The following is a 72,089-nucleotide window of genomic DNA, read 5'->3' on the forward strand; positions in this document are numbered from 1 at the left end:
CTGTTCCTGGGACCAGGTGGCCGCCATTTGGGGGTGTATTGGAGGCGTCTCTGGGTCCAGAGAGCTTCTCGGGAGAAGAACCGGGGGCCGTTGTGGGGCTGTGTAGCGGGGGGGTGCAGCCTGTGTGTGCTGTGGATGTACTGCCCTGATGGGGTACATGTTGTGGGGGTTCTTCCCCTAACTCCATGGGGTGTAGGGGCCCCTGGTTCGTGTGGGCTCTTGCCTTTCTTCTGTTGGTGGTGGGGTCTGAGCCTGCTGCCCCTTGGGGCTTTGGGGACCCCTCTAGCATGGGGGGCTGGGTCAGGACGCTGCCCTGCTGTGCCTCGTCCTCTGGTTCAACAGTTACTGTGCGGCTCTGAGGGGGAGGATGCGGGGGGGCCGCCTGGCCTCCGGCATATTCGGCCTCTGCATTGTGTGCGGCGTCCCCCTCCCTTATGGCTGTTCCGTCCGCCCCACTCACCGCTCCCGCCACCGCGGGTGTTGAGGTCCGTTCCCGGCTGACAGCTGCTCCTCTCCCTCTGCTTGCGCTGCTGGCTGCTGATGTCTGCGGCTCTCTTCCTTCCTGCTTCTCCCCGCTGGCTCCGGCGGCTCCTCCGCGGCGCCTGGTGTCGGGTGTGTGTGGAGTTGCGTGCCCGCTGTCCCCGCTTGCCTTGTTCTGGGGATCCCTTTCTTCCGACCGCTCCTGCTCCGCATCGGAGCTCGTCTGCCTTGCAGGATGCGCTGTGGGCGCCATGTTGGGTGCGGCTGCGCGGGGCTCCTCTCCCTCCGTTCTCCTCAGGAAGGCTGTTATTCTTCTCCCCGAGTCGTCCGGAGAAGTCCTCAGGGTTCCTCTTTTCTTCCCTCTTGCCATTCCGGTAAGCAATCTGGCCTGGGTCATCCACATTCAATTATGTAGGGGTCCGTTGCGGGAGCCGGTCTGAGGTGCGACTTACTCCTGCATTAGCCGACCACGCCCCCATAAACTTTCAATTAAACACTTATCTCCTTAATGCTTTAATTTGCATCACATTCTATCAATTAAGTTAGATATGTTTCTGCATCATTATACCAGACTAATATTTCCACAGAATAGTTAAAAAGAAAGCAATTTTCACAAAATGCTACTTAGCAGCAAGCAAAAATAGATCAATATTATAAACATTCTAGCTACAGACAGTATTCAGCTAAAATGCTGGCTTAGCTACCCGACTGCTTTGTTTTCAGAGTTTCCTGTCACCAAATGCTAATGAGGCTTATTATAGCCCCAGCTAGAGAATTATAATAATGAAAACACATGGTAGAGAATTAATAGACAGGTGTCTCTAATTCAGCGTGAATGTGTATATTTATATAGATAGCGTAGTCAAAAAGTCGGATCCGGTGCCATATCTCATTACTGGTGTCCTATATTGAAATTCACTATAGCGTACTTCAACACTATAGTATAGTGCATGGGTCCCTGGAGAGTAAAACCCAATTGCAAGGTTGAAGACTAGCATGTTAGAATCAGTAATCCACTTTCCGCGTCTCTCTAAGTCTCGTGGGACCACTGCTATGACTGAAGTAAGGAAACCTACTCAAAGTTGCGTCATTCTGCTACGACAGAAGCAGATCATCCAGGATGCATCCACTGCCTTCTGCAGGAGTTTCTGAAGCAGATCTGCACTGAGTTCCTGGAATTAACACAGGTCTGACGATGGCTTCATGAATGTTTCAGATTGCTCTTCCGTTCCTTTTAGATGGTAATGGCGCTCAAACTGGTGGTTTGTTGTGCATTCGGATATTAGTTGGAGCACCAGTATTGTATCTAGCAGCTATTTACTTGTCTGTCTACTGCCTGTTCCTTAGGGCTCCTGAAGACGAGCGTAGGCGCAGAAACAATCACGATATAACACACGTATCAGCACTTTTAACTACTTTCTGTACTGCCGAGGACTATTAACATCTTCGTGGGACATACCTGCACCATGAATGAAAAGGCTGTGAAGCCTAATAAGTCCCTGTGTTATTGATTTCCCCCCAAAATCTTGGGAATCAGGTGCGCATCTATGTACCCCCATAGACTCCTATGGTGCCTTATGAATGCAAATATGCACAAAATTAGGGTATATCATGTTTTTTTTTTCCATTTCATTAGGGTGCGCAAAAGCGTAGTTGTGAATGAACCCAACGAAAACAATGGGTTCTATTCTCTGTACAATCCGCGTGCATATTCTTTCCTGCACGTAGTTAATAATACATGCGAGAAAGAGAGGCCAGGACCTAACTTCCCGCTTGTTTTTTTCAAACTTGCGTGCACTAGCCAAGTTCATGCGCCAATACACTCCATAGCGGTGAGCATATTAGCACACGCCCCATGTGTTTGCTGTAAGTCTATAATAAAATATAAAACACCCTACAAACATTACAGTTTTTAATTTTGTAGTGGAGTTTTTCTCATTTTTACTACATTTTTGGGCTTTTTGAAAAGTGCATCATGCTCAGGCGTTATTTTGGTATTCTTCCCTTAACCACAAAAACACACTGCCATAGGCACAACTATGCTTGGTAAACGGAGCATAGCTGCGCCTGAATGAGGGAGATTTCTTCCCCTTTGCCGGCAGTTCAAACTCCACGCCAGAGCGTAGGAGTTTGAAAAAAGAGGCGTGAAGATAGGTGCTGCCTGATCTTCCCTGCTCTATGTATTTACTACATGCGGGAAAGGTAGGGCTGGTCCTATCTTTTCTTGATGTAGTATTAACGGCCAAGAAATCCCAGCAGTGAAAACATAACCACTGAGCTCCTATTCAGATCAGTGGTTTTGGTTTGTCCCCTTATACGGCCGTGATTATCACAGCTGTAAAACGAAAAAAAGGTCTGATTCCATGTTAGTCAGGAGGGCAAAATGTGGTTGTTCTCAGGAGGCCTGTGAGCCCCTAATGCCAATTTGGAGATAATAAAACTGTCATATTCCTTTTTTTTTTTTTTAATCCAAAAACGCCCCCCAAAAAGACTATGTCTGAGAGTGGCTTCACACGAGCGTGTGCATACATAGATGCGCACCCCTGTACGTGCAAAAACACGCATGTATGAAGGTCCGCACATTGCCTTCAATGGAGCTGCAGCTGCTGCCGGCAGCTCCATTGAAGGCAATGGTCTGCCGGCCCCCCGTAATTGTTTTTCAGGGAAGAGCTTTAAATATAATCTCTTCCTTGAAAAACAACCATTTTAGTGTACAAAAATAAAAATATACTTACCTGTCCACCACTGCCATGTCCCCCGCAGGGATGAAGAACACATCTGCGGCATGCGGCAGATGTATTCTTCATCTCTGCGGGAAATAAAGACTTACCTACCACAGCTGTCACAGATGACAGCTGTGGTAGGGGATCCAGCTGCTGGCACCCTGTAATTGTTTTTCAGGGAAGGACTTTACATATAAGCCCTTCCCTGAAAAACAAAGCAAAGTAGTGTAAAAAAAAAAAAAAGCATACTCACCTTCCTTCAGCTGCCGGGGCTCAGCCACATCCTCTCTGCGCTTTTCCCAGCTCTGCAATGCAGTTCTTAGAGCAGGCAGGGATTTAAAATCCCCGCCTGCTGAAAAAGCTGCTTGTGATCGGCTGAGGTGCTTAGCTAATCACAAGCAGCTTTTTCAGCTGGTGGGGATTTTAAATCCCCGCCTGCTCAAAGAACTGCATTGCAGAGCCGGGGGCAGCGCAGAGAGGACGTGGCTGAGCCCCGGCAGCTAAAGGAAGGCGAGTATGATTTTTTTTATTTTTTACACTACTTTGCCTTGTTTTTCAGGGAAGGGCTTATATGTAAAGCCCTTTCCTGAAAAACAATTACGGGGTTGCGGCACAGCATTGTCTTCAATGGAGCCACCAGCAGCAGCCGCGGCTCCATTGAAGACAATGCGTGCATTCACTATGGTGCACGCATGACCTAACTTTGCAGTCGCATGCCTGTAAAGCACGGACATGTGAACACACCATAAGGAATGCATTGGTTCTAATAGAAGCGAGTTTTTGTGCACGTGTATGCACGCACAAAAACACTCTCGTGTGAAGCCACCCAGAAAGTAGCCATAAGTTGTCTTTACTCTTTACGTACTGTGCTTAATTATTTGGAGCAATATCCTGCCACTATTTACCCATTTTGAAGTGAATATTTACAGGGAAAAACTCATAAAAACTGCATCAAGCCTTGTTCAGAGTTCTGATGTTGTTGTCATATGTTCAGCACGACTCCATTTTATTTAATTGGAAGCCTACTGAATTCATGACAACTGCATCTGTATGGCAACAGAAACCCATATGTGCTTTTGATACATTTTTCATGCATACTGAGCACGCACTTCAAAATGCTTCAAGGGTAGATTTAAAAATGGATGAGATTGGAAGCTTTTTACTCAACACTAAACTTATCTCAGTCTGGAGCTGTGATTGTTTTGACAATATTATAAGATTCGAGTACAAAACAATAAATGCCATCAGCCATGTCCTATGTGCTATGTCTCCTATTGCGCTGCTATAGCATTGAAGATATAGATTGTAGATAAATCCATAAGGCTAAAACACGATAGAAAGATGATATCTTTATTACAACTCTGCCTACTTTTTCTTATATGGTTACAATGTTTCCACATATCTAAATAAATAAAAGATCAATACTAATAATAAAAATCATCTTTATTTATGTACGGTAGCACATGCATATTAGGCAGCACTTTACATCACTTAGGCCGGCTGCACACGGCCGTGACGGGCGCCCCCCAGAGACCCCAATACTTACCTGCGGATCCAACGTCCTACGTCCCGCATGACGCTTAGGTGTGACGCGCCGCAGCGTCATGTGACACGCCGGCCACGTCACATGACACGCCCACAGCGTCACATGATGTGGACGGTCGTGTCATATGACGCGCCGGCGGTGGGCGGGGAAGTGGTTTCACGCTATCTTCCGCTGTGCTGCAGCAGAAGATAGCATGACGGACGGCTTCCATTGACTGCAATGGAAGCCGTCCGCGCGTACGCCTGCGGCAAATAGAGCATGCTGCGGGTGAGGTCGGGTGATTTCACGGTGCGGAATTCCGCAGGGGAATTCCGCACCGTGAGCATAAAGCTATTAGGTTCAATAGAACCTAATAGCTGCAGGCAACGCAGAAATCCGTCCGTGGGAAGCAGCCCTTAGGCTGGGTTCACACAGGGCGGCAAATCTGTCTGCGGCCATTATTCCCAGGAATAGCCATCAATGTGGCCAAGATTTCTCAGAAATCTCGTCCACACAGGACGGCGATTCCATCGCGGCAAAGCCGACAGAAGCCGGCGTTGCGGCGTGGATTTCCAGGCCACAGCATGTCCATTCCTTTTTCTTTTTCCATTGTGGCCACGCTCTCTTCTATGGAAAAGCATGTTGTCAAGCCGCTCCAAAATCCGCGGCTAAGTGCTGTGGGTTTTGAAGCAGAACTGTCCCAGTGGAAATCTGGCGGGTTTTCGCTGTGGCCAAACCGCGAGATTTCCGTCTGGAATACGCCGTGTGGGAACCCAGCCTTAGGGCGGACTCACTTGGACGCAATTGCAAGCGCAACATTTAGACATGCAATAGGCAGGGAATAGAACCCATTGATTTCAATGGGACCTCTCTAGAGATGAGCAAGCATGTTCGTCAAAGCTTGATGCTTGTTCGAGTATTAGCATACTCGAGAGTACTGGTTACTCGAACTAGCACCACGTGGTGCTCAAAAAAATGTCACCCTCTCTTCTCCACATGTTTAGCAGCTTTTTTAGCCAATGAACATGCAGGGTAGGCTTTGGTACCTCTTGCTATAATGTGCCAACCCTGTGCATGTCTATGGCAGTGTCTGTCTGGCCGGATAAGGTGACCTGGGATCACAAAAACTCAGGTCACCTGATGCTCGCCTCACGCAGAGGCTGGATTAGCTGAGGGACAGAGCTGCTGTGAATGAGGGAGAGCAGTAGTGTAGGTTATAAGGAGCGTTTAGACAGGGATCCATCTTCAAAGAACCCAACAGTCCTTTTTAGGACTACAACTCCGCTTTTGTGCATCAGCAGTTTGGCTGCCTGGAACCAGTAGTGCGCACAAAGCATTCACAAGCATCCTGGCTGTATACTGCATACTGTTACCGGTTCTATACAGTATACTGCTACTGATGTACACAGACTATATAGGAACTGGGGGCGTGGCCTGGATGGTGTTAATGGTGGACACAAAAAAACTGTAGCTCCAGCTGACACTCACCTACAGCAACTTCCAGCAACTCCAGAGGACCGGGAAACACTCCCTGAGGACATCGGAAGGCACCTAGAGAGGAGTGATGACAAAAAGAAAGTCAGCCAAAGCGGGACCGAAGAGGCTGACTGACTTCTTCCCTGCACGTGGAGGAGAAGAGGAGCGGGAAATGGCTGCCGCTGCTTCTACAGAGAGCAGGCAGAGGATGGGGGCGGTGGACGGAGGGGAACTACAAGACAAGACACAGACTATATAGGAACTAACAAAACTCCTCTCATTTTTCATTTTTTTATGTTTTTGTACAAGACTGTACGCGTTTTTCATGGTCTTTTTTTTGCTATAATGTATGCAAAATACCCCAGTGTGTGTCCTGTCGATCCACACTATATAACCAAAGTGTACACATAATACGTTCAAAAAGGGCCAAATACAAAGGAAATACACAGAGTTTCAGCCTATTAGAACGTTGCATATTCACTGACCAACACTAAATACATCCATATTCATGAGCCCTAAATTTGCAGATTTCTGATGTTGAAATCCATGTTGTCACACAGATTTCCAGGGAGACACTTAGCGTCCCCTGTCCTGGTCCCCTCCAATAGTCTCCTGGTTTCTATCCCAACACCCGATCAGTGTTGGGGTAGAAAAAATGAAAAATTACTATACTCACCTCTCTCCCGCTCTTCCCAACTGCTTCAGTCACTGTCCCCATTGATCTCTGGTCACTCCCTGGAACAACAACCACATCATCTGACCATGTGACCGCTGTGGATTGGCTACAGTGGTTACATGGCCAGATCATCTCACTGGCTTACGGCAAAAACAACAGAGAATGGTGGGATAGTGACAGGCATGGCTGGGGTATGGAGCCAAGAGGGGAATATAGTACTTTAAAAAAAAATTACTGCATTGGGGCTCAATGGGGGATGCCTGATTGCTGTGGGAGCGACATGGGGGATTACTGCAGGGGCTACATGGGGAATGCTTAATTACTGTGTTGAACAAGACAGAAAAAAAGACAAAAGACAGGCTGCGCTCAGTGGATTTGATGGAGGCAGATCACATATGAACAAAACCGCCCTAAAAACGAGAGCTATATATGTAAGCCATATGGTAAAGATGAGTCACTTACTCATTTAGGGTAACTCCCCCATGAGTTCCCCTACAGCGTGTTACAGCAAAAGAGGTAATTCCACCCAGGGACGAGTCAGACGTTCCATTTTTTAATCAATAAAAAACACAAGGTACAATACAGCAATGTGTTTTGGCCTATAATGTGTTTCGAGCTTGAAAAGCTGATTGGGCTTTCTGGTGTCTTGGATGATCGCTCTCCGCATGGCCTGTGGATCTGGGTCTGGTATTCGGAGCATTTCTCCATTGGTTTGGAGCGCCACCCCCCCCCATTCCCATTTGTAGTTACTATGTTAGCTACTTGGGAGACACCTTATTACTGTGGCTGGCCACATGTAGGATATCTCATTGCTACGGGGGCTACACGCGTGATATTTAACTGCTGTAGGGTCCACATAGGGGATGAGGGTACCTAATCAGTGAGGGGCCCCCGAAGTGGGCATTACTATTTTGTGGAGGGCACATTGCGAGGGACATTGTGGGTATTGGCAACAGTGCTTAGAGAATAGTTGTGTCCGGAAGAAGTCTCCACAACTGTCCCGGCCCGAATAGAAAAGAAGATAATTTCTTGGGGTACAGCGTGTAGTATAAATTATTACTGGGGGTATGGCGTGTAGTATAATTTAATATTGGTAACAACGTGTAGTATAATTTATTACTAGGGGCACAGTGTACAGCATAATTTATTACAGGGGCATTGCATGTAGTATAATTGATTACAGGGGCACAGTGTGTAGTACGACTTATTATGAAGCATACAGTGTGCAGTATAATGTATTACTGGGGTCACAATCTGATATAATTTATTACTGGGGACAAGTTGTGCAGTATAAGTTATTATGGGGGCAAAGTATGTAGTATAATTTATTACAGAGGGTGTGACATCTCTGCACACCGTTATAATGATTACAGCTCAGCTTCTAGGGTTTATGCTTAGAATGTCTGATCTTAATTAGGAGAATTTTGCCGGAGGGCTAATGATGGATCTACCAGCTTGCTGGATGCTATGCTAAGGCATCATAGGATTACTAGTAAAACACAGGAGGAAAAAGCTAGATGACATTTAAGCCGCCTGCACACGAGCGGGTCGGACCTCGTATGCGAAGCTGGTGATACCAACTTAACTTTCCACCATTCTCCTCTGCTGCGTATGTGCCAGTCGGAGCACAAGCCCGCACATGCGCACTACAGAGGATGCCGTGCCGTCGCTATGGCGATGACACGGCTCCTGTGACCATTCTGCAATGATGATAGCAGAATGGACGCGGGACGAACATCTTCCATTGACTTCAATGGAAGCCGGCCGTGCGTAGCCCGCACAAAATCACAGCATGCTGCGTCTTCTCCCTCGCGAGCGGAAATTCACAATCGATTTCCATTCATGGGTAGGAAATCCCAATTTGCCATAGCATGCTATGGGCTGGATTTGCTGCAGAATCCTGAGGCGGAATCCTGCTCCGGATCTCACAATGCAAATCCCCCTTTGTGCAGGAGGCCTTAAAGATCGATATGAGGTTTGCTCCTAAACAGAAAAGTTGGCAGAGTGCCAGGAAGTGTGTACAATATACATAGAAGAACTCCAGAGTTTGATAAACAATCAGGAGAGAGGAACTAGGATGAAAAGTTGTGTTTCCACCAGAGGTTGATGTCAAGAAAATATTCTAATGCCGTATTAAGTTACTAAACTGATACAAATAGGTAAGTCTTTAAGCAAAGTTTGTCCATTTGAGGGTAGTTTTAAGCATAGATCTTTATGGAAAGATGATTTATTTGGGTGGTTTTGAAGCCTTCTTTTTGTCCAAACCAGCAGCAGATGGAGCAGTCCTTACTTTATATTTTACATTCCTTTGGCTCAAAAACTGCATAAAGGAGTGGTACAAAACTGCAGCTTTTTTTTCCTTTAAACCACCCTTAATTGGCAATAAGTACTAATTAGTGTTGTTCGCCATGATCAGACAGGCAATAACATTGAGATTTCTACAAAATCGGATATGGTCATCACAAACCATTTTTACCAAAAATCGACAGAAAATGATTTTACAAATAAAAAGTAAGAGAATGCGCGAGGCCCGTCTTCTATGAATGTTGTTCAGCACATATGCCACCAAATCCCACCTGCATTGACTTTAAAAAAAAAAAACTCCACCAAAATGTTGCTATTAATCAGATTTGAACCTAGAACTCTAGCACTGCAAAACAACTGGGGTGGCAGCTGAGTCACCACACTTGTATGTGCTGCTCTAGAGGAGGAGAAGAAGGAAGACTACAAGAATAAACACAAAGAGTACATAAAAACCCCATTCAGATGTTACTATTGGTTAGATTTAAGCAGAGAACTCCAAGACTGCACGGCAGTAGAGCTAACAACTGAGCCACAATGCTTGGTGTTTCTTCTCTAGTGGAGGAGACAAAAATCACACAAAGTCTATGCAGATGTTGTCCTTGGACAGATTTGAAATTAGGACCAACACTGCAAGACAACTCTGTTAATGACTGAGCTATCATGTGTGTTCTCCCTGCTTCTTATTTTTCCTCCTTATAAGAAGAACGTGAAGGAGAAAGAGAAGACGGAGTAAATAAGCAAGTACAAGACAAAGAAGAAGGATAAGCAGAAGAAAGGGAAGAAGGAAATAAAGGAGAACTAAAAGATCTTTTTACCATTCTTCTCTTACTCTTCCTCCTCTGCCAGAGAAGATGAAGCAAGGTGAGGAAGATGGAAGAAGCTTGGTAGCGCAGAGGCTACCACTGTTATGTTGTGGTGTTGGAGTTATAGGTTTATGGCTGATGATGTACAACATTTGCATGGACTCTATATGTTCTATTTTTGTTAGTTATTGTTTCTTTTTTTCATTTTTCATCCTTTGAAGAAGGAAGCAAGAAGAAGAAATGTGGTGGCTCAGTTATTAGCAACACTGCATGCAGTGCTGGCAATCTAGGTTCAAATCTGTCCAAGGTCAACATCTGGGTGGGGTTTTTATGTTCTCTTTGTATAAAGTCTTCCTGTTCTCTTCCTCCTCTGCAGAAAAACAAACAAGAGTGGTGGCTCAATTGTTAGTGCAGCTGCTTTGCAGTGCTGGAGTCCTAGGTTCAAATCTGAGCAAGGGCAACATCTGGATGGGGTTTTCATGTTCTCTTGCTTATTCTTGTAGTTGTTGTCCTCCTCTGAAGCATCACAGGCAAGTGCGGTGGCTCAGTTTCTAGTACTGCTGGAATTATATGTTCAAATCTAATGAAGGGCAACAGATGGGTCGAGTTTTTCAAAGTCCATGCAGATGTTATCTTTGATGGGATTTCAACCCCCAGCATTGAAAGTTGAGAGTGCTAACAACTGAGTCCCATTCATAAAGGAGGGCGGGCACGCTTAATTGATTTTTACTCCCATTGATTTTAATGGGAGTCAAAATAGACAGTCACGAGTATTTAATTTTTTTTTTAATCGGGTTGGGCACTCCTGACTTGAATATTTCAATAATTGTTCAACACCAGTCCTAATCACACTTGCATCGGGCATGGTAAATACAATGCACTACATATGGTGTCTCCATTCACTTGAATATTTTTAAAGTCGTTATTTTGCAAGCTTAGATAATAATGAAATCATTATTTTGCTTCAAGTGACAGAATTTATAAACACCTGAGATTCTATTTCCACAAGTGAACGGTTGACAGTTTGTTTCTATCTGTAGCTCTACAATCCTTGAGCTCTCGTGAGAATCTCTTTATCTTTAAGTCAAACATTGATTGTCCTAAACAAAAAGAAGTGGTCTCAAGTGCATCTAGAACACTAGAAATTTTATGCAGAATTTAGAAAAAAAAGCTTTATTCTTGCTTTGTAGTATCTAGCAGTAATATTTTATTTTCAGATAAGATTATAAACTCAGGAAAACTCTGCTGCATTTGCATTTGAATTGTCAGATGATGCACATTTCTCTAGATGTTACAATTTGAAAACTACTAATTAAACTGTATGCAGAGTAAGTTCAACAGAGAGTACTAGATGGCATATTATCTGGCATGCAAAGCTAGTAATATGCCTTGTGTATTAGTAGCAGAGGCTACTACTGGTCCTAGGCAGTCTATTAACCCTTTCCAATCCAGTGTCGACCTTCGTCCGATATTAAAATTTTCCTGCATAGCTCCGATGTCAGGCAAGGGTCGACAATGACATGCTTCTAATAGTATGCAGGACAGAGCTCCGATGTCAAAGGCTGTTCTGCATATGTATACTACAGTATGCAGGACAGAGCTCCGATGTTGAGGTCTGCTCTCTATACTCTTAGAAATGTGTCAGCCCTTGTCCAGTAATAGTAGCTATATAAGTTGTAGGTTTATTTCATCTTTACAGACTGGTGCTTACTAGAGATGAGCGAGCGTACTCGGAAAAGCACTACTCGCTCGAGCAATTTGCTTTATCCGAGTATCGCTGTGCTCGGGTCTGAAGATTCGGGTGCCGGCACAGAGCGGGGAGCTGCAGGGGAGAGCGGGGAGGAACGGAGGGGAGATCTTTCTCTCCCTCTCTCCCGCCCGCTCTCCCCTGCTCCCCGCGACTCACCTGTCAGCCGCAGCGGCACCCGAATCTTCAGACCCGAGCACAGTGATACTCGGATAAAGCACATTACTCGAGCGAGTAGTGCTTTTCCGAGTACGCTCGCTCATCTCTAGTGCTTACATAAAGTGCCTTATGATGATATAAAGGCTCTGTAATAATTTTACACCTTTTTTAAAGGTACATCATAGCATCATAGACCTCGTTACTGGTGGTTTGCGCTGTCACAGCAATCCTTAGTGTTGAGGGCTGAGGCTTTAACCCCGGCGGACCTCAGTATTCTGTATATTATTGTTGTTTGTTCCTTTAACTCTGAGCTGCATGTCAATCTGGTTCTGTCAGCACCAACCAATGTGCCTCTCTAGCAGCCGATGATTATGTTCAGTGCTCTTTATGAACCTGCTCAGCTTTTCAAGCCCAACTAGTTATTTGAGTGTTTATGAGCTCCTCTTTCTGAAATGTCTGTTCTGACCATAAAATCCGGTATCTTGTTCTGAATATGTGTTCCTGTTTTTTTTTGTTCTTTCCCACTCTGATTATTCTGTACCTAATCTAATTCCACACCTGATTACCTCTTTTGTTCTGTTATCCTGACCTGATTTTGATTGTCTGTGTATTTGACTTTGGATTTGCCCGACCTCCCGTTTTGCAGTCCTTCTAGTATCTGACCCTGCTCTGCCTTGACTCTGATATTGTATTACATTTTTGAGTGCATACCTTCTGATTACCCAGTTTTGACCCCCTGGCTTATTTCACTCTGTTGCTTGTTTGCACCACCAATTATAATTGCAATCTAATTAGTGGACCTCCGTATTCTGTATATTATTCAGGTTGCTTTGGGGAAGCAACCAGGGGATTGAATCAGCGAAAGCCATATCCTGCAAAAAAGAGTTTAAAAGGTTATTTTGGGACTTTGTAAATGTCTAACCTTTTATCACAGCCTGCCTCAGTGAAGTATTTAATAATGATTTACAGTTCTATCCTCCATGCCTCACCTGATGTCCCCAGCACTAAGTGTCCAGCAACAAGTGTTTTATGCTGTCAAATGATGCAGTTATACAGCGCAGTTCGACAGAGCAGGAGATAGGTAACATCCCCAACTGTCCAAAGTCTGGAGGAAAATACTCTCCTCTTTGCACTGATCTCCATCACTATCCTCTTTTCAAGCCTTAACACTTTCTTCCAATGCCCAGGCCCAACACACTCCATCCACATCAGCCCCTCCCTCCTCTCCTCACCTATGTATGGCTCCCATGCACTGTTCAACTTCCTAAGATGCCTTCAACCCCCCAATACTGCAAAGAAACACCTTAGCCACCCACACAAATCCCCTAACCATGCGCTCACCCTTGCTACCCTGCTACTCCTAGCTGCAGGGGACATATCCCCCAACCCAGGCCCACCCCGTACTGTTCTCTACCAAAATGCCCCCCCCCCCTGCCCCATTCAAATGCGCCCTATGGAACTCCCAATCTGCATGTAACAAACTCCCAACTATCCATGACCCCTTCACCAGTAAACAATTTCACCTGCTCGCCCTCACAGAAACCTGGATACAGCAGTCCGATTCTACCTCCCCCGCTGCATTGTCCTATGATGGCCTGCAGTTCTTCCACAATCCCAGATCGGATGACAGACGCGGCGGAGGAGTAGGCATCATCCTCTCCCCAAACTGTACCTTCCAGGTCATTCCCTCAGCTCCCTCACTTACCTTCCACTCCTTCGAAGTCCACACCCTGCGACTCTTCCGCCCACTGCCTCTGCATGTCGCAGTTATCTACCGCCCCCCAGGTCCCACCCGCCTGTTCCTAGACCACTTTCTGCCTGGCTCCCTCACTTCCTATCCTGTGAAATCCCAACCCTCATCCTTGGTGATTTCAACATCCCTACTAACGACTCTAGCTCCTCATCTGCCTCCCGGCTTTTAACACTTACCTCCTCCCTTGGCTTATCACTAATCTCTGACTCCCCCACTCATAGAGATGAGAGATGGTAACACACTCGATTTAATCTTCCTCTGTCTCTGCTCTGCCTCTCACTTTACTAACTCCCCCCTTCCACTCTCAGATCACAACCTCCTCTCTTTCTCAATCAGACACCCTAGCATCTCTCCTGACCCTCCTATCTATCGCACCTCTAGGAACCTCCATTCTGTCCGCACTAAACAGTTTGCCAAAACTATTCAGTCGTCCCTATCACCCATCTCTCTCCTCACCTGCCCTAACCTGGCAGCCGAATGCTACCACACCACCCTCAGCTGTGCCCTGGATGAAGTGGCACCGCCCGTGACTCAAGCCGTCAAACGCAGACCACGGCAACCCTGGCTCACGTCCCAAACGCGCTTCATCCGGCGGTGCTCTAGGTGCACCGAGCGGCTGTGGAGAAAGTCAAAGCTGCCGGCAGACTTCCTCCACTTCAAATTCATGCTTAAAACTTATAACCTAGCCCTTCACCATGCCAAACAAGTTTATTTCACCTCCCTTGTCTCCTCACTATCCCACAACCCCAAACAACTCTTTGAGACCTTTCACTCCCTCCTCAGCCCAAAAGAACAGGCCCCTGCGACAGACCTGACTGCTGGAGAACTAGCTGCCTATTTCAAAGAAAAAATTGACAACATTCGGAAAGAAATCTCGGAAAGCTGCATGGTTAGCCCCAATCCCAGTTTCATCAGCACTGCATCCAGCACCTACTCCTTATCTACGCTAGAACCAACGACAGAGGAAGAAGTCTCCAGGCTCCTTTCCGCTGCCCGCCCCACCACCTGCGCTAGCGACCCTCTCCCCTCTCACCTCCTCCGGTCCCTTTCCCCAGCTCTCATTACTCACCTCACTACAATCTGCAACCTCTCCCTTACCTCTGGCACTTTTCCCTCCTCATTCAAACACTCCATTATATCCCCTCTCCTTAAAAAACCCACCCTGGACCCAACTGATGCTGCCAACTACCAACCCGTCTCAAACCTCCCCTTCATCTCCAAATTACTGGAACGCCTGGTCTACTCCCACCTTACTCGCTTTCTCTCTGACAACTTGCTCCTCGACCCCCTCCAGTCTGGTTTCCGCTCTCTACACTCGACCGAAACTGCCCTTACAAAAGTAACAAATGACCTGATGACTGCAAAGTCGAGAGGTGATTACTCCCTACTAATCCTCCTTGACCTGTCTGCTGCATTTGACACTGTCGACCATAATCTCCTTCTCACTATGCTCCACTCTATTGGTCTAAAGGATACTGCTCTCTCGTGGTTCTCTTCCTACCTCTCTGACCGCTCTTTCAGTGTTTCCTTTGCTGGTTCTATCTCTGCTCCACTTCCTCTCGCTGTTGGGGTACCCCAGGGCTCGGTCCTTGGTCCCCTTCTCTTCTCTATCTATACTGCTCCAATTGGACGAACCATCCACAAATTTGGCCTCCAATACCATCTCTATGCTGATGACACCCAACTATACACCTCCTCTCGTGAGATCTCTGGACCATTCCTCCAAAATATCACAGACTGTCTGTCCGCTGTCTCTAATACTATGTCCTCCCTTTTTCTCAAACTAAACCTCTCTAAAACTGACCTCCTTGTCTTTCCACCTTCTAACCGACCTCCCCTCAACATCTCCATTCCAGTGTCTGGCACCATCATAACCCCCAGATGGCATGCCCGATGCCTTGGGGTCACACTGGACTCTGACCTCTCCTTTGCCCCCATATCCAATCTCTGGCCCAAACATGCCACATCAGAAATATTGCTAAAATACGTCCGTTCCTAACCACAAACACGCTAAAGACGCTCGTGGTTGCCTTCATCCACTCCCGGCTGGACTACTGCAACTCACTACTCATTGGCCTTCCCCGCACTAGACTCGCTCCACTCCAATCCATACTAAATGGACCAGCTTGACTCATTTTTCTATCCAGTCTTATTCAGATGCCTCTGCATTATGCCAGTCGCTGCATTGGCTGCCCATCCACTGCAGAACTAAATTTAAACTCCTCTACCTCACTCACAAAGCTCTGCATGGCGCTGCACCACCATACATCACCTCCCTACTGTCAGTATACCACCCAGCCTGCTCACTCCGATCGGCTAACGCACTCAGACTAAACACCCCTGTAATACGAACCTCACATGCTTGCCTACAGGACTTCACTAGAGCAGCACCCATCCTCTGAAATGCTCTACCCCAAGGCATCCGGACAATTCCTGATGCACGAAATTTCAGACGTGCCTTAAAAACGCACCTCTTCAGGGAAGCATACCAAATCTCCTGACCTAGTCCCTCGCCCCTCCCTATGGTGCTCCACCCTGTTTGTCTTCTAATAAATGATCTGTACATGACATTTCCTAATGCCTATGTTCCCCAACCCCTGCACCTCCTGTACCACCCTCAACCCATCTGTGTCTAACCCAATGTATCTCACATTGTAATTGTTGCAATTGTTGTATTGTGTTGCATTTATCCATGCCTGAAAGCACTGCGGAATAAGTTTGCGCTATACAAATAAAGATTATTATTATTATATTTTTGTTTACCTTAAATGGGTACTTGTGCTTCAATCTGGGTGTGTCACGTGACCCCTGCTGCCCTGATTTCGAGACATCCTCTGATGTAATGACCATGGTCAGAGGCGCCAGGATAAAGCCAGAGGAACCTGCTACTACCGGTAGAGCTGTAATAGTAGTGGGCTTGCACCAGGCTTTGCAAGGTGAACCAGACATTTGTCTGTGTGGGTTGTGGAAAGACTTCTGGATTTTGATATTGATAAATATATAAAATTATCCTCCTGTGGAGACCCTCAGAGTCTGTGGGGTTTGGAAATAAAGGGATGATCCTTTTAAAGTGGTTTCCATGATTAAAAAAACATGGTCTTCTTTCTTCTAGAAACAGCAACATCTATCTACAGGATGTGACTGCTTTGCTCCTTAGCTTCATCTAAAGCCGCATTTACATGCAAAAATGATCGCTCAAAAGTTGTCCAAAAGATAGGGAGAATGACAGTTTGTATAAGGTGCTAATGGGCACTAATGCATATTAGCAGCTTATTACCTTCATTTGCATGAAAGTGAGCCTTTCTGAGCTGTATGTAGAGAAAAGCAGGTAGTCTGTTATCTGCATGCAGCCAATTTGTTCTGCCATGGGACTGAAGCCTAATACAATGTTATCAGTGTTCCCATGGAGAATCACAGCGTGCGGTCCCTGCTATAAGCTCTTCATCTGAATGATGCAGTTTAAACTCAACTAAAAATCATCGTTCGGATGAAAAGCAAGCGATGGTAGCATTTACATGCAACGGTTATTGCTCAAATGACATTGTTTGAGCAAAGTTTGAGCAATAATCGTGCGTAAATGGGGCTTAAGTCAATGTGCTTCCCAAACTCCATGCCTCATAAACCCCCAACAGATCGGGTTTTCAGTGTTGCACAGCTGATGTAACTATTGTCAATGCCTCTGAAATTACCCAAGGTATTCTCTTTATAGAAAAACCCACTAAATTCTGCGTAACAACATGTACATTTATGTTTCTCACTGTATTGTACTTGCAATCGATTTCAATAAAAAAAAGAATTTACAACAAAAAAATGAAAAACCCAGTAAGGAGAAGAATAAAAGGTTTAAAACATCCTTTGTTACTCAGTTCAACATCAAACATACAGACATACGTAAGATTTTGAGGAATCATTGGGATATTCTGAGGCGAGATCTTTTTTGGGGGGATGTGATCCCAGAACATCCAGTTTTAATTTTTAGGAAAAAACTGTCTTTGAAGAATATTCTTGCACCATCTTGTCCACGAGAATATTCAAAAACCTGAGAGCCCAGGAGACAGGTAGGACCCCATCATTGTGTTTCCCAAAAATGTGTGTGCTGGAAGGTAATACAACATGGCCGAAGGGACGTACACATCTCTCCAGACACCCCCTATATCAGATTTAAAGAACATTTGAACTGTGCGTCTAGATACATTGTTTACCTCCTTGAATGTCCATGGTATTTACGGTATATAGGCCGGACTACAAGGTGCCTACGTGAAAGAATAAACCAACATAGGTTCCATATTAGGAATGGTTATCTTAACCCTTTGCAATCCAATTTTGGATTCAGGGGTTCCTAGGGGGGTTTCTCTTTCTGCCATTATACAATGGCTCCACCTGCTGGCTAGAGCCAGTACTGCAGTATTGGACATGCTGGAGAGGCCTCCGACAACAGAGCAGCCAGTAGTATACAGTAAGAATACCCTGCCGGACGTCTTCCAAAATCGGAAGCTGAACAGCCTTCAATCAGAATGTCTTTAGATGTCAGACAGTGGATTGGAAAGGGTTAAACATAGTGTTTCTAAACATATTGATATGGTACATAATAATAATCCTAGTTTGTTACGAGTAACTCCGGTGGAAAAAAAATCGAATATGGAAATTTTAATAGATTGAAGCAGCGTGAGATGTACTGGATTTTTAGATTGAATTGTTTAGCATCAAGGGGTCCTAACGAAGTTTTAGATGAATTTTTTCTATTCATATGTATTTATATGGATTTATGCGGGTTTCCGTAGATATCTATGGATTTATATTAAAATATATTATTATATTTATGATAATTTATATATTAATCTTAAAAGGTATTTAGTGAACCGCATGAGTATAAATATATAGGAATTGTATTTTAATACGTTGTGTAACTGTATGCTAATGGGTGTTTTAACATATAATTAGAGATGAGCGAGCACCAAAATGCTCGGGTGCTCGTTACTCGAGTCGAACTTCCCGCGATGCTTGAGGGTTCGTTTTGAGTAACGAACCCCATTAAAGTCAATGGGCGACCCGAGCATTTTTGTATATCGCCGATGCTCGCTAAGGTTTTCATTTGTGAAAATCTGGGAAATTCACAAAAGTGATGGGAACGACACAGAAACGGATAGGGCAGGCGAGGGGCTACATGTTGGGCTGCATCTCAAGTTCCCAGGTCCCACTATTAATCCACAATAGCGGCAAGAGCGCCCCCCCCCCTCACTGTCAGCATAAAGATTGTTCTCCTCTGCCACAGCTGTAACAGCTGTGGCAGAGAAGAACGATGTTAGCCCATTGAATTCAATGGAGCCGGCAATATAGCTGGCTCCATTGAAAGCAATGCGCTGCGGGCGATCGCGGGATGAATTGTCGGGAAGGGGTTAAATATATAAGCCCTTCCCTGCAATTCATCCTGAAATGTGTAAAAATAAAAAAATATATATATACTCACCTTTCCGCTGCAGCCAAAGTTCAGCTGCGGCCGCCGGCAGTTCTCCTGAACTGCTTCTCTATACTATTCAGCAGCCGGGGCTTTAAAATCCCCGCCTGCTGAATGAGCTGCCTCTAATTGGTCACAGCCTGACCAATCAGAGGCATGTCTCACTCACACACCCATTCATGAATTCATGAATGGGTGAGTGACTGCTGCCTCTCATTGGCTCAGCGGGACCAGCTGTGGCAGAGGAGAACGATCGTTATGCTGACATATTTTTATTTTTTTATTTTTACAAATTTTAGGATGATTTTCAGGTAAGGGCTTATATTTTTAAGTCCTTCCCGAAAATTCATCCTGAGATTGCCGGCAGCCCATTGCTTTCAATGGAGCCAGCTGTATTGCCGGCTCCATTGAATTCAATGGTCAGTGCTCGTTTAATCGAGACGAGTACCGCGTGGTGCTCGTCTCGAGTAACGAGCATCTCGAGCACCCTAATACTCGAACGAGCATCAAGCTCGGACGAGTATGCTCGCTCATCTCTACATATAATATATTCAAACATAGGGGGTTGCTTGTGTATGATATAGAGAGTATATAAATATGTAATAATTTTAAAATATTTTCAAAATACTTTAAAATGTTCTTAAAAGGTACAATAAGAGGATGCATTTTATAAATTTTGGTGTATCAAGTATTGTTATATAGTCTGTATGTTTTACTGTATTATCATTCTTGTTATCTGGGGTCATCTGCACTACATTTGCAATGTCTGGATCTGTACGCAGGCGCAAACAATGGAATGTGATCAGCATTTCACGCGCTCCAGGAACTATGTCTTCACGTAGCTGTGGGGGCGGGCGCATCGCACATGGTGGAGCTCATTATGCGCTCCAAACAAGGGAGATGCAAGTACTGTGTCATCCTGTCGGCTAGTAATGATGACGTCAGTAAGCCACCGGACAGCGCAGCATCTATATAGAGAAGTAAGTGGTTTCCTCCTTATAAATAGTGTACATTAATGCAATGTTTGCATGCTTGAAAAAGGCGTCTGAGCACGCCGAAACGCGTTGCAGCAATACTCATCAGACCCATGTTATTTTGGGTTTGTTCCCTCTTATAGTCTCTTGCCTGTTTGTGGTTTATGTGTGTATATGAATAAACTCCCAAAAAGAAGATTAGTGAAAGAGTCCTATTTTATGAGGAATACATGTAAGATCCAGCCTGGGAAAATACTTGGTGGTATAACATCTACAGGCGCATCATAGCATTGAGGGGTCTCCATACGAAGAGATCCCTCCTCGAGTAAGCGGTCCCTCTTCTTACATAATTTCTTATTTACCCAGTAGAACTTAAAGAGCGTGGTCTCCATATTTGTTTTGCTAGATGCATTGAAGGTTTCCGAAATATAAGTGATTGAATTATGGTCATCTGGATCATTGGAAAGCCATGTTCTACTACTATTATGCAGGTGCATGCTCCAACTACTGATGCTTCTGAAGAGATCGAAGAATTCTACAAAAAGATGCAAAGAACAATAATTGAAACGTATAGATGGTGTATTATTATCATTATTGGTAACGTCAATGCTAAAGTTGGACATGAACCAGAAGCATATATCACTGGCAAGTCCGGTCTGGGAGAAAGAAATTATGCAGGTGACTGACTAATTGAATTCTGCCAGGAGAAGTGCTTCATAATTATGAACACATAGTTCCATCAGCCTAACCGTCGCTTGTACATCTGGACTTCTCCCAATGAACTTCACTGAAACCAGATTGACTATATCATTTCCAGTCAAAAATGGTCCAGTTCGGTATAAGCAGCTAAAATGTTTCCAGGGGACTCTGTGGCTCACACCACCAACTGCTTGTTGCCAAGTTTAGACTGAAACTTCGCAGTATCAAAAGACTGCCTGTAATGCCAATTTTGTGCATAGTTATAATTAAGAATTGATTTAATGCACTAACCATCATAGACAGTGAGCCTGGTGAACTCTGGGAGGAAATAACAACTACTGAAGTAGCAAAGCTCCACATACCATATAAAAAGCCAGTGAAAACACCCAGGTGGCTTACTGATGAGACAATCAACATTGCAAATCAAAGGTGAAAAGCCAAAGCTGCAGGAAAGAAAGACGAAGCAAGACTGGTTCAAAATCAGAAAAGGAATTCACCAAGGGTGCATCATGTCACCATTTCTTTTCAGCATGTATGCGGAAGCAGATATGAGGAAAATCGGCTTGGCTGAGTCAGGCATCGGTGTGAAAATAGAAGGGAGGAGTATAAACAATCTACGATACGCTGATCATACCACCCTTCTTGCAGAAAGTCAAGAGGATCTAGAACAGATAATAAGGGCAGTCAAAGAAAGAAGTGAGCTAGAAGGTCTCTCCTTAAAGATCATGACAACTACTGGAAATGGTAGAACCACCATCAATATTAACAATGAAGATATTTGATGCTGTAGCAGATTACATATTCCTCGGGTCCAAGATAAATCGCAATGCTAACGCAGTTCAGAAATTAAAGGAACAATAGTGCTCGGTCGTGTGGCTTTATTAGGAATGGACAAGATCTGGAAAAGCAAAGACATCAGTTTCCGAACCGAGTGCTGCCTAGTAAATACAATTATTTGCCCATTGCAACTTCTTCTTGTGAAAGCTGGATACTTAGAAAGGATGACAGGAGGAAGTTAGACGCTTTTGAATTATGGGGCTGGAGAAGAACGCTTTGTATCCCATGGACAGCGAGAATCACTAACAAGATCGTACTAGATGGTGTCAGGCCAAAAACATCCCTAGAGCGAAGATTTCAAAACAAAAGCTATCTTATTTTGGACACATTATGTGAGTTAATGGACTAGAGAAGGATATAATGCTGGGATTTGTCAGTGGTTCACGAAGAAGAGGTCGCCAAAGAACTCGCTGGTTAGACACAATCATGGCAGACACTGGCATGACTATTTGCCAAGTAAAAGGAAGCTGTACTTGATAGACAAAAACGTTGAGAGTTGATCTACAGGGCGACGCAGAGTCGGCAACAGTTGCATGGTTAATCATCATCAACCAACTGAATTGACGAAATACTCATATACATTGTAGCAAATCGTAGTGCAGGTATATAGAGTGATACCAAATCCTATTGAGTTATACATAGAATGAAAGACAAAATGCAATTGCTTTCAACTGTGTGATAATGGTGAAGATGATAATCAAGAGAATATACAAACATGATGATGTCATGAATAAACATCACACAATCAGCTTGATACAGTACAGCGTGCTATAGCATAGTATATCCATGTCAGTACTAGCAATTCAAGGTTATACATGTCTCAATTTTGATGCCACAAATGACTAATATTAACAAATACCATGCTTTAGTTAGTTAAACAATAAACATATAATGTATGCAGACCCTCGAGTCAACCCAAAAGAATCAGAAAAATTAAGGTATAAAAAAATTGCAAGCGCAGAAATGGAATTAGTAAAAAATAAATAGATGCCATATTTACAATACTTAACAGTACAACATACTATGATGCACAGCTTATACCTTAGGCCGGCTGCACACGGGAAGGGGAGGAGTCGGCATTCCGCCACGGAATCCAACCTTGTACCCAGCCGGCACCCGTGCGTACCTGCTTTTCTTTCATCTTACCTGTACTGCAGATGGTCCACACGGCGAGCCATCGGACATGCACTGTACAGATTTTTTTTTTAGCCACGCAAAAATAGAATATGCTGCAATTTTCCTTAGTGAGCAGAAAATCGCAATTGATTTCCGCTTGTGTAGAGGAAAAACGATTTTCAATAGCATGTTTATGGGCAGTATTTGCTTCGGAATCAGGAGGCGGATGAGTGGCGGCCTAAATGCTAATAATTCAAAGATCCAGAAGTCCTAATATAAGGGCTTTATCAAACGACTGTATTTGCACATGTTTTTGCATGCGTAAAATAAATGCACGCAATGCGCAGAGAATAGTGCCCTTTGATGTCAATGGATTCATTATCATGAACGTTTTTTGCGTGCGCATTTTGTGCACCAGCAAATAAAAGGTCCTGTTCTATCTTTCTGCATAATGCGCAGCAAAAGTCTATGGGAGGTGTGAAAATGCATGCGCAGAATTGGCAAAATACACTGTGAAAAACAGAACACATCTGCACCTTATTATGTTAAATACCCTTTTAAATCGGGGCAAGGGTGTTTTGCGCGTGCATGTGAACAGGCCCTGCGTATGCAAAAAGTACAGTACTATGCACCAGTATGCGCGCAAATCAACCTCATCAACTTCATTCCCTGTGCAAATCCATTGTGCTGAAGCAAGCACAATTGTGCATATGGTTGTCTGTGCAAACAGTTGCAATACACACATTACTTACCAAGGATCAAAGAACACCATGAAGAAGACGTGTCCGGGTGAAATAGTATGATTATCTGCTACATGCTCTATAATCCTTGAGTAGTTTCTACTTCATTAGCAATATGCCTGTATGTGTGAATGAAAGCAATCTTATGAAATGCTAGAACGTTTATGACATTGTCTCTTTACCTTCTTCTGTAAACTCCTTCTATTCTTACTTGTTTCACATTATAACTACTGTCAGGCATCTAACTCATTTTTTATCAGTCCGCTCAAGTGGAAAACAACCTATTCCAGCATCAGGCCTTTCTTGGCTGCGTTAAGATGTTGAGCTTCACTATGCTTTAGATTTGTCTTGATCTGCCTTTTGTTTTTGTACTTTTACCTGGTTGCACAGCCCATTAATGTTTTACATCAATCATTACGTTTGAGGTTAAAAATCTAAATAATAGATACAGGATGTGTGTGGACTGGCATACAAATGCTGTGATAGGCTGGCATACTTATATATCCATGACAGTAAAATAACATGTCAAATAATAAAATATTCAGAGGAAATCTTACAGAAAACATGGCACATACAATAGGGTAGTCACTGCTGTTCAAGATGCATGAGGTGAAGTACATGTACTATATATATATATATATATATATATATATATATATATATATATATATATATATATATATATATATATATATATATATATATATATATAAAACACACTGTAGTAGAAGCTGAACATGAGTAGATACCGCCCGGTGGTCATCAAATCATCATGGAGGGGTTAGGCTCCCCCCACTCAGCAATGATCAGAAAATTATTCTAAAAGTTACAATTGACTTGGCAGTTACATTATCTCAAGCTTACATGTAAACATATACTTCTGCTAAAGCTGGCAGTTATCTTATCACAATCTCCCTTATTTGCATATTACCCAGAGGAGCATGAACGGCCTTTTAAGTCTCCTTACTCACCTTCTAGGTGCTCTCCCTAAGGAGAAAAGATAGTGTTCCTGAACCACAATCTCTGTCAACATCAACCTCAGATTGTGCAACCACACTTCTGTTTATTGATTCTGGTACCTCACTTCAGAAATACAGATGTAACAGCACCATCCATGAAGGATGGCACACAACCTCTGGGGCACAAACCATCCAGTGCCTGTAAGCCGAGCTACAATAATTGCACAGTGTGGCCACTGACATTCACTTTGAATGCCACACATAAGCAATTAGCATAGCCATGCAGAGTCGAGCTGAGCCGCGACTCATTAAAGGGGTTGTCCCGCGCCGAAACGGTTTTTTTTTTTTTAAACCCCCCCCCCCCCCCGTTCGGCGCGAGACAACCCCGATGCAGGGGTTAAAAAAACAAACCGGAGAGTGCTTACCTGAATCCCGGCGGTCCGGCGTCTTCATACTCACCTGCTGAAGATGGCCGCCGGGGTCTGCTCCCTCCGTGGACCGCAGCTCTTCTGTGCGGTCCATTGCCGATTCCAGCCTCCTGATTGGCTGGAATCGGCACGTGACGGGGCGGAGCTACACGGAGCCGGCATTCTGCATGAGCGGCTGCATTGAAGAGAGCAGAAGACCCGGACTGCGCAAGCGCGGCTAATTTGGCCATCGGAGGCCGAAAATTAGTCGGCACCATGGAGACGAGGACGCCAGCAACGGAGCAGGTAAGTATAAAACTTTTGATAACTTCTGTATGGCTCATAATTAATGCACAATGTACATGACAAAGTGCATTAATATGGCCATACAGAAGTGTATAGACCCACTTGCTGCCGCGGGACAACCCCTTTAATACAGTGGTGAACTGATGGAGTATGCTACTACATAACTGTTACATTGGTAATACCGTATCTGCAAACTTTCATTTGCTTTTGGAGGTCACTTCAGCGGCACATACTGAGCATTCCCTTCACAGAGCCTATATGTCTGTGAGCAGAGATGTCAGCCTGGAGGAGTCCTTCACAGTGTAGTAGTTGAGCAACTGTTCACAGCAAAGTAGTAGTGAGTTTTCCAAGGTTTTTTAAGGGCTAAATATATTCAGACCCCCTATATGAATCTCAAACTACAAATCAGACCCCTACATTAATCTCAGACTCCCAATCTCCTAGACTTATTCAAACTCCTTAAAGGGAATCTGTCAGCTCGAACATGCCATCCAAACTGCAGTCATCATGTTGTAGAGCAGGAGGAGCTGACTGATAAATAGTTTTAAGGGGAAAGATTCAGCATAACTTGTATTTCACTCATTCATACCGTATTCTGAAATTCAGAGAAACTGGACTTAACATGAGGCTTAAGAGAAGGCTTTGTCTTCCAATACTTTTTTTTTCTTCAATACTAACCTGGGGGTGGTTGGAGGCTGCTTCCATTTTCCCCTCTCATATACTTGATTGTGCGCATAACTGTCATGACATTGACGTGGCCACATAAGTTCCATTACTCTTCCCTCAACCCTGCATTATTTGCAAGATGAAGCATATATCACACCCTAAAACAGTCCTACATGCCCCAAAAAACACATTACTCACTGCCATCATTGACCACTTTTTTGTAAGGCAGGTCAGTTGCCTAAGTTTTGATAACAAGCTTGGATACATGGGCACTCATTACACTCCAGCAGTCAAATTTAACACTCTATCAAGGACTATAGGTTCTTATAAAGCAACAAGGTTATACTTTACTGTGATTATTAAAATGCCCCCAAACAACACATAAATGCATGTGTTGTATCTGATCTGGACGCCAAAATATCTTGTCTGGATCAAACGCATTAGTGTCCAAAAAAAGACGAATATACATGCAATATACTAAAATAGAGAAAACAATCTATATATAAGAAAACCAAAATGTAGAGAAAAAGTTAATTTGAGCCTAAACTAGAGACACAAGAGATCCCTGCCTAAAAGTGGGGAGATTGCCCTGATGAGGACAGCCCCAGTTCAGAAACCTAGGGTGAAACTGGCTCTAATTAGGTAGAAGCAGGGAACAGTGGAATAGGATGGATGACACTATAATATACAAATAACCACTAAGAGTCAGAGCCATAAGATGTTAAAGAGCTTTACAGGTGTATTTTGTAAGTGAATGTACAGCAAACCTAGCTAGACTGATGACAAGGAACGACGGACTGAACCAGAACTGCTTTAGACAGAAGTGCACAGACTGGACTAGGTAATTGTCAACACAGACTAGACCAAAAGTATAACCGGTGCCCTCCAAGAGGAGGAGCCAGAATACATGTACAAATATTAAAGCTAATCAGCTGACTGGGCTGAAACACCTCCCAGCCAACCAATTCACCCTACATAGAGATGTGCACTTGTTGGCTCAAGAGTTAGGTCAGAGTCAATGCTGGGGTTTCACCCTAGTTCTGTTCCTCCACTAAATCTGTCATGCTAGTACACATAACTGATACACTGTGTCATGTCGAGTGCAAGGCCTAAGGTTGTGGTTCATGACACAAGGATTCAAGTAACACCCAAAAGTGAATCCTTGTATAGGAATTATAAAGCCGCATTCTTCAGACAGAAGTCCATAGGTCACTCCGGTTTAGTGAGTGTTAGGATAACGTCATCTGCGAAAAGGTTTATTTTGTGTGTCGTGGGGCCCACTCTAATACCTCCAATGTTTGGATTATTTCTAATGTCTTGCCAATGGTTCCGTGACAATCAAAAAAATCAGGGGCGACAGGGGGCACCCTTGTCTTGTGCCATTTGTTATGTTAAAAGACTTGAATGGAAGCCCATTGATCAGATTCCTCACTGAGGGGGAAGAATGTAGGGTTTTGATAGCTTGGAGGATGGGGCGCGCAAACCCAAATTTCTGCAATGCTTGAAACAGGTATCCCCAATGGACCCTGTCAAAAGCAGTCTCCAAGGATAATAACAGGGAGCGCATCTGGCTTTTTTGCAGCCACATACACCTGCACCTATGAAAAAATGCTGGCAGCCCAAAATGGAACATTCGATCCCTTTATCTCCAAATGGAACATTTGGCTGACAAATTATCCTTCAACTAACTAGCATGCAATCCTTCCACATACCACCTTCCAAATATCTCCATGTCTCAAACCAACCCTCTCCTTTCCCTAATAGATCCTTTTGCCATAAGATAGAAGTCCTCAAGTGGTACAAATAAGTTTCAAGTTTCTGTTTCATAGTTGATATCTAGTACTCAAGTGTCGTACTACATTAACCTGGCAACTATTTTCTTTTCTTTTGTAAGGGCTTCTACCCACTAGGGATATTTTTCTTGTGATGTGAGAGCAATGATTTTAAAAAACAATGATTTTCAAAAGTTTCATACTCAATTGCGTTTTTTTTTCTAAAGTCTTGCAGCGCATTGTTTTCAATGAAGCCGGCTGCAGTAGCACCAGCCCCATTGAAAACATAGGGAATACATCGTAGACTTCTGCCACAGCTGTAACAGCTGTGACAGCTATGGCAAAGGATTTCTTCATCCCCGCGGGGACCACGAGGATGAAGGAATCCCCTGCCATAGCTTTCACAGCTGTGGCAGAAGTCCGTGATGCTATCCTATAGAAAGCAGTGGTTTGCAATGACGATTTTCAGAAAAGGGCTTAAAATATGAGCCCTTCCCTGAAAAACATGGCTAGCTGTAAAAACAAACCTATATATACTCACCTAGAAGAGCCGTCCGGCTCTTCTCTCCTGCCCTGGCAGTTGTCTTCAATGTTCTGAGGCTGGGGATTGAAAAATCCCTACCTCCAGAAGGCGCTGGCGTCATTGGCTGAGCACTCAGCCAATCACAGGCAACGCTTAGATATTGATTGACAGCTACACGCTGCCTGTGATTGGTCACAGCGCTCTGACAATCACAGGCAGCCCTCAGCCTAACTTTGTAGAGTTGTCAATTTCCCACCAAACTTTCGATTCCCGTGTCACGAGTTGTTCTAAAGTATGTAAATTGTCAATGAATCCCATTTGTAATTGACTTTTTTTTATCACCATTGGCAAACACATTTGCAGCTTTTTCCCATCTGGCTCTTAACTCTCCGGTGGCCCTTCTGCGCTATGTCTGAGATTACAAGAACGTGTCAGCGTTTATTCTCTGGGAACAATACCACTCCTGTTTCAGTCTGATATTACAATTTAGACTCATTTAAGTGAATGGGACTGAGCTCCAATACCAGATTTAGCCAATATCCAATGTACAAGAGTTGAGCTGTTTTGAAGAAACAAATGAGACAACCTCTTAAACTCAGTAAGTTATCACAGTAAGCCCAGCAACAGCTAGCTGACACATTCTGCCCTGCTTTAATTCTACCAATAATCCTGAATATTAATGGGCGAAGTTGCTAAGCTTTAAGGCTTCTATTGTCATGCCAATAAATATAACTTTTTTGTCATCCCTATATCTGCGCACAATTAGGAGTTAGGGGCAGGAAAATCAAATCATTAAGCAACATTAAGTCTAAATTATAGTCATCGGTTCTCCTTTAAAGTAGATTAATATTCTCTCTGCAAAGTCTTCTGGAAATTGCAAGGAGATAAGTACCTCTTTGCATTCCCTCAATAAGTTCCTATCTTTTAAGTGGAAAAAAAAACCCGGAAGATTATTTTCTCAAACTTGCTTACGTGTTAGTTCAAATGAATTAATTTTTGGAAACGAACCAAAATTTGATCTTTTATCTTTATCCCAAGATGCCACGGCTCACATTCTCAGCTAGTGTTGCTGATTTCACCTAATTAAATTTGTTTATATGCTTCTTGTGTTTTTCCATCCTCTACTAAGTTTATCAAAAGGTAGAAAATCATTTCAACTACTTTTTCCCACGTATTTCATGTTTTCGGATTTAAAATGTCTAAATACTAGCAAAACATGCAATAACATCAAACCTTTTTCTTCAAAGACATTTCCTTTCTAGGTTTGGAAAATCTGTTCTGCTCTAAACTGACAGCAAAAACATTTTTTGGTATTTTTTTTGAACTTTGCATTACACATTGCTGAAAACCCATCGAGGAGGCAAACAAAATCAATTCAGCTTAATGACCCCTTTCCTGGAAGAGGATCATTGTATCAAATGTGGAGTTTATTAGTAGTCAGTGCAGAAAACATGAATTTTTGTGTGTTAGATATTCTTTTAACCCAAAACGACCTTTGAGATTTTTTTTGTAGTTTTTTTATGATAAACTATACATTGTGCCTTCTGTTAAAACTCGGAGTAAGTGGTTCGATAATCAGAAGAGAATTGTGCCATAATTCCATCCTGCAAACATGTTCTTCCACCGACTGTTCTCTAGTCTTTAATCCCTTCAAAGTTCACATGGAACTCGTCAGCTTCGTTATATACCGCATTGTCTTTAGGGGTTTTCTTACTGCTACTTTCTTTTTACCAAACTTGTTATAACTGTGCTTGTCTACTTATTATCAGGAGTGTTACCTGGAGCATAACCCTTAAAATACAGCAGAGATCAAATAAAAGAACCTGCTTATTTTTTCCTGAACCTTGACGCTTCTACTCTGATTCGACCATCGTTTCCATCCCCTAGTGGTCATCGCTTCATTTCTTTTTTCCTATCATTGTGCAGTAAAATGGATTGTTTAAAGTAAGCATTGCTAAAAGATTATTGATCTCTGTTTCTGTGATCTAACATAGCACTAAACAATGTCAGAGATGTATCAAGAGGCAAAAAAAAAAATGTTTTTTTTTGTTTGAAAATCGGTACGGTGTGTTTATACAAATAGACAAGTACTGAAAAATAAAACATGGCTTTACCGATTTTTTTTTACAATTTTTGAACTATTTGGATGATAAGATAGCTTAAACTGGCCACAGTAAAATGATCTGATGATTTCATATTTACCAAGCTTCCCTTATAACACTCTAAAATCATTTCCTTGTAAAGGAGCTTCCAAGAAATAATGCCCTCCAACAAAGTCAGCCATCATAGAGCCATCATAAGATTATTATTCAGTGACCCATAACAAGACTAATCAAAGTGTCCAATACTATGGTATTGCCAACCATATTGCCCTGTAGTTTGGGTTTCCACCTTTCTCATCAAAAAATACCCACCAGGGTAAAAAAGGGGCATGGTTTGAGAGGGTGGCTAAACATAGAGCGTTGACAGTTATGTCATCTATATCAGCACATAGTTTACTGCACATTTATGCTAATTATGTATGTATCTTACATCTCGACAGATAAACTGTACAATATCAGCTCTATATATGCTGCAAAGTTTTCACTGGCAGAGGTCTCGTGGTAGAAAAAACGTCCAGGCTAGTAATTTATCATGCTAGTGGCAACCCTGCTGGTAGTATTGCCAGGCCTAGCAGGTCCATAATGCTATCAGCCTTAGGCTGGTCTCACACAGCCCGATTTGGATTGCGGAATCCATGATCATCACCCATGCGGACAATCCGCAGTATTCCCCATCCATTAACAAGAATACAGCACTCGCATGTCTGCTTACATGAGCGGATAGTGATTGCAATTTCCCGCTTGTGGAAATAAAAATGCAGCAAGCTCTATTCTTGTGCGGATTCCACAGAGGTGGCTTCCATTGAAGTCATAGCAATGGCATGCGTAAAAAAAAGATTTGAAGAAAAAATTTGTACTGCGCATCAGAGATGCGAATGTACTCGCTTAGGGCGATTTCGCAATCGAGCATCGCTTTTCTCGAGTAACTGACTACTTGAGCGAAAAGATTTGGGGGGCGCCGGGGGGCAAGCGACGGCATGGTGGAGCGGGGGGTAGCAGTGGGGAACAGGGGGGAGCTCTCTCTCTCTCCCCCCACCCCCCACTCCCTTCTGCAACCCCCCGCTCACCCCGGTGCCCCCCGAATCTTTTCGCTCGAGTAGTCAGTTACTCGAAAAAAGCGATGTTCGATTGCGAAATCGCCCTAAACGAGTACGTTCGCTCATCTCTACTGCGCATGTTTGATGGCGAGCCACTGGGTCCATCCGCAATACAGATTTAAACACTTGCACATGGACACTGTCCTCGGTCGAAGCCAGATTTGGCTGCAGGCTTCTGCATGCGGAATCTGACCCGTCCATGTGATACCAGCCTTAGTGGTCCCACAATAGTGCCATTCACAGTACCCTCATATTAGTAGCATCCACATTTCCCCATTAAAAAACAGTAACATTACCCCCACAACAGTGTTAGCTACATTACTCCCATAAAATAGCTAGTATCAGGTTTCTGTTGTCTTCCCAGGAATTTACTACTAAGGGCCGCTGTTTCACCCTTTTGAGCATTATGTTGTAACTTTACTCCTTGCCACCGCAGGCCTCTGTTTTATTTCAGGTATATTCATCACTACACTCTTGGATTACTCCCAGAGCAATCTGTGACATGAATCATGTGACCTGCTCGATTGCAGAGAGCTCCTGCTCCTGCAGGTGCAATGAACAAATTGAGCTGCCAGATCCCAAATCATGTAACCAGAAGTTTGAAGTGGATGTAATCTAGTTATTGGGAATTATTTATCCATTAGCAGCAATAAGTTGAACATGAATGATCACTTGTTAAGCTCAATAACTGCAATAAACCAACAAAATACTTGAACTTCTATCATCAGTCTATATGTAAGGGGGAACATGCTAGGGCCGTGTAAATCCATAAGGATGTCATTTTATTTAAATGTATAATTTGACTTTAAGAATACTAATGAGTGTGGTAGACTGGAGAGATAGTCGAAGTTGCTGTAAGTGGACCTTCCTTACACCTTGACCTGAGCTCTCATTTTCCAACCAGAGTGAGTTGACCATTCAGCTAGTAAGGACACAGATTGGGATTCTGCTGCTGCTGCCTGACGCCTATAGGGCACAAGTGCCACCTGCCCTATGGGCAGTTGTGCTTATGCTTCTGGAAAGATCTTCTGAGTGGCACCCACTTACCAAATCTCTCCTCCTCTCCTGCACAGCCGGTAGCTGGTTCCTGAATACCTGAATCTTCTTCTGGATTCTGCTGTACAGTGGTATACGTCCTTCTGAAGAGAAAAGGTTTTCAGCTGGGGTATATTTTAAGAGCCCTGTAAAGGTAATAGAAGGACTTACTGCAGTCTGCAGGTACTGTAGTGCCTATGGTCATTAAGGCCTTGATTGGAGACTAAAGTGCGACTCAAAGATTATTCTGGAACTCCAACTTAACACGATAGCGCTTTTATTTATGATTAACCACCTGTTGCAGATTCATTTTTTATTGTACCATTAATAAAAGTCCCAAGCATCCAAGATAGGTCATGAGTCTACATACACGGGACAACCTGGTGGCAAACGACACACCCCAACCACCACCTCTGTCACCCCCTTCATATTCTTCTTAATAAACATCAGACAGAGAGATGGTTTCGAATTGGTACATTTGTGCTGCTTCTGTATCTATTTCAATGCTGCACAACTGTTTGTGCAGGATAAATTGGATCAAAGTGACTGCTCCAGGGGCCACCATTTTGATGCTCTGCTTTCAACCCTTCTTTTGAATGGAGGATAGCTAGCACACTCTGAGTATGCTGTGTGAAGTGTACTCTAGTAATAATGAACAATATGTGCTCCAGTAATGCTCCTGCCAATGATGAACGGGCAGAGCATGTTTTCTGCACGTTGAGCATGCTTGGAGTACAATGATGAATATGCCTTTCATTAACTAGCCCTTAAACAATGTGGCCAATGTTGCCTTTTTCAGAAGCCACCTTGTTTCCTCTATAGGCCTACTTAAATTTTTTCCAGTAATGCTCCTGCCAATGATGAACGGGCAGAGCATGTTTTCTGCACGTTGAGCATGCTTGGAGTACAATGATGAATATGCCTTTCATTAACTAGCCCTTAAACAATGTGGCCAATGTTGCCTTTTTCAGAAGCCACCTTGTTTCCTCTATAGGCCTACTTAAATTTTTCCCAGTAGACCTAGTTCTTGCACGAGTTTTGTGACTAAGATCTATTTGTCTAGCTCCAGTTTTGTGCCCAGACTATTCCAATAACCCCGCTGATTACCCACTGCTGATCATCTTGCAAGCGATTTATCTGAAGACCCTTACCAAACATCTTCACTGCAGTCAGCTCTCCACCTTCAGGCATTGGGAATCCAGTGATGATACACCAGTATCGCTACTGCCAGCCACATTCACAGAGATGATAAATATCCGCTATAGAAAACTGAAGTTGTGCGTTATCCCATATTTGGTAGAATTGCAATTTAATTGAATCATTACGAAATCCGTTGAGAAGCATATAAAAAAAAATGTAATTTGAATATGAAACTTTCCATGAAACAAATTCCCTTTTGAGTGGACTCCTTCTCTATGCCAAAAGACTCTCTGTCCACATTCCGGAATATAGCTGCAAAATTGTTGATTCCACAAGCTTAGTTATAACAAGACCCTCCATCCATTCAGGCATACTTCGAAAACAATATCAACCTTTTATTTAGACTGGATAGACCGTAGACATAAGGTGTTCCTTAAGATTTGGAACCCTCTGCAATCCTTCCAGAGGAGTAGTCCCCCTCTTTCCTCCTTGTCTCCCTCCTCCACCCCCTCCAGACCTTCCCTTGCCATCCCCTTATTGATGGCCCTATTTTAGTTTTTCTCCAATGTTGTACAACCTTAGGATGCTCTGCCATTGTGATATCTCATCTTATTCCTGCACTTGTCATCTATATGCTCTCATTTGTGCCTTATAGACCTCATTTTGGTTAGTTTTTTTTTCTCTTTATACTTGTTCTTTTACGTCAAGCATATTGAACATTGTTTCTTACTGTACAGTTTCTGCATCTCTGTGACAGTTATTCAAAGCCCAAGAGATTGAGATAATAATAATTGAACACTGCACCTATTCTGAATAATTCAATAAAAAGATATTTACTAAAAAATATACATTGTCGTTTTTGAAAAACTACATCAGTTCATGGAGCATTGGTGACATCCAATGGCCTATACAGTTAATTTATAGAAATGAAGAACAAATGCAAATATGAGCTCAAATATATAGTTATTCTAGGAAAGTTCTATATGGGCTAGTAGCTGCTTATTTTTTGGTTGAAGAATTTTAATTGCATTTTTTTTATTGCATTTATCAATAACATATACTATATATGTTTTTGCTCTTGAGATGCACTTCTACATAACTGCGTTGACTATTATAACTAACTGTTTGGTATAGACCAGAAACCTTTTAGAGACCGAGTGCAAACTCAGCCCGATATCACGCTCGCAATGTACTGGCAGATCACTTTGAGGTTGTGATCCTCCAGAGTGGCTTTCAACTGCGTTGGAGGATCGGCAAATGGTTCCGATTGTTTTCAATGGGAATCCCTGCATTGCACTTGCGCGCACATTGCATGCTGTCTGATGTGTATTTTGTCCCATTAAAAACACAGGGGCATACATTCCGAGGGAATGCCCAACGATAGGACATGCTGTGATCTTTTTTCCCGCACCGCGATGCGTTTTGGGAGAATATTGCTCATGTATACGACTTCATTCAAAATAATGAGGTTCATATTCATGCGAGATTTGTGCATCCCGCAATGCACAAATCTCGTGCAATTTTCATGGCTGTGTGAAAGCAGCCTAAGTCAACCTGAGGTATGCTGCCATGTGCAGAGTAGCCGAAGTAGTAATAGTATCTCCTACATCGGTCGCAGTAGTAACAGGGACCCCCACAGTGGCCTCAGTAGTAATAGTACCTCCTACATCGGTCGCAGTAGTAACAGGGACCCCCACAGTGGCCTCAGTAGTAATAGAATCTGCCTATTTTGGCCCCAGTAGTAATTTTGATCCCCACAGTGGCCCCAGTAGTAATATTGACTCCCACACTGGCCTCAGTAGTAATAGTGTTCCCTATATTGGTCTCAGTAGTAATACTATTGCTATTAGAGACGATATAAGGGACATTATTACTATTAGTTCCCCCTATATTAGCTCCAGTAGTATACTGACCTCCACAGTGGCCTCAGCAGTAATAGTGTTCACTATATTAGCCCCAGTAGCAATAGTGATTCTCACATTGGCCTTAGTAGTATAGTGACCTCCAGACTCCTCTTCCCTTTTCCTCTCCTCCTGCAGAACTAAGGAGGAGAGCTCAGGGGAGGAGGAACCAAGGTGCATACACTGCCATCAATTTGTGCACCTGTAGCAGTGCCTCTGAGTGATTACCAGCCTGGAAGCTGCGGCACCCCGGCTGGTAATCACTTTTATGGTGTCCCTAAAGCAAAAGCGGGACAAAAGACTGGTCTGCATAGGGACCCTGGGAACAGTTGGAAACTGGGTCCCAAAGCGGGACTGTCCTGACTAAATTGTGACATCTGGTCACCTTATTCTAGTAGTACTAGTAAAGAATACGTGCATGCCCACAGAGGGAATTCTGGTTGCCCCCTGTGGCACACATGCCATAGGTTCACCACCACTGGTATAGGCTAGCTAATAAAGACTTGCAAATTAGTAACCAAAAGTCTATTTAGTAGAAAGTCTTAAAATAAATGTCTAGTAATGGAATACTTATGGGCTTTAGTCATTAAATAAAAAAAAAACAAGCAAAATATATTTAACATTTTGTGTTTGTAGCCATAGATGTGCACACAAGCTTTGGTGTGTTCAGGCATACAATAATGTGCTGACCCTAATTTTTTCTCTCTGGAGCTAGATTGCTGTCTTATTATCTCGTAAGAGTATCATCATTAATTGGCACACAGACAGCTAAACAGGACAAGCAGTATGTTTGTCTATGCTGGTTAATGATGATCACTAGCATCAATATAATGAAGGCCAAGGGCAGCTTGTGACTGGTGCTGAGGATTCGTGTTATCATCCAGCAATGTAGAATGTGCGAACATTGATAGCCATCTGCCAGACTGATCAGCTAGAAGGCTTACTGCTGATTGATCAATATGCTGGGCATGCTCCACATACCACAAGGTATCAACCTCCAGTGTGATACACCCTAAACACATTACCAAATCATGTTACAAAAGCATTTGTTACATGATTTGCACAAATCTAATATTTTCACCTTTACTGAGTATGCAACTATATAACCTTACAGCTGCGGCCTCCAACATTTTGTACCTTCTGAAGCGCATACCACTTTAACTTATGGTTAACATATAGAGATGAGCGAACCTACTCGGCCACGCCCCTTTTTCGCCCGAGCGTCGCAATTTTCGAGTACTTCCGTACTCGGGCGAAAAGATTCGGGGGGCGCAGGGGGTGAGTGGGGGGTTGCAGCGGGGAGTGGGGGGGAGAGGGAGAGAGAGAGGGAGAGAGAGAGGGCTCCCCCCTGTTCCCCGCTGCTACCCCCCGCTCCACCACGCCTCCCCCCGCCCCCCGGCGCCCCCCGAATCTTTTCACCCGAGTACAGTACTCGAAAATCGTGGTGCTCGATCGAGTAATTACTTGAAACGAGTATACTCGCTCATCTCTATTAAAATATTAAATGTGAAGAAACCCAGAATTATGGAATTTCAAATTTCAGATAAATGTTTGTTTGGAATATAATCCACTGGTATTACAGCACCCAAATTGTCAATGTCTGGAGATAGAGGACATGTCTGGAATATTGTTAGCGGATAAAATATTATAGCATTTGCATATTTATTAGAGATGAGCGAGCACCAAAATGCTCGGGTGCTCGTTACTCGGGACGAAATTTTCGCGATGCTCGAGGGTTCGTTTCGAGTAACGAACCCCATTGAAGTCAATGGGCGACTCGAGCATTTTTGTATATCGCCGATGCTCGCTAAGGTTTCCATTTGTGAAAATCTGGGCAATTCAAGAAAGTGATGGGAACGACACAGCAACGGATAGGGCAGGCGAGGGGCTACATGTTGGGCTGCATCTCAAGTTCCCAGGTCCCACTATTAAGCCACAATAGCGGCAAGAGTGCCCCCCCCCCTCCAACAACTTTTACTTCTGAAAAGCCCTCATTAGCAATGCATACCTTAGCTAAGCACCACACTACCTCCAACAAAGCACAATCACTGCCTGCATTACACTCCGCTGCCACTTCTCCTGGGTTACATGCTGCCCAACCCCTTCCCCCGCACGACGCAGTGTCCACAGCGCACACCAAAGTGTCCCTGTGCAGCCTTCAGCTGCACTCATGCCACACCACCCTCATGTCTATTTATAAGTGCATCTGCCATGAGGAGGAACCGCAGGCACACACTGCAGAGGGTTGGCACGGCTAGGCAGCGACCCTCTTTAAAAGGGGCGGGGCGATAGCCCACAATGCTGTACAGAAGCAATGAGAAATATAATCCTGTGCCACCGCCATCAGGAGCTGCACACGTAGGCATAGCAATGGGGAACCTATGTGCCACACACTATTCATTCTGTCAAGGTGTCTGCATGCTCCAGTCAGACCGCGTTTTTTTATAAATAGTAACAGGCAGGTACAAATCCGCAATGGGAATTCCGTGTGCACCCACAGCATTGGTGGCTCCCTGGAACCCACCGGCTGTACATAAATGTATCCCATTGCAGCGCCCATCACAGCTGAGGTAATGTCCGATTAAATGCAGGTGGGCTTCGGCCCACACTGCATGCCCCAGTCAGACTGGGGTTCTTTAGAAGTGGACACATGAAGTTACAACTCTGTGTGGACCGACAGCATGGGTGGGTGCCAGGAAGCCACCGGCGGTACATAAATATATCCCATTGCATTGCCCATCACAGCTGAGGTAATGTCATGTTTAATGCAGGTGGGCTTCGGCCCACACTGCATGCCCCAGTCAGACTGGGGTTCTTTAGAAGTGGACACATGCAGTTACAACTCCCTGTGGACCCACAGCATGGGTGGCTCCCTGGAACCCACTGTCTGTACATAAATGTATCCCATTGCAGTGCCCATCACAGCTGAGGTAACGTCCGATTAAATGTAGGTGGGCTTCGGCCCACACTGCATGCCCCAGTCAGACTGGGGTTCTTTAGAAGTGGACACATGCAGTTACAACTCCCTGTGGACCCACAGCATGGGTGGCTCCCTGGAACCCACCGGCGGTACATAAATATATCCCATTGCAGTGCCCAGCACAGCTGATGTAACGTCAGCTTTAATGCAGGTGGGCAAAAAATTAATTGGATTACACTGTAGGCGAGGGCCCCAAAAAATTGGTCAACAGTACTAATGTACGTCAGAAGAATTGCCCATGCCCAACCAAGAGGGCAGGTGAAACCCATTAATCGCTTTGGTTAATGTGGCTTAATTTGTAACTAGGGCTGGAGGCAGCCCAGTTAAAATAAAAATTGGTGGAGGTGCAAGTTTCAACGCTTTAATGAGCATTGAAACGTATAAAAATTATTTACAAAAATTATATGACTGAGCCTTGTGGGCCTAAGAAAAATTGCCCGTTCAGCGTGATTACGTCAGGTTTCAGGAGGAGGAGCAGGAGGAGGAGGATGAATATTATACACAGATTGATGAAGCTAAAAGGTCCACGTTTTTGATGGTGATAGAGAACAATGCTTCCATCCGCGGGTGCAGCCTACGTATTGTTTAGGTATCGCTGCTGTCCGCTGGTGGAGAAGAGAAGTCTGGGAAAATCCAGGCTTTGTTCATCTTGATGAGTGTAAGCCTGTCGGCACTGTCGGTTGACAGGCGGGTACGCTTATCTGTGATGATTCCCCCAGCCGCACTAAACATCCTCTCTGACAAGACGCTAGCCGCAGGACAAGCAAGCACCTCCAGGGCATACAGCGCGAGTTCAGGCCACATGTCCAGCTTCGACACCCAGTAGTTGTAGGGGGCAGAGGCGTCACAGAGGACGGTCGTGCGATCGGCTACGTACTCCCTCACCATCCTTTTACAGTGCTCCCGCCGACTCAGCCTTGACTGGGGAGCCAGAAAGCTGTCAAAGGCCTTAGAGAGTGTTCCCCTGCCTGTGCTGTACACGCTGCCTGATCTCTGTGCCTCCCCTGCTACCTGGCCCTCGGAATTGCGCCTTCAGCCACTAGCGCTGTCGGATGGGAATTTTACCATCAGTTTGTCCGCCAGGGTCCCGTGATATAGCATCACTCTCGAACCCCTTTCCTCTTCGGGTATGAGAGTGGAAAGGTTCTCCTTATACCGTGGGTCGAGCAGTGTGTACACCCAGTAATCCGTAGTGGCCAGAATGCGTGTAACGCGAGGGTCACGAGAAAGGCATCCTAACATGAAGTCAGCCATGTGTGCAAGGGTACCTGTATGCAACACATGGCTGTCCTCACTTGGAAGATCACTTTCAGGATCCTCCTCCTCCTCTGGCCATACACGCTGAAAGGATGACAGGCAAGCAGCATGGGTACCCTCAGCAGTGGGCCAAGCTGTCTCTACCCCCTCCTCCTCATCCTCATGCTCCTCCTCCTCAAAGCGCTGAGATATAGACAGGAGGGTGCTCCGACTATCCAGCGACATACTGTCTTCCCCCGCCTCTGTTTCCGAGCGCAAAGCGTCTGCCTTTATGCTTTGCAGGGAATTTCTCAAGAGGCATAGCAGAGGAATGGTGATGCTAATGATTGCAGCATCGCCGCTCACCATCTGGGTAGACTCCTCAAAGTTTCCAAGGACCTGGCAGATGTCTGCCAACCAGGCCCACTCTTCTGTAAAGAATTGAGGAGGCTGACTCCCACTGCGCCGCCCATGTTGGAGTTGGTATTCTACTATAGCTCTACGCTGCTCATAGAGCCTGGCCAACATGTGGAGCGTAGAATCCCACCGTGTGGGCACGTCGCACAGCAGTCGGTGCACTGGCAGATGAAACTGATGTTGCAGGGTGCGCAGGGTGGCAGCGTCCGTGTGGGACTTGCGGAAATGTGCGCAGAGCCGGCGCACCTTTCCGAGCAGGTCTGACAAGCGTGGGTAGCTTTTCAGAAAGCGCTGAACCACCAAATTAAAGACGTGGGCCAGGCATGGCACGTGCATGAGGTTGCCGAGCTGCAGAGCCGCCACCAGGTTACGGCCGTTGTCACACACGACCATGCCCGGTTGGAGGCTCAGCGGCGCAAGCCAGCGGTCGGTCTGCTCTGTCAGACCCTGCAGCAGTTCGTGGGCCGTGTGCCTCTTCTCTCCTAAGATGAGTAGTTCCAGCACGGCCTGCTGACGCTTGCCCACCGCTGTGCTGCCACGACGCGCGACACCGACTGCTGGCGACGTGCTGCTGCTGACACATCTTGATTGCGAGACAGAGGTTGCGTAGGAGGAGGAGGAGGAGGGTGGTTGAGTGGAGGAAGCATACACCGCCGCAGATACCACCACCGAGCTGGGGCCCGCAATTCTGGGGGTGGGTAGGACGTGAGCGGTCCCAGGCCCTGACGCTGTCCCAGCCTCCACTAAATTCACCCAATGTGCCATTAGGGAGATATAGTGGTCCTGCCCGCCTGTGCTTGTCCACGTGTCCGTTGTTAAGTGGACCTTGCCAGTAACCGCGTTGGTGAGGGCGCGTACAATGTTGCGAGAGACGTGGTCGTGCAGGGCTGGGACGGCACATCGGGAAAAGTAGTGGCAACTGGGAACTGAGTAGCGCGGGGCCGCGGCCGCCATCATACCTTCGTTTCCACAACCCTATACGGCAGCATCTCCAGGCTGATAAATTTGGCTATGTGCACGTTTAACGCTTGAGCGTGCGTGTGTGTTGGGGCGTACTTGCGCTTGCGCTTCAACACTTGCGCTAGCGACGGCTGGACGGTGCGCTGAGAGACATTGGTGGATGGGGCCGAGCACAGCGGAGGTGACAGTGTGGGTGCAGGCCAGGAGACGGTAGTGCCTGTGTCCAGAGAGGGGGGTTGGATTTCAGTGGCAGGTTGGGGCACAGGGGGAGAGGCAGCGGTGCAAACCGGAGGCGGTGAACGGCCTTCGTTCCACCTTGTGGGGTGCTTGGCAATCATATGTCTGCGCATGCTGGTGGTGGTGAGGCTAGTGGTGGTGGCTCCCCGGCTGATCTTGGCGCGACAAAGGTTGCACACCACTGTTCGTCGGTCGTCTGCACTCTCAGTGAAAAACTGCCAGACCTTTGAGCACCTCTGCCTCTGCAGGGTGGCATTGCGCGAGGGGGCGCTTTGGGAAACAGTAGGTGGATTATTCGGTCTGGCCCTGCCTCTACCCCTGGCCACCGCACTGCCTCTTCCAACCTGCCCTGCTGCTGCACTTGCCTCCCCCTCTGAAGATCTGTCCTCAGTAGGCGTAGCAAAGCAGATAGGGTCAGTCACCTCATCGTCCTGCTGCTCTTCCTCCGAATCCTCTGTGTGCTCCTCCCTCGGACTTACTCCAATTACTACTACCTGAGTGATAGACAACTGTGTCTCATCGTCATCGTCCTCCTCACCCACTGAAAGCTCTTGAGACAGTTGCCGGAAGTCCCCAGCCTCATCCCCCGGACCCCGGGAACTTTCCAAAGGTTGGGCATCGGTCACGACAAACTCCTCCAGTGGGAGAGGATTCGGAACCATTACTGCCCATTCTGGGCAGGGGCCCGTGAGCAGTTCCTGGGAGTCTGCCTGCTCCTCAGAATGTGTCATTGTAATGGAGTGAGGAGGCTGGGAGGAAGGAGGAGCAGTAGCCAGAGGATTCAGAGTTGCAGCAGTGGACGGCGCAGAATTCTGGGTGGTCGATAGATTGCTGGATGCACTTTCTGCCATCCACGACAGAACCTGCTCATACTGCTCATTTTCTAATAAAGGTCTACTGCGTGGACCCATTAATTGTGAGATGAATGTGGGGACGCCAGAAACGCGCCTCTCTCCTAATCCCGCAGCAGTCGGCTGCGATACACCTCGATCAGGAGCTCGGCCTGTGCCCACACCCTGACTTGGGCCTCCGCGTCCTCGCCCGCGTCCACGTCCTCTAGGCCTACCCCTACCCCTCAGCATGCTGTATTACCAGTAGTGCAGAAACAGAAAGCTGTAATTAAATGTGCCGCTTATTGGCCTGTGGTTAGAGGCTGACTTCCCTTACGGAACGCACAGCAGAGCCAGGAAACAATTTTGCGCACGCCTGTAGTGAGACGTAGGTGCGTATTACTGAGCTAGTGGAATTCACAGCGCAGAAGCGGTCAAGTGGCCAAAGGCCAGTAGTAGGCCTTAAGTATTTTGCTTCTATTTTTTTTAAATGCTGAGCTGATACAGCAGACAGATACTGTAGGCAGCGTATAATATTATGTATACTGTTTCCCTCTGGTGGGATGACGGCGCTGATGTAACAGAGACAGCAGATCCAGGAAACAATTTTGCGCAAGCCTGCTGTAACGCTTAGCTGCGTATTAATTAGGACTACTACCCCCAGCAGATAGATAATGTAGGCAGCGTATAATATTATGTATACTGTTTCCCTCTGGCGGGATGACGGCGCTGATGTAACAGAGACAGCAGATCCAGGAAACAATTTTGCGCAAGCCTGCTGTAACGCGTAGCTGCGTATTAATTAGGACTACTACCCCCAGCAGATAGATACTGTAGGCAGCGTATAATATTATGTATACTCTTTCCCTCTGGCGGGATTACGCCGATCATGTAACAGAGACAGCAGATCCAGGAAACAATTTTGCGCAAGCCTGCTGTAACGCTTAGCTGCGTATTAATTAGGACTACTACCCCCAGCAGATAGATACTGTAGGCAGCGTATAATATTATGTATACTGTTTCCCTCTGGCGGGATGACGGCGCTGATGTAACAGAGACAGCAGATCCAGGAAACAATTTTGCGCAAGCCTGCTGTAACGCTTAGCTGCATATTAATTAGGACTACTACCCCCAGCAGATACGCAGTAAACTGAAGACGGTCACAGGCAGCCCAAATATAGTAGTTTTCCCCAATTTTTTGGAAAAAGCCCACTGCCTATATAGCCTGAATATCTCTTTCCCTGCCTCACCAGTACTGGCCCTATACTCTGTACAATGACTGCAGACTGCGGACGCAATGCTCTGCACGCCCGATATACAAAAAAAAAAAATTGTGCAACACTGCTAAAAGCAGCCTCAACAGTACTGCACACGGTCAGATGTGGCCCTAAGAAGGACCGTTGGGGTTCTTGAAGCCTAAAATAACTCCTAACGCTCTCCCTATAGCAGCTCCGGCACCAGCAGCACTTTTCCTGATCTCTGTCAGAATGCATCTGTGGCGAGCCGCGGGAGGGGCCGATTTATATACTCGGGTGACACCTGATCTCGCCAGCCACTCACTGCAGGGGGGGGGGTATAGGGCTTGAACGTCGCAGGGGGAAGTTGTAATGCCTTTCCTGTCTTTCTATTGTCCAGAAAAGCGCGCTAACGTCTCAGAGATGAAAGTGAAAGTAACTCGAACATCGCGTGGTACTCGTCTCGAGTAACGAGCATCTCGAACACGCTAATACTCGAACGAGTATCAAGCTCGGACGAGTACGTTCGCTCATCTCTAATATTTATGGTCAAACCTCAGGGCGCCTAAGTTTGATTGTGCTATATACACTATACTGGGTGTAGCAGTTCAAGCACTAGGATGGAGCTTCAGGTGGAGCAGTCGCAGGACTGGAGAGTAGTCAGGGAAGAGCGAGCAGTCAGCAACGGGAAGTCTTGGTTTGCAGTACTTAGGATGAGACGGGTAACGTATAGAGATGAGCGAACGTACTCGTCCGAGCTTGATACTCGTTCGAGTATCAGCGTGTTCGAGATGCTCGTTACTCGTAACGAGTACCACGTGATGTTCGGGTTACTTTCACTTTCATCTCTGAGACGTTAGCGCGCTTTTCTGGCCAATCGAAAGACAGGGAAGGCATTACAACTTTCCCCTGCGACGTTCAAGCCCTATACCACCCCCCTGCAGTGAGTGGCTGGCGAGATCAGGTGTCACCCGAGTATAAAAATCGTCCCCTCCCGCGGCTCGCCACAGATGCGTTCTGACATAGAGGAGGGAAAGTGGTATCTTGGGGGAGCTGCTATAGGGAGAGTCTTAGGAGTATTTTAGGCTTCAAGAACCCCAACGGTCCTTCTTAGGGCCACATCTGACCGTGTGCAGTACTGTGGAGGCTGCTTTTTGCAGTGTTGCACATTTTTTTTGTTTTTTGGTATATCGGCAGTGCAGAGCATTGCGCCCTGCAGTAATACTCCAGGGCCAGAAGCGCTTAGGCAGGGACAGAAGACATATTGATTGAATATAGGCAGTGGGCCTTTGCAAAAAAATTTGGGGAAAAAAATCTATTTGGGCTGCCTCTGAGTGTCCTCAGTGTTCTGGGTCTCTGCTGGGTGTAGTAGTTCTCCAAATTCATACGCAGCCAGCTAACTGTTACAGCAGGCTTGCGCAAAATTATTTCCTGGCTCTGTCTGGGCTGTGAAATCACCACTGTATTGCAGTTCACAGTGCAACACTCTGCAGTTCTTTGACATACTCCAGGGCCAGAAGCGCATAGGCTGGGACAGAAGACATATTGATTATTGATTGAATATAGGCAGTGGGCCTTTGCAAAAAAATTTGGGGAAAAAAATCTATTTGGGCTGCCTGTGAGTGTCCTCAGTGTTCTGGGTCTCTGCTGGGTGTAGTAGTTCTCCAAATTCATACGCAGCCAGCTGTGTTACAGCAGGCTTGCGCAAGATTATTTCCTGGCGTTCCGTAAGCGAAGTCAGCCTCCAACCACAGGCCAATAAGCGGCACATTTAATTACAGCGTTCTGTTTCTGCACTACTGGTAATACACCATGCTGAGGGGTAGGGGTAGGCCTAGAGCACGTGGACGCGGGCGAGGACGCGGAGGCCCAAGTCAGGGTGTGGGCACAGGCGGTGGCCCGGGGTAGAGGCAGGGCCAGACCGAATAATCCACCAACTGTTTCCCAAAGCGCCCCCTCGCGCCATGCCACCCTGCAGAGGTCAAGGTGCTCTACGGTGTGGCAGTTTTTCACAGAGACGCCTGACGACCGACGAACAGTGGTGTGCAACCTTTGTCGCGCCAAGATCAGCTGGGGAGGCACCACCACCAGCATGCGCAGGCATATGATGGCCAAGCACCCCACAAGGTGGGACGAAGGCCGTTCACCGCCTCCGGTTTGCACCACTGCCTCTCCCACTGTGCCCCAACCTGCCACTGAGATCCAACCCCCCTCTGAGGACACAGGCACTACCGTCTCCTGGCCTGCACCCACACTCTCACCTCCGCTGTGCTCGGCCCCATCCACCAATGTCTCTCAGCGCACTGTCCAGCCGTCGCTAGCGCAAGTGTTGAAGCGCAAGCGCAAGTACGCCGCCACACACACGCACGCTCAAGCGTTAAACGTGCACATAGCCAAATTTATCAGCCTGGAGATGCTGCCGTATAGGGTTGTGGAAACGAAGGTATGATGGCGGCGGCGGCCCCGCGCTACTCGGTTCCCAGTCGCCACTACTTTTCCCGATGTGCTGTCCCAGGCCTGCACGACCACGTCTCCCGCAACATTGTACGCGCCCTCCCCAACGCGGTTACTGCCAAGGTCCACTTAACAACAGACACGTGGACAAGCACAGGCGGGCAGGGCCCCTATATTTCCCTGACGGCACATTGGGTGAATTTAGTGGAGGCTGGGACAGCGTCAGGGCCTGGGACCGCTCACGTCCTACCCACCCCCCGAATTGCGTGCCCCAGCTCGGTGGTGGTATCTGCGGCGGTGTATGCTTCCTCCACTAAACAACCCTCCTCCTCCTCCTACGCAACCTCTGTCTCGCAATCAAGATGTGTCAGCAGCAGCACGTCGCCAGCAGTCAGTGTCGCGCGGCGTGGCAGCACAGCGGTGGGCAAGCGTCAGCAGGCCGTGCTGAAACTACTCAGCTTAGGAGAGAAGAGTCAGACAGCCCACGAACTGCTGCAGGGTCTGACAGAGCAGACCGACCGCTGGCTTGCGCCGCTGAGCTTCCAACCGGGCATGGTCGTGTGTGACAACGGCCGTAACCTGGTGGCGGCTCTGCAGCTCGGCAACCTCACGCACGTGCCATGCCTGGCCCACGTCTTTAATTTGGTGGTTCAGCGCTTTCTGAAAAGCTACCCACACTTGTCATACCTGCTCGGAAAGGTGCGCCGGGTCAGCGCACATTTCCACAACTCCAAGATGGACGCTGCCACCCTGCGGACCCTGCAACATCGGTTTCATCTGCCAGTGCCGTGATTGCTGTGCGACGTGCCCACACAGTGTAACTCTACGCTCCACATGTTGGCCAGGCTCTACGAGCAGCGTAGAGCTATTGCGGAATACCAACTCCAACATGGGCGGCGTAGTGGGAGTCAGCCTTCTCAATTATTTACAGAAGAGTGGGCCTGGTTGGCAGCCATCTGCCAGGTCCTTGGAAACTTTGAGGAGTCTACCCAGATGCTGAGCAGGGATGCTGCAATCATTAGCGTCACCATTCCTCTGCTATGCCTCCTGAGAAGTTCCCTGCAAAACATAAAGGCAGACGCTTTGCACTCAGAAACGGTGGCGGGGGAAGACAGTATGTCACTGGATAGTCGGAGCACCCTCATGTCTATATCTCAGCCCGTTGAGGATGAGGAGGAGGGGGAGGAGCATGAGGAGGAGGGGGAAGAGACTGCTTGGCCCACTGCTGAGGGTACAGATGCTGCTTGCCTGTCATCTTTTCAGCGTGTATGGCCAGAGGAGGAGGAAGAGGAGGGGGAGGAGCATGAGGAGGAGGGGGAAGAGACAGCTTTGCCAACTGCTGAGGGTACACATGCTGCTTGCCTGTCATCCTTTCAGCGTGTATGGCCAGAGGAGGAGGAGGAGGAGGAGGAGGATCCTGAAAGTGATCTTCCGAGTGAGGACAGCCATGTGTTGCGTACAGGTACCCTGGCACACATGGCTGACTTCATGTTAGGATGCCTTTCTCGTGACCCTCGCGTTACACGCATTCTGGCCACTACGGATTACTGGGTGTACACACTGCTCGACCCACTCTCATTCCCGAAGAGGAAAGGGGTTCGAGAATGATGCTATACCACAGGGCGCTGGTGGACAAACTGATGGTAAACTTCCCATCCGACAGCGCTAGTGGCCGAAGGCGCATTTCCGCGGCCCAGGTAGCAGGGGAGGCGCAGAGATCAGGCAGCATGTACAGCGCAGGCAGGGGACCATTATCCAAGGCCTTTGCCAGCTTTCTGGCTCCCCAGCAAGACTGTGTCACCGGTCCCCAGTCAAGGCTGAGTTGGCGGGAGCACTGAAAAAATATGGTGAGGGAGTACGTAGCCGATCGCACGACCGTCCTCGGTGACGCCTCTGCCGCCAACAACTACTGGGTGTCGAAGCTGGACACGTGGCCTGAACTCGCGCTGTATGCCCTGGAGGTGGTTGCTTGTCCTGCGGCTAGCGTCTTGTCAGAGAGTGTGTTTAGTGTGGCTGGGGGAATCATCACGGATAATCGTACCCACCTGTCAACCGACAGTGCCGACAGGCTTACACTCATCAAGATGAACAAAGCCTGGATTTCCCCAGACTTCTGTTCTCCACCAGCGGACAGCAGCGAAACCCAAGCAATACGTGGGCTGCACCCGCGGATGGAAGCATCGTTCTCTATCCCCATCAAAAACAGGGACCTTTTTGCTTCATCAATCTGTGTATAATATTCCTCCTCCTCCTCCTGCTCCTCCTCCTGAAACCTCACATAATCACGCCGAACGGGCAATTTTTCTTAGGCCCACAAGGCTCAGTCATATAATTTTTCTAAACAATTTTTATACGTTTCAATGCTCATTAAAGCGTTGAAACTTTCACCTCAACCAATTTTTATTTTTACTGGGCTGCCTCCAGGCCCAGTAGTTACCAATTAAGCCACATTAACCAAAGCGATTAATGGGTTTCACCTGCCCTCTTGGTTGGGCATGGGCAATTTTTCTCAGGTACATTAGTACTGTTGGTACACCAATTTTTGGGGGCCCTCACCTACAGTGTAATCCAATTAATTTTTAGCCCACCTGCATTACAGCTGACGTTACATCAGCTGTGTTGGGCACTGCAATGGGATATATTTATGTACCGCCGGTGGGTTCCAGGGAGCCACCCATGCTGTCGGTCCACACGGAGTTGTAACTGCATGTGTCCACTTCTAAAGAACCCCAGTCTGACTGGGACATGCAGTGTGGGCCGAAGCCCACCTGCATTAAACATGACATTACCTCAGCTGTGATGGGCAATGCAATGGGATATATTTATGTACCGCCGGTGGCTTCCTGGCACCCACCCATGCTGTGGGTCCACAGGGAGTTGTAACTGCATGTGTCCACTTCTAAAGAACCCCAGTCTGACTGGGGCATGCAGTGTGGGCCGAAGCCCACCTGCATTAAACATGACATTACCTGAGCTGTGATGGGCAATGCAATGGGATATATTTATGTACCGCCGGTGGGTTCCAGGGAGCCACCCATGCTGTGGGTCCACAGGGAGTTGTAACTGCATGTGTCCACTTCTAAAGAACCCCAGTCTGACTGGGGCATGCAGTGTGGGCCGAAGCCCACCTGCATTAAACATGACTTTACCTCAGCTGTGATGGGCAATGCAATGGGATATATTTATCTACCGCCAGTGGGTTCCAGGGAGCCACCCATGCTGTGGGTGCACACGGAATTCCCATTGCGGAGTTGTACCTGCCTGTGACTATATATAAAAAAAACGCGGTCTGACTGGGTATGCAGACACCTTGACAGAATGAATAGTGTGTGGCACATAGGTTCCCCATTGCTATGCCCACGTGTGCAGCTCCAGATGGAGGTGGCACAGGATTGGATTTCTCATTGCTTATGTACAGCATTATGGACTATCGCCCCGCCCCTTTTAAAGAGGGTCGCTGCCTAGCCGTGCCAACCCTCTGCAGTGTGTGCCTGCGGTTCCTCTGGCAGACGCACTTATAAATAGACATGAGGGTGACGTGGCATGAGGGCAGCTGAAGGCTGGGCAGGGACAGTTTGGTGTGCGCTGTGGACACTGGGTCGTGTGGGGGGGGGGGGGGTTGGGCAGCATGTTACCCAGGAGAAGTGGCAGCGGAGTGTCATGCAGGCAGTGATTGTGCTTTGTTGGAGGTAGTGTGGTGCTTAGCTAAGGTATGCATTGCTAATGAGGGCTTTTCAGAAGTAAAAGTTGTTGGGGGGGGGCACTCTTGCCGCTATTGTGGCTTAATAGTGGGACCTGGGAACTTGAGATGCAGCCCAACATGTAGCCCCTCGCCTGCCCTATCTGTTGCTGTGTCGTTCCCATCACTTTCTTGAATTGCCCAGATTTTCACAAACGAAAACCTTAGCGAGCATAGGCGATATACAAAAATGCTCGGGTCGCCCATTGACTTCAATGGGGTTCGTTATTCGAAACGAACCCTCGAGCATCGCGAATAGTTCGTCTCGAGTAATGAGTACCCGAGCATTTTGGTGCTCGCTCATCTCTAGTAACGTAGTCAGATGAGAAGCCAGAAGTTGGTATCAGAAGGTCTTGTTGCAATAGCAAAGGAGCAGGCGGAAGTGGAGCTTGATTAGTCAATGCTGAGGTACAGAATAATCATGAGCTGATGCAGTGGCAGGGTCAGGCTTTTATAATGAGCTCAATCAGTAAAAAGAGGTGGGGACAGGACCAGAAGGCAGGAACTAGATAACTTGAATCATGGAACAAGGCTGTGAGTCATGCAAGGTAACTGTCCACAGGCTGGATAACTCAGCAGTGTGAGCTATTGCCTGGAGTGCAGGTCCTTGGTTTGATTTCTGACAGGGTGATTCAAAAGTCATGGCCTCCTAGAATATCTTCTAAAGGAGAAGAGGAAGTAGGGAACTTTGTAGAACATTTAGATGGGTGTGAGGCCATTTCTTGGTGCCCGTCGATCATCTTGGTGGCAGCCATCTTGGAATTAGCCCAAAAACTTCAATGTGGCTTACAGTAGCAACCTACTTTCAGCTTTAAGGGACTCTGTCATCAGCTTCATGTTGACCAAACCACAAGCAGCATGAACTTGGACAGGAATGCTGATTGTCCTGTTTTGCGACTTATTCGCACCAGGCTCTTCATGCCCGCACATGTAGACTAACAGCTTTATTCCCTTTTGTGTATAGGGAGAGAGCTCTCAGTCATCATGCAGATGGTGAGGAGAGGCTTGCATGGCCTTCCTCCATGACTCGGAGCTGATCTCCAAATTGAATTTCAAAGTGCATTGATTCTGAATGCCTCATGATTTCGTTTTAGAATAAAACACCCACGTGGGCAACAGGCATTCCTGTCCCTGATTCATGCTATCTGTTGTTTGGGCAACATGAACCTGATGACAGAATCCCTTTGAAGGACCATTTGCATATTTCTGTTTTTCATTTAGCAAGGATAACATCTCAGAGGAAATTGTGCAGACAGCGAAAAAAAACAAGACACCAGTTGGTTCCAATTACTTAGGAATATATTCCTATATTTAAAGTATTTTGCCAATATTGTCACCTGCAGTATATATGTTAAGCTTTGCTTTTATGGTGTTTTGATGTCATACTAATTTTGTTTTATTGATATATAGATTAAAGTTTACTCAGTTAATGATTAACCTTTAGGTGGTTTATTTCCCTCTTGTGGGCAGTCTCCTCACCTCTGTCTTTCAAGTGATTCAAAAGTCATGGCCACCAAGAAAATCTTTTGAATGAGAAGAAGTAGGAAACTTTCTAGATCACTTACATGCTTGTGGGAAAACTTTTTGCCACTATGGTGGTGCCTGTCAGTCCTCTTGGTGGCAGCCATGTTGGATTCAGCCCCAAAAAACTTCAGTGGAAAGTGGATCATGGAATACATAATTTGCATGGTAGAATTTCATCAAAAAGCGATAGACGCACTCATTTTTTTCAATACCTGCAACCATTTTCAAGCTTTGGATGATGTCATGTTGAGTATTCATAAAGTTGTTATTTTGATTTATTAAGTACTAGCTTACCCGTCGCGCGTTGCTGCGAAGACAGACAGACATACGTGCATTCGTTTTTATATATCTAGATAACAACCAATCACAGCACAGCTTTTTTATGTTACCTCAGTAGTATAATATATAACAACCAATCACAGTGCAGCTTACATGTTACCTCAGCTTTATAATATATAACACCCAATCACAGCGCAGCTTTCATGTTACCTCAGCATTATAAAATATAACAACCAATCACAGTGCAGCTTTTATGTTACCTTAGCAGTAAGAGAAATAACAACCAATCTCAGCGCAACTTTTATTCTGCCTCAGCAATATAAAATATAGCAACCAATCACAGCGCAGCTTTCATGTTGCCTCAGCAGTATAAGAAATAGCAACCAATCACAGCACAGACTTTATTTTACCTCAGCATTCTCAATATGCAGCAATTGTCTTGCGAAACGTTCGGCGGATGCATCATTTTGTAGTTGAACACGCATCCCATTGCTCGTAATGCCTTTTGTTTTTGTGCTTCAGATGGAAATCAAATGATCTTTGTCTTGGGGGCATAACTGTCGATGATGGATAGTTGTACTATGCCAGTAATCTTCCCAGGAGTGTACTCAACAACTTCCCAAAGTTTCATGGTGATTAGATGAATGGTGTAGTAATGCATAAAGGACAGACAGACAGACATACATTCATTTTTATATATATAGATGACATCAGGAAGTGAGAGAATTAGATTCCATATGTAAAATTTGGACGCTAATTCTTTTGTGCTTAGAATTGAATAATCGAGTTGGGACCCAATAACTTTTCCTATTTTTGACATAATCAATGCTCATGCCAAATTTCAAGTTTCTATGACACCGGGAAGTAAGAGAATTAGATTCCGTATGTAAAATTTGGATGCTAATTCTTTTGCGCTTAGAATTGAATAATCGAGTTGGGACCCATTAGCTTTTCCTATTTATGACATAATCAATGCTCGTGCCAAATTTCAAGTTTCTATTACATTGGGAAGTGAGAGAATTAGATTCCATACGTAAAATTTGGACGCTAATTCTTTTGCGCTTAGATTTGAATAATCGAGTTGGGACCCTTTAACTTTTCCCATTTATGACATAATCAATGCTTGTGCCAAATTTCAAGTTTCTATGACATTGGGAAGCGAGAAAATTAGATTCCGTACGTAAAATTTGGACGCTAATTCTTTGGTGCTTAAAATTGAATAATCGAGTTGGGACCCATTAGCTTTTCCTATTTATGACATAATCAATGCTCGTGCCAAATTTCAAGTTTCTATGACATTGGGAAGCGAGAAAATCAGATTCCGTACGTAAAATTTGGACGCTAATTCTTTGGCGCTTAGAATTGAATAATCGAGTTGGGACCCATTAGCGTTTCCTATTTATGACATAATCAATGCTCGTGCCAAATTTCAAGTTTCTATGACACCGGAAAGTGAGAAAATTAGATTCCGTACGTAAAATTTGGACGCCAGTTCTTTTGCGCTTGAATTGAATAATCGAGTTGGGACCTATTAACGTTTCCTATTTATGATATAATCAATGCTCGTGCCAAATTTCAAGTTTCTATGACATTGGGAAGTGAGAAAATTAGATTCCGTATGTAAAATTTGGACGCTAATTCTTTGGCGCTTAAAATCGAATAATCGAGTTGGGACCCATTAACTTTTCCTATTTATGACATAATCAATGCTCGTGCCAAATTTCATGTTTCTACGACATCGGGAAGTGAGAGAATTAGTGGCAATGATGGAAATCGAACGATCTACGTGGGGGGGGGCGTAACTGTCGACGACGCTCGCACGCACGCCATTTATCGTAGGATAGTTGTACTATGCCTACGGTTTTTACGCCTGGTCAATATACGGTGTCACTTTCTGCAGGGGAGGGGGCTGGAAGAGCCGGGAGCAGTGCACTGAGCTCCCGTCCCCTCTCCACCCCTTGCCACTATTTGCAATTGGAGGGGTGGGGCAGGGTGGAGCTATGTTCCTGAACTTAGCTCCCCCATCACGCCCCCACCCATTGCAAATAGTAGCGAGGGGCAGAAGAGGGGGGGGCTCAGTGCACTGCTCCCGGCTCTTCCAGCCTCGTTCCCCAGCAGAGGGGGACACCGTATATCAGCCGGGCATGAAAACCCCGCCGATATACGGTTGTCTGAAGCCGCCCTCAACTGGATGCTTTTGCTCAATCACTATTCTTGGTATTCTCTAGACACTGTTGCACAAGAAAATCCCACAAAGTTGCCTGTTTTTCAACTACTGCCCCAACTAGTCTAGGACCAATGATCACGTGTCAAAGTCACTCAGATTACATCTACATCAGAACTGGAAAATCAAGCAAACTGAAACTGAACCATGGAAAACTAGGTCACTTGATGTTATGCTGCACTCCGGGGTCACAAGAAAGGTTGTGTCTGAAAAAGTGTCCATTCGATATATATTCTTTACAGCAGAGTGTTATCCATATGTATGCACTTTTTATTGTATTGTATCTTATACTGTGTGAATACTATACACACAATTGTATATATGCTGTACAGTGGCCAGTGAGTTGCATGATTGCTGTGGCAAACTTTTTGATACAAATCAGTTATTTGAACATTTTATATGTCATTTTCAATGGATTTCTAATAAAGAGTTATATTTTAACTATTCATTCTGCTACATGCCCAACTTCAACCCCCCGATACTTCTTCTTGCTCTTCTTTGGCCTTAGTTAGCTGTTGGGCACCTGATTATGAAAATGTTCTCATCCAATAAAGGTCTAGTGATCTTTTTTGTTCATATCAGCTAGCCAACATGCAAGCCGTGACCAGGACAGCACAAAACAGTAAATAATGAGGATGGGGAACGTGGTATAGCACCTGTGTCCTCTAGCACTCTGTGAAGCATGGCAAGTACAAGGAAAATACTGAATGTATGATTATTTAGATTTTATTCAGCCATTTTAGTTACAATTTTGAGTCTGTGACCAGAATATACTGAACTATCATTGTTCTGGACAGAGAGCCATAAATGGCTTTATGTATAAACCAATCAAATGTGCCTATCAGGAGAGGGGCTAAATAACTCAAATGTGGATATCGGGTTTTGCCGAAAATAAGACCCTGTCAATGTGATGGCTGCCATTTGTTCATCAAGCGCCACAGTGATTGGTTGAGCTACGGCACTTCCGAACTAATCAGAGCAATCACTTTGTTAGAGGTGGGGTTTACAAACCCTGTTAGCCGCAAGCAATCTTCTGTCGGCACTGAAAACTGCAAGGAAGCCCGCTGAAACTGCAGAGGCCAGCGGAAGGGACCTGGACGGCAAGTATTGCTTTTTTCATGTAGTGTAGCTAGGACAACCATCCCCCCACTCACGAAAATCAGGGTTGGGCTTATTTTAGCGGCAGGGCTTATTTTCGGGGAATTAGGTACCAGAAGAGACAAAGTAAACATGATAGACTTTTGAAATGTTATCTTGGGTAGGAAGTCATTTTTATTTCAAGGAGGATGTATTTTTAGTTTGCATACATACAAAAGAGGAGTCAACATGTATGACCACGTGCAGCTGTTTGATCTTCACTTCAAACAGAGATTTGCTAGCACCTTCATGTTTAGAAGGCTTTCGAAGGCAGACATATATATTAAAATAATATAAAAAGTTCCCATTTTCTTAAGTCAAATGGAAGACTTGGAAGCTCTGATAGCATGGAAGCTTTGGAGACAAAATGAGGATGTTATATCTGTTGAACACCTAAAAGTGAGGGAATCCTTTGATGACGGGAACATGTCAGCTGTAAACTCTTAGCTTATAATGTGTAGTTAATGATGTAATCCAACTTGCTATCTCTATACTTTGTGATGTGATGTAAGCTGCAACCTTTATTCTTTGTATATAGATATTATGTTTGTATATACCCTGTTTCCCTGAAAACAAGACCTTCCCCGAAAATACGACCTACCATGAAAACAAGCCCTAGCATCATTTTTGCAGGATTTTTGAGGATGCAGAATGATTTTCAAAATTTTTAAGGATGCTTGAACTACAAGCCCTACTCCAAAATTAAGCCCTAGTTACAAAAATTTTTTTTAACCCTTTCCAATCCAGTGTCTGACGTTTTCCTACATTTTGATTTAAGCTTGTACAGCTCCAAAGTCAGAAGACGTCCAACAGGGTATTCTTACCATCTATTGCCAGCTACTCTGCAGTCGGAGCCTCTCTGACGCACACACACTGGCTTTAGCCAGCGGATGGCACTGTTATAGGTAGGAAACCCTGAATCCAAAATTGGATTGGAAAGGGTTAAATAGTGTCCAGGCAGCTATACATGTAAAAAGTAAAATCTTTTGGAGCAACAATTAATATAAGACCCAGCCTTATTTTGGGGGAAACGGGGCAGATATTATCCTTTGTATATAGATCTAGTAGTTTACAAAAGTAGTACAATTATTCTTCACTCTGCTTGATTATCGCTTACTTTAAATAAATAATTATTGTTAAACCTTCCATATTGTCATACTCTCTTTAAAGTGTAATCTGAATTTAAGGGCTCATGCCCACGTCCAGGTCGGATTCCGACTGCAAAATCTCGCAGTAGAATCAGACGTGGTGCCCCCCTGAGACCCTATACTCACCTCTCTGGATCCCCAGTGAGCATCTCGTCCTGCAAGCTGGTGCGCATGCACAGTGCACATGATGCGCTGGTACTGGGCAGTGACGCAATTTCCTGCGTTACTTCCGTTGTGCTCACAGCGGAAGTATCGCGGGATAGACTGCTTCCATTGACTGCAATTAAAGCCACTCGTGCGATTTTACGCACAAATTATAAAAGTGCTGCGATTTTCCCCCGCGAACAGAAAATTGCAGTTGATTTCTGCTCATGGACAGGGGAGAATCGTTTAACATGGCATGTCTATGAACGTGTGTAAAAAATATGAAAAAGGAGGGTGGAGCATGACCCAATGAAAGTGGTGAAATAGTTCTGGAGTAAAAAAATGTTTCAAATGATGGAGGTGCTGCCAACCAGATGTCGCTCCACCAATGTGGGCATGAATATAGTGAAAAGAGTGTGGAAAAATACTGGTGTGAAGGCGCAACACTCTAAGCTACTAGAAAATTAAGGTCCAATATGCGATAGTTGAAGGACTTCTTTCCTCCTTGTCTCCCTGCCACATACAGGACCTCTGGCACATCCAAAAACCTTTGGAATTGCGTCACCCTCAGGCATCCAGCCATGTTTAATTCAGCCAAACTGACAAAGGGGCTCGACCCCGAAACGCGTTTTTACTTGCTGTTTTTTTATTTTGGTAAATAATAAAAAAGAAGTGCCTTCACTATCACATATTGAACCTTAATCTTCTAGTAGCTTAGAGTGTTGCACCTTCATACCAGTGTATTTCCACACTCTTTTCGATGTCTGTGAATGGACATTACTGCGAGTGTCTGACCGCGAATTCCGCAGCAATAATTTATCTGTGGGCATTGGGCCTAAGTCTTGCAAAAAAGAAGGTTGTGTCTGTAATTTCCTTACAAAGTGATAAGCTTTCATACTCTCAGGCCACTTTCTGCAATGCACTAGGTAAAGTATTAAAAAAACATGAAGACTTCTCAGATCAGTAGATTTCTGCGTGCACTAACACTGCTTCATTGCTGATCTGCCTTTGTAACTGTTAAAATATGACAAGAACCCTTATGTAGTGGCCCAGTACATACATTCCTGGACCCCTCCATAAATGTCAAACATGTCATGTCTTATGTTGGTGTTGTGGGAGATGTCCTATATGTATTTTCTGTATTTTTGTCAACTGTGAAGATGCTATGTTGTGTTTCTGGTCTGAACCTCTGGGGGAAGGGAACATCACCCCCACCACCACCTCCACAAGCTATTGGAGGAGCAGTGCTTTGTGTCCATGAACTGGTCAAACCGGTTCTAACTGGCAAAAACCTATCTAGGAATGTCTGTCTTGGACAAGCAGAGAGGAGAAACAGGATGTTCTTCTCATGAGACCAAATTCAAGAATGAACTGAGCGTGCTCACCGAAGTTCCTCCCAGATGGATGACATCACAAGCTACCTCACAAATACCTCCCTCTGAGAATGACCTATCAGCTCACTAAATAATGTAACTGTATCCTAAATTACCTAACTTCCTGTGTTGAAACTTATTTAAGTTTTACCCGCGCTTAATAAAGACAGACTCTTTTTGGGACACAAGATGGTCAGACGTGTGGTCTTTGAAAGGCTCTCCAGGCCTGTACATATTATCTAATTTGAAACACACAGTATATCGAATAGCGATAAATTGCGCTAACAGTGTGCTGTGCAAAAGTGTCTAGTCATTCTGTCATATGCATTGTACAGCTGCAGCATGTGATGGGTTAAGTGTTGGCAAAGCCTGGGGATTGCCTGTAAATGTATCAATTTATGTCCTGTCACATGGTATGAGTGAGGCTATAAATAGAAGTGTGTGAGAGCAGGAAAGGAGATTCTTCTGGGCTCCTGAGAATGCCTGCCACATGGGGGTACCTTCAACTCTTATGTGGTGAAGAATGGAGGAAGAAGAGAGGTTCTCTGAGAGTGTATGTTCCAGAGATGAGAGAGGAGTGAGCCCCAATTAAAGACAGAGAGAGTGAGCAGGAAGCAGGTGCCACTTCCAAGGCCTAGTGCAGAGGTACTCTTTATTCATTTTCCCTATGCGGCCACCGGGATTTAGTGGATTACCGCATAGAGGTACACCCATTTGTTTTTCGCACCTGGCCGTCTTGAAGTCTCACATCACTGGGTAGAGGTACTCTCAAGTCTGTCTAATACCTGCACTGCTAATCATTGTCATTTGTGCTTTGTATGCAAGAAGTTGTTCCTGTAAAGTTTTGCCAGGCCCTGACCATTCCCAGGGACCTGACGTATGTTACTTCTGTCTACAGCTCCATTTATTTACCACCAAGGGTCATACCACTGGGTAACGGAATGGTGGCGTCACCTGTGACATCCACTATTCCTGTTCTGCAGTTTATTGGGCATCCCTATCCTAGGGGTGTCCGGAAGAGGACCAGCACTGCCCTGGCCGAGGCTACGTGCGTGCCGTGGTAAGTGCCGCCATGACAAGCTAGCATCTTGCCCTCCCAGCTCCTCAACGTATGCCTTATGTCCAGGGTCACCGTACGAGACGCTGCACTTATTAACAGCAGCACCAGTATCACATTCAACATATTCTGTATTATTAGCATGATGGAAGAAATCTAGCAGAAATTTTCAGAGTCTAACTGGAATTTTATCAATGTCCTGGTAGAGATTCAATGCTTTGATTTCATGGCTGTATTGATCAATAAAAAAGAGCCAAAGCTTCCTCAGATTGCTGTGCAAAAGCTGCCCTGTTCCACTTTAGACATATTTTATTAAATGGTCTTGAATGTAGCAATTGTGACATGCTCCCACAGAGCATACTGTTTTCCATTGCCTATATCTAAGACTTGTATGTCCTGAGAATGCGATATATTATTCCATATACTGTATGCATTAGTAGGGGATATTGCATCTAGTTTTAACCAACTTGCAATTGGACTATACATGTTATGAAAATATGAAGGTGTTGATTTCCTGTAAAGTCCTGGGGATATATAGATAGATAGATAGATAGATAGATAGATAGATAGATAGATAGATAGATAGATAGATAGATAGATAGATAGATAGATAGATAGATAGATATGAGATAGATAGATAGATAGATAGATAGATAGATAGATAGATAGATAGATAGATAGATAGATAGATAGATAGATAGGAGATAGATAGATAGATATGCTAGTACTGAGTAATCACTTTAGATAATATTCCTTAAGATCTGTGCATATTGCTGGACAGAACTTTTTCATGATGGATAATGTACTGAACTGTGACTTACATCCAAACGGGTTTGCTGATGTGTTAAAACTGCAGTAACGCATTTCTTCTGCAACAACCTGGTTTATGTTCAGCATTTTATTTTCCTATAATTGTTCTAGTAATCCATACATCAACTCTTTCTTTCCAGATTTGATTTTATTAGAAAGTAAGCAGAACGACATCCATTGTACTGATTCTGTGCATTTAGCACACAAATTATTTATCTTTTTAATCACTTTTTGCTTTCTTCTGAAATTTTAATTAAACTCCAGAGTATAAGCCATATGTTTGGAGACTATAAAGTTGGATTTGGGCTTGTACTATTTCGAGTAAACCCATATCTTCCTCAATTAACTTCTACAACATAAAAGAAGGCCTGCGTTCTCTGTATTTGAACGTTTCGATATCTTCATCATTTGGTTTTTATTGTTTTTATGTAGTTTACTTTAAATGGAAAATTCTGTTTTAATAGCATTACTATACTAATACTATATATTTTGCAGAATGCACACCTTTAATTCAGGGGAACGTGAATGCCTTGGTTGTTGGATAAAGTAAAGGACTCAGATGAGTTTATGTGGCAAAGATTGATGAAGAATGAGTGAAAAAAACTAGAACTCTGGTGCATCCTGTTTGTGATTCTTGCTTAGTTGAATAAAAAAGTCACTGGTACATATTAAACCATTGATGCTTTATTAAAGGGGTTAGCCAGGCTGAGGCCAGCAGGATACAATTGGGTCATAGCGGAAGCACTTCTCCAAGCCATGTGTAGTGTCCGGCACTCACAATTGCAAGCACAGCTTTCATTGATTTCATTGAGGGCTGTGCTTGCAATTACAATGGCTGGCTGCTAAATAGGGATCATACAGTGCTTCTGCTCCAAACCCCGGTGTATCCTGGCGGCCGCTGCCTGGATAACTCCTTCAAACTAGCGAATGTAACACGTTTCGAGGTTTGCAGACATCATCATCAGACAGCGTGGTAAACATGAGGCATGTGTACAGCGTTTTGCTACCAGACAGTAGAGAGCTAAGGGACCCATTGGCAAGCTAGAATCTTCTAGGTTGGGGTCTTGAAAAAGCTTAGTTGGCTAAAATCGGTCATGCAAGGCCTAATTTTGATCAAAATAAATCACAACAAGTTAAAATAAGTTTCAGTGTGGCACAGAGTGCTAAGGCAGCATAAATGCAGTCCTAAGCTCTCACTCAGGACCTGAAGGTTGTGAGTTTAATCGCCGCCTGGTTCAGGTAGCCGGCTCAAGGTTGACTCATCCTTCTGAGGTCGGCAAAATGAGTACTCAGCTTGGTGGGGGGGGGGGGGGGTAATAAATAAATTACTTGAAAGAGCAAATAACAAGATTTATTGTATTTTTTACATTTGAAGTTGGAGTTGGATACCTTAGTGTGCTTTAGACTTATGACCCACCCAGCTATGCTGAAGATAATACCCCAAATAACACTTGCATGGCAAACGGGGCAAGTTGATCCTACTACTTCAGTCTCTCAGCTCGTAAGGGAATATTATTTTGTCCATGCATTTGTGTACACCTAAGCAGAAACAGAACAGAAGGATTGCCCACATTTCCATTACCCCGACTACACACAGATCTTTCAACTTAGATGAACCATCATCAAAATGTTGCTGACGTTGTGAGGTTCCAAAGCCATAGAAGGTTAGTACTTAAAAACAACAACTTGGTCAGTTCTGTAGTTAGTAAATGAAGGTGCAACTGAAATAAATTTCCCTGAGAATACAGTACACCAAAGTGACACTAATTATTTGTTTGTCCAAGTTCTGCCCATGACACATATGGAACCACTCTAAGTTTTATTGGCATGCACCAATCATAGATCACCCAAATTTTATTTAGTACCGTAGTGTTACTTATCGAGCTCCAGCTACTTACCACCTCTTCTTTTGCTGCTACGATTGATGCCCTCTGCTGTTGGCAATGACTCACCTTCTTTCTGCTTCTGTCTATGCCACATTACAATGCCAACAATAGGCCTACTGGCCTATGTAAAGGGGACTCAAGCCCGACCTCCTTGCCAGAAGATTAAGGTACATCCTTTGCTTGACAATTGTTCCTGTGCTATTTGACTCCTGACTGCTCTCTTGTTCTTTGGATTTGCCACCTGGTTAATGTTCGTCTTATATTGGTCGTGACCCCTGTCTTGTCTTCTGACTACTATTCTGTCTCTTCCTCTGGCTTACTACATCATGACTGCTATTTCTAATGACCTGTGGCTAATGTTCCACTTAGACGCGATGTCAGTCGGCTAAATGATTGCATGAGCGCTGGCGTCATTGCTAGGTTGTTAGTGCTCATGCAGAGTGTTTAGACATGTAGATCACCATCAGTTTCTCGCTGAGCAGGGAGCATATACACTCAGCGAGAAGCCAACGATCCAGCAATAATTTAGACACAATGATTAATGTGCAAATGTGTTCATTTGAACCAATTTTGCCCATTAATGGTTTCATGTAAATTACCCTTAGTTTCCGGATATTTGTATAAGTTCTTTGCTTCAGCTTACTCTCTGCTAATCAATAACTACTCTGAGAAATGCAATCTCAGAATCTGACCAGGAAAGTTATGCCTCCTAGCCAGTCACACTAATATAATTCCTTATCAATATTAAACATGTCCTAAAGCAAAATCATAAATAACACACAAGCAAAAAAGAACTTGGGACAATAAAATTCAAAAGAAGAATAAACAAGAGTTTTATCAATTCACTTAAAAAAATATATAAGAGCTCAGTCAGACGCGTATTTTTTTCAAGCATGTATAGGTGCGTCTAAAAAATGTCTCTATGAGAACCAATGATTTCCAATGAAAGAGGTCAGATGTCCGTTTTTTACAAGCGCCCAAAATTTGCACCTGCAAAAGATAGGACAGTGTTTCCGATAGGAAATCCTACTGTCTAAGCTCTTAATAAAGTCCTAGCTGCAGGAAAAAAAAAAATAATACATCACCTAGAAGAGCTGTTCGGCTTCGACGCGTGTTCTCCCCGGGTGCACGGCCCTCTTCTTCTTCATTTTCTTCTGGCCGGGGATTGAAAAATCCCTGCCTCCTGGAAGCACTGCCTCTGATTGGCTGAGTGCTTTGACCAATCACAGCCAGGAGGCGGGGATTTTTCAATCCCCAGCCAGAAGAAATGAAAAGCAACAGGGGAGAATACACGCCTGACCCAGGCAGCTCTTCCAGGTGATGTGTTTTTTCTTCTTTTTCCTGCAGCTAGGTGTTATTTTCAGGGTAGGGCTTATATTTCAAGCCCCCTCCTCTCTCCAAAAGTCCCTGCGGGGGTTGCCTTTATTCCTTTACTTTCAATGGGATAGCATCATGCTCCTCTGACACAGCTGTCACAGCTGTGGCAGTGGACTGCTTAATCGCCGCAGGGAGTCCCCTCCTCAGTGAACACTCTGACAGTGCTGCCACAGTGTTCAGTGATGGAGGAAACCCCACAGGTATGAAGGAATCCCCTGCCACAGCTGTCACAGCAGTGGCAGAAGAGCACGATCTTCCCCCATTGCTTGCAATAAGGCCATCGCTGCTGCTGCTGGCCCTATTGACAGAAAGTTGAGGTCTCTAGGTGTGACAGCATCCTGGTGTTTCACATCCAACGAATGCCCTGCTGCAGCCGTCACAGCCATAACAGGAAATAGCGACCTCTCCCATTGCTTTCAATGGGGCCAAACTATTTCTGTGCGAATTTAACTATTGTGTGACCGCGCAACAAGTGCAAATTAAAAATGTGTCTGAAGCTTTGGTCACGCATTTTTTATACATGCGTTCTGCGTTTTTTTTTCACGCACCAATTAACGCGTGAAAAAAATGCTCGTCTGACGGAGCTCTAAAAGAGACATCAGTTTAAAATATTAAGTCCAAACATAATGGAGACACAAGACAAATAGGTGGGCTGGTTGACAAAATTACCTTAATAAAAACCTCAGAGCAAGGGACTAAGAAGATATACAAATCCGTATATCCCTCTACATAAATCACTGATGGTGAAGAGGAGTAACAAACAGTTTCAATAAAGGTCATAGATGCAGAAAAATACCCCACTATAGTTGGTGCGCAGTCTTGTGTATAAACACAAAAAAGTCATACATACTTTACCCAATCCCCCACACTTGCCATTCTGACAGGGCTGTATTTACAGGTGATGCTGCCCTAGGCACAGAGTCTAAATGTGCCCCATATAAGGCTGGGTTCACACTTTGTTTTACTGTACGCCCAGCCTTTCCGTTCCACAATTCCATCTGAAAATGGCATTCAGAACCCTGGATAGAACCATATGTTTTAATTAGTCAAACTGAGCCCAGGGTGTCTGCATTTGATATGGTTTCCATTTTTCTTCATTTACTTTTGGAAGACAAAATAGCAAAGTCAACTACAATATTCTGTCCTCCGAAAATAACTTATTGAAGTCTGTGGCTCCATTTGACTCATTAAAGTCTACTGTTCAGTTGGGGTTCTGTTTAGATATTATTTTCCATTGGCCCTACCGATATGAACGGTCCCAGCATTGCAGAAAAGTACAGCAAAAGCATGTGACAGTGCTCCCTTTACACAGGGAGAGGCTGTATGACACTTTCAGGTGCCTAAATCCCTCATTTTAAGAGTTTGCATTCCACTTTACCCCTCATAGGTCCTTTTTCTGCATAGACCTATTTCTTACGGATAGATGGTCCCTCTCAATGGTATCCTCCTTTTCTATTAGTACCTCTACATCATCGGACCACTCACCTATCGTCCTTACAATAGCTTTAGGGCTCAAACAAAAAACTTTAGATCATGGAGAATCAATATCCCCCTTATAAATAACCCCAAATACCAAAAACTTGTTTTCATGAAACTTGAGGAATATTTTTACAATTTAATGACATTCCTGAGACTTACCCCTTCTTGGTGTGGAACGCCCACAAGGCATTAGGGGAAAACTGATCAAAAACAGTGCACAACATAAAAGACTCAAACAATCTCATATCAACGATTTGCTTGAGCAAATTAAAAGAACTGAACAATCTATCAGAAAATCTCCCCAGCCATGTCACTGTAACCAACTTCTAAAACTGTGAAATGAGCTTCAACTGCTGCTTTTAGAGGAATTAGAAAAACACCAAAAATTCTCTCACCCATTATACTACTCCCAATATAACAAGCCTTTCAGATTGACGGCACCATTAGTCAAAACGAGGTCCCCATAGTCAAAAATTCTGAGACTTTTCTGAGAATTATTTTCAGAGTTTGGAATTCCTGAGGGTCAACACTTCAAATGTATGCAAATGCGCTCAGTCCTTGCAACCCTTAAATGTGACATGGTCGAGATTCCAAAAAGACTGTCTGGAATACCGTTAGATGTAACCAAGGGAGATAGCCATCATGTTCAGCAATTTTATAACTTGCTCTCTGGAGATTGTGGTAATTCGAAAAAAATGTGCATATCCTAAAATGGGAAAAGGACCTCGCCAAATGTTTCTCTCTCAAACAATGACTTGTGTCATTTGACTGGGCCACTAGATTGACACTCAACACCTCACATTTAGAAATCCATTACAAATTGCTTACCAGATGGTACTATACCCCACTAATATTGGCTAGATATTTCTCAGGCACAGATGCTTCATGTTGGAGGGGACGTGGGCACATAGGATTATTGATACATGTATTCTGGGAATGCCCAAATATTGCTCCCTTCTGGAATGAGACATTAACTTTGATCACCAACATCTTAGGGATGTCCATACCAAAAAACCTCAGTTCTGGCCCTCCTGTTCCTAGAAATGAACAGTATCTCACCTTCGTTTAGAAGACTGGTATGTCACATTTTGCTGACAGCAAAGATTCTCTTAATGAGATATTGGAGGTCCCCTAAGATTCCTACTATTGGAGAATTGTTTTCAGTAGTTACAGATAATAGTGCTTATGAAAAAACCCATACTCTTCGTAATAACCTGCGTCAAAAATACCACTCAATGTAGAATCCATGGCTGTTACACCTTCCCCTTTCATACCTTTTCTGTTGGACTCATCTATGTATTTATAGATGGAACATTTAAATTATCAGTTTTTTTCTTGATTTGTAATAATATATTGGAAATGTATCCACATAAATTGTAATAACTGTTTTTTTCAGACAAATCAGACAAATCAAAAACTTAATAAAAAATCTTTAATTGAAAAAAAAAAAATCAGTCTTGGATGAATCATTATTAGAGATGAGCGAACGTACTCGTCCGAGCTTGATACTCGTTCGAGTATTAGCGTGTTCGAGATGCTCGTTACTCGTAACGAGTACCACGCGATGTTCGGGTTACTTTCACTTTCATCTCTGAGACGTTAGCGCGCTTTTCTGGCCAATTGAAAGACAGGGAAGGCATTACAACTTCCCCCTGCGTCGTTCAAGCCCTATACCACCCCCCTGCTGTGAGTGGCTGGGGAGATCAGGTGTCACCCGAGCATAAAAATCGGCCCCTCCCACGGCTCGCCTCAGATGCGTTGTGAGATAGCTGAGGGACAGTGCTATAGTGTTGGAGCTGCTGTAGGGAGAGCGTTAGGAGTTAGTGCTTCAAGAACCCCAACGGTCCTTCTTAGGGCCACATCTAACAGTGCGCAGTAGTGTGGAGGCTGCTTTTAGCAGTGTTGCACTTTTTTTTTTTTGCTATATCGGCCGTGCAGAGCATTGCGCCCTGCAGTAATACTACAGGGACAGAAGTGATGGTTAGGCAGGGAGAGTGTTAGGAGTTAGTGTAGGCTTCAAGAACCCCAACGGTCCTTCTTAGGGCCACATCTAACAGTGTGCAGTAGTGTGGAGGCTGCTTTTAGCAGTGTTGCACTTTTTTTTTTTTTTGCTATATCGGCCGTGCAGAGCATTGCGCCCTGCAGTAATACTACAGGGATAGAATTGTGTAGGCAGGGCCAGAAGACATATATTATCGGTTGAATATACGCAGTGGTCCTTTAGAAAAAAATATTTGAAAATAAACTATTTGGCCTGCCTGTCACTCTGCTCAGTGTTCTGGGTCTGTGTCTGCTGGGGATAGTAGTTCTCCAAATATATACGCAGCCAGCTAAGTGTTACAGCAGGCTTGCGCAAAATTATTTCCTGGCTCTGAAATCACCGCTCTGTTGCACTTAATAACAGTGCAACACTGCAGTTCCGTGACACACACATCAGGGACAGAATTGTGTAGGCAGGGCCAGAAGACATATTATAGATTGAATATACGCAGTGGTCCTTTTGAAAAAAATATTTGAAAAAAAACTATTTGGCCTGCCTGTCACTCTGCTCAGTGTTCTGGGTCTGTGTCTGCTGCGGGTTGTAGTTCTCAAAATAAATACGCAGCCAGCTAAGTGTTACAGCAGGCTTGCGCAAATTATTTCCTGGCTCTGAAATCACCGCTCTGTTGCACTTAATAACAGTGCAACACTGCAGTTCCGTGACACACACATCAGGGACAGAATTGTGTAGGCAGGGCCAGAAGACATATATAGATTGAATATACGCAGTGGTCCTTTTGAAAAAAATATTTGTAAAAAAACTATTTGGCCTGCCTGTCACTCTGCTCAGTGTTCTGGGTCTGTGTCTGCTGGTAGTAGTAGTTCTCCAAATAAATACGCAGCCAGCTAAGTGTTACAGCAGGCTTGCGCAAAATTATTTCCTGGCGTTCCGTAAGCGAACTCAGCCTACAACCACAGGCCAATAAGCGGCACATTAAATTACAGTGTTGTGTTTCTGCATTCCTGGTAATACAGCATGCTGAGGGGTAGGGGTAGGCCTAGAGGACTTGGGCGCGGCCGAGGACGCGGAGGCCCTAGTCCGGGTGTGGGCACAGGCCGAGCTCCTGATCCAGGTGTATCGCAGCCGACTGCTGCAGGATTAGGAGAGAGGCACGTTTCTGGCGTCCCCACATTCATAGCACATTTAATGGGTCCACGCGGTAGACCCTTATTAGAAAATGAGCAGTGTGAGCAGGTCCTGTCGTGGATGGCAGAAAGTGCTTCCAGCAACCTATCGTCCACCCAGAGTTCTGCGCCGTCCACTGCTGCAACTCAGAATCCTCTGGCTGTTGCTCCTCCTTCCTCCCAGCCTCCTCACTCCATGAAAATGAGACATTCTGAGGAGCGGGCAGACTCCCAGGAACTGTTCTCGGGCCCCTGCTCAGATTGGGCAGCAATGGTTCCTCTCCCACCAGAGGAGTTTATCGTGACTGATGCCCAACCATTGCAAAGTTCCCGGGGTCCGGGGGATGAGGCTGGGGACTTCCGGCAACTGTCTCAAGACCTTTCAGTGGGTGAGGAGGCCGATGACGATGAGACACAGTTGTCTATCAGTGAGGTAGTAGTAAGGGCATTAAGTCCGAGGGAGGAGCGCACCGAGGATTCTGAGGAAGAGCAGCAGGACGATGAGGTGACTGACCCCACCTGGTTTGCTACGCCTACTGAGGACAGGTCTTCAGAGGGGGAGGCAAGGGCAGCAGCAGGGCAAGTTGCAAGAGGCAGTGCGGTGGCCAGGGGTAGAGGCAGGGCCAGACCGAATAATCCACCAACTGTTTCCCAAAGCGCCCCCTCGTGCCATGCCACCCTGCAGAGGCCGAGGTGCTCAAAGGTCTGGCAGTTTTTCACTGAGAGTGCAGACGACCGACGAACAGTGGTGTGCAACCTTTGTCGCGCGAAGATCAGCCGGGGAGCCACCACCAGCAGCCTCACCACCACCAGCATGCGCAGACATATGATGGTCAAGCACCCCACAAGGTGGGACGAAGGCCGTTCACCGCCCAGGGTTGGACCGCTGCCTCTCCCCCTGTGCCCCAACCTGCAACTGAGATCCAACCCCGCTCCGAGGACACAGGCACTACCGTCTCCTGGCCTGCACCCACACCCTCACCTCCGCTGTCCTCGGTCCCATCCACCAATGGCTGTCAGCGCACCGTCCAGCCGTCGCTAGCGCAAGTGTTTGAGAGCAAGCGCAAGTACGCCGCCACGCACCCGCACGCTCAAGCCTTAAACGTGCACATAGCAAAATTTATCAGCCTGGAGATGCTGCCGTATAGGGTTGTGGAAACAGAGTCCTTCAAAAGTATGATGGCGGCGGCGGCCCCGCGCTACTCAGTTCCCAGTCGCCACTACTTTTCCCGATGTGCCGTCCCAGCCCTGCACGACCACGTCTCCCGCAACATTGTACGCGCCCTCACCAATGCGGTTAGTGGCAAGGTCCACTTAACTACGGACACGTGGACAAGCACAGGGGGGCAGGGCCACTATATCTCCCTGACGGCACATTGGGTGAATTTAGTGGAGGCTGGGACAGAGTCAGAGCCTGGGACCGCTCACGTCCTACCCACCCCCAGAATTGCGGGCCACAGCTCGGTGGTGGTATCTGCGGCGGTGTATGCTTCCTCCACTAAACCACCCTCCTCCTCCTCCTCCGCAACCGCTGTCTCGCAATCAAGATGTGTCAGCAGCAGCACGTCGCCAGCAGTCGGTGTCGCGCGGCGTGGCAGCACAGCGGTGGGCAAGCGTCAGCAGGCCGTGCTGAAACTACTCAGCTTAGGAGATAAGAGGCACACGGCCCACGAACTGCTGCAGGGTCTGACAGAGCAGACCGACCGCTGGCTTGCGCCGCTGAGCCTCCAACCGGGCATGGTCGTGTGTGACCCACGCCTGGCCCACGTCTTTAATTTGGTGGTTCAGCGCTTTCTGAAAAGCTACCCTCGCTTGTCAGACCTGCTCGGAAAGGTGCGCCGGCTCATCGCACATTTCCGCAAGTCCCACACGGACACTGCCACCCTGCGCACCCTGCAACATCGGTTTAATCTGCCAGTGCACCGACTGCTGTGCAACGTGCCCACATGGTGGAACTCTACGCTCCACATGTTGGCCAGGCTCTATGAGCAGCGTAGAGCTATAGTGGAATACCAACTCCAACATGGGCGGCGCAGTGGGAGTCAGCCTCCTCAATTATTTTCAGAAGAGTGGGCCTGGTTGGCAGACATCTGCCAGGTCCTTGGAAACTTTGAGGAGTCTACCCAGGTGGTGAGTGGCGATGCTGCAATCATTAGCGTCACCATTCCTCTGCTATGCCTCTTGAGAAGTTCTCTGCAGAGCATAAAGGCAGACGCTTTGCGCTCGTAAACAGAGTCGGGGGAAGACAGTATGTCGCTGGATAGTCAGAGCACCCTCCTGTCTATATCTCAGCGCGGTGAGGAGGAGGAGGAGGAGGAAGATGAGGAGGAGGGGGAAGACACAGCTTGGCCCACCGGTGAGGGTAGACATGCTGCTGGCCTGTCATCCTTTCAGCGTGTATGGCCTGAGGAGGAGGAGGAGGAGGATCCTGAAAGTGATCTTCCTAGTGAGGACAGCCATGTGTTGCGTACAGGTACCCTGGCACACATGGCTGACTTCATGTTAGGATGCCTTTCTCGTGACCCTCGCGTTACACGCATTCTGGCCACTACGGATTACTGGGTGTACACACTGCTTGACCCACTGTATAAGGAGAACCTTTCCACTCTCATACCCGAAGAGGAAAGGGGTTCGAGAGTGTTGCTATACCACAGGACCCTGGCGGACAAACTGATGGTAAAATTCCCATATGACAGCGGTAGTGGCTGAAGGCGCAGTTCCGAGGGCCAGGTAGCAGGGGAGGCGCGGCGATCAGGCAGGATGTACAGCACAGGCAGGCCAACACTCTTTAAGGCCCTTGACAGCTTTATGGCTCCCCAGCAAGACTGTGTCACCGCTCCCCAGTCACGGCTGAGTCGGCGGGAGCACTGTAAAAGGATGGTGAGGGAGTACGTAGCCGATCGCACGACCGTCCTCCGTGACGCCTCTGCCCCCTACAACTACTGGGTGTCGAAGCTGGACACGTGGCCTGAACTCGCGCTGTATGCCCTGGAGGTGCTTGCTTGTCCTGCGGCTAGCGTCTTGTCAGAGAGGGTGTTTAGTGCGGCTGGGGGAATCATCACAGATAAGCGTACCCGCCTGTCAACCGACAGTGCCGACAGGCTAACACTCATCAAGATGAACAAAGCCTGGATTTCCCCAGACTTCTCTTCTCCACCAGCGGACAGCAGCGATAACTAAGCAATACGTAGGCTGCACCCACGGATGGAAGCATCGTTCTGTATCCCCATCAAAAACGGGGACCTTTTCGCTTCATCAATCTGTGTATAATATTCCTCCTCCTCCTCCTGCTCCTCCTCCTGAAACCTCACATAATCACACCGAACGGGCAATTTTTCTTAGGCCCACAAGGCTCAGTCATATAATTTTTCTAAACAATTTTTATACGTTTCAATGCTCATTAAAGCGTTGAAACTTTCACCTCCAACAATTTTTATTTTAACTGGGCTGCCTCCTGGCCTAGTTACCAATTAAGCCACATTAACCAAAGCGATTAATGGGTTTCACCTGCCCTCTTGGTTGGCCATGGCCAATTTTTCTGATGTACATTAGTACTGTTGATACAGCAATTTTTGTGGGCGCTCGCCTACAGTGTAACCAAATGAATTTTTAGCCCACCTGCATTACAGCTGACGTTACATCCGCTGTGTTGGGCAATGCAATGGGATATTTTTATGTACCGCCGGTGGCTTCCTGGCACCCACCCATGCTGTGGGTCCACAGGGAGTTGTAAATGCATCTGTTTCCACTTCTAAAGAACCCCAGTCTGACTGGGGCATGCAGTGTGGGCCGAAGCCCATCTGCATTAAGCATGACATTACTACCTCAGCTGTGTTGGGCAATGCAATGGGATATTTTTATGTACCGCCGGTGGGTTCCAGGGAGCCACCCATGCTGTCGGTCCACAGGGAGTTGTAAATGCATCTGTTTCCACTTGTAAAGAACCCCAGTCTGACTGGGGCATGCAGTGTGGGCCGAAGCCCACCTGCATTAAGTACGACATTACTACCTCAGCTGTGTTGGGCAATGCAATGGGATATTTTTATGTACTGCCGGTGGGTTCCAGGGAGCCACCCATGCTGTCGGTCCACAGGGAGTTGTAAATGCATCTGTTTCCACTTCTAAAGAACCCCAGTCTGACTGGGGCATGCAGTGTGGGCCGAAGCCCACCTGCATTAAACATGACATTACTACCTCAGCTGTGATGGGCACTGCAATGGGATATTTTTATGTACCGCCGGTGGCTTCCTGGCACCCACCCATGCTGTCGGTCCACAGAGAGTTGTAAATGCATCTGTTTCCACTTCTAAAGAACCCCAGTCTGACTGGGGCATGCAGTGTGGGCCGAAGCCCACCTGCATTAAGTACGACATTACTACCTCAGCTGTGTTGGGCAATGCAATGGGATATTTTTATGTACTGCCGGTGGGTTCCAGGGAGCCACCCCTGCTGTGGGTCCACAGGGAGTTGTAAATGCATCTGTTTCCACTTCTAAAGAACCCCAGTCTGACTGGGGCATGCAGTGTGGGCCGAAGCCCACCTGCATTAAGCACGACATTACTACCTCAGCTGTGATGGGCACTGCAATGGGATACATTTATGTACAGCGGGTGGGTTCCAGGGAGCCACCCATGCTGTGGGTGCACACGGAATTCCCATTGCGGAGTTGCACCTGCCTGTGACTATTTAAAAAAAAACGCAGTCTGACTGGGCGTGCAGACACCTTGACAGAATGAATAGTGTGTGGCACATAGGTTCCCCATTGCTATGCCCACGTGTGCAGCTCCAGATGGAGGTGGCACAGGATTGGATTTCTCATTGCTTCTGTACAGCATTGTGGGCTATCGTCCCGGCCCTTTTAAAGAGGGTCGCTGCCTAGCCGTGCCAACCCTCTGCAGTGTGTGCCTGCTTTTATTGTGGCAGACGCCCTTATAAATGGACATGAGGGTGGCGTGGCATGAGGGCAGCTGAAGGCTGGGCAGGGACAGTTTGGTGTGCGCTGTGGACACTGGGTCGTGGGGGG

The sequence above is a fragment of the Eleutherodactylus coqui genome, chromosome 12, assembly GCF_035609145.1.
Source record: "Eleutherodactylus coqui strain aEleCoq1 chromosome 12, aEleCoq1.hap1, whole genome shotgun sequence".
Classification (NCBI taxonomy): Eukaryota; Metazoa; Chordata; class Amphibia; order Anura; family Eleutherodactylidae; genus Eleutherodactylus; species Eleutherodactylus coqui.